Source organism: Peromyscus eremicus, chromosome 1 (genome assembly GCF_949786415.1).
Source record: "Peromyscus eremicus chromosome 1, PerEre_H2_v1, whole genome shotgun sequence".
NCBI lineage: Eukaryota > Metazoa > Chordata > Mammalia > Rodentia > Cricetidae > Peromyscus > Peromyscus eremicus.
Window position 1 is genome coordinate 28024116 of NC_081416.1, and position 72089 is coordinate 28096204.

The 72089-nt window shown below is 41.8% G+C and overlaps 2 protein-coding genes across 2 annotated transcripts; both read left to right on the forward strand.

Moving 5' to 3' along the window:
- Positions 1-11069: 11069 nt before the first annotated feature.
- Lipa (lipase A, lysosomal acid type) lies at positions 11070-43969 on the forward strand. The gene is made up of 11 exons (XM_059258849.1): positions 11070-11181; positions 13248-13487; positions 14756-14873; positions 25854-26052; positions 27215-27324; positions 29054-29190; positions 34384-34530; positions 35701-35772; positions 41162-41233; positions 42061-42308; positions 43540-43969. Exons 2-10 carry the CDS (start codon positions 13383-13385, stop codon positions 42292-42294), a joined length of 1194 nt encoding a protein of 397 aa, XP_059114832.1. The 5' UTR covers positions 11070-11181; positions 13248-13382; the 3' UTR covers positions 42295-42308; positions 43540-43969.
- Positions 43970-52456: 8487 nt separating this feature from the next.
- Positions 52457-54701, forward strand: Ch25h (cholesterol 25-hydroxylase). Its single transcript, XM_059258858.1, has 2 exons — positions 52457-53901; positions 54580-54701. Exon 1 carries the CDS (start codon positions 52495-52497, stop codon positions 53347-53349), a length of 855 nt encoding a protein of 284 aa, XP_059114841.1. The 5' UTR covers positions 52457-52494; the 3' UTR covers positions 53350-53901; positions 54580-54701.
- Positions 54702-72089: the final 17388 nt, after the last annotated feature.

Here is a 72089-nt window from a genome sequence, read left to right on the forward strand (position 1 = left end):
CCATGCTGTGGGGGAGATATTCAGCTTCGGGTGAAGGGTTTGCTAACAAAATTCTCCTGTGTTAGACTGGACAGGCCATAGTCAGATACTGTGTGGTGAGTGATCAAAGCAGAGTATCACAGAATAAAGGGAGGCGGGAGCTAGTAGGTATGGAGGGTAAATGAGAGCCAAAAGAGCAAGATAAGAAGATAGGTCAGATGTAAGCAGAGGTGAGAATGTCTGAGGGCAGCGGAATATGGGGGAGGGTATGTTCGAAGCACAGTGTATACTTTCATAAAACTCATCTTATGAAACCCTATGTAACTTTTTTGTTTAATTAAAAGAAGTTGTCAGTAAAGAATACATAGAGAAAACTGGGAGAAAAAGAAAACTGCAAAAGATGAAAACACATGAGAATTACCAGCCTTGGAGTCAATCAGATGCATAACTGGGGGTCAAGAAGTAAAAGATGAGGCCAGGATGTATGGCTCAGTGGTTAAGAGCACTGGCTGCTCTTCCGGAGGACCTGGATTTGAGTCTCAGCACCCACAGGGTGGCTCACAACTGCCTGTGACTTCAGTTACAGGAACTCCCCTGCCCTAGTCTGGCCTACGTGGGCACGAAGTGTCCATGTAAAGCACAGACAAGCATTCGGGTAAAACTTATACACATAATAAAATAATAATTTAAAGAGAGAGACATAGTGAGAGATTAGAAGCAATATTTGAGGAGATCATGAGTGGCCCCAAAACTGCTAAAATAAATCAAATCACAGATTCAATAAGCCCCACAAGCTGTACAAGGAGAAACTAAAAAATGCTTACCAGGTTTATCATAAAGAAAGCACCTCTCTCCCCCCACACATACACACCGTTTGATCTCTCTTTTTTGTTGTTGTTGTTTCCCAGAGTTACTGATCTTCAGTACTAGGGCCCAGGTAGGTACCAACCATTCATGAGTTACAGCCAGCTCAGGTGTTCCTGTTTCCCACTTACAGTAAGTAGTTCACTGAGGACATTGTGGGGTTTTGTTCGTAAAGAACAGTTCCAGGAAGAAAAGAATGAGGAGTGCTAGGAAACATTACAGAAGCACTTGCTGGCTTTTCCCAACTCTGAGCTATCAACAGTACCATCTTACTATGCCTTAAGTGGGCTCAATGACTAATTGTGCTTCTCTGTAGTTAGTAGCTTAGCAGTTTAGTGTTGTTCCCTTCTTAAAAACCAATTGTTAAATAAGAAAAAATTCTAGACCCCATTCGTTCATTAGGATATCTGATGAAAAATGAACAAAGAGTTTACACCTGTTTTAATGGAATTTACTAGAACAGTAATTAAATATGCTTAAAATAGGAAATTAAGCTGCTGGATTTCTCAATTGGATTTTAGAGAGAATGTTTCTCAGGTAGTCCTCACCTATGGACCTTACTGTTGTGCAGGTCTTTCTGAGTGAGGTTTGACTCTTACATGAACCTCAGAGATGTCAGCCTGCTGGCCTGAGGATCGCTCTGCCGAGAAGTGCTCAACTCATGGTCCGGGACAGTCATGAAGGTGCTTCAAGCCAAACTCATGACTTGCTTAAAACATGAGGGATGTGTGTGTGTGTGTGTGTGTGTGTGTGTGTGTGTGTGTGTGTGTGTGAGAGAGAGAGAGAGAGAGAGAGAGAGAGAGAGAGAGAGAGAGAGAGAGAGGGAGATTTGTAATTTGATTATGTGATTCTTGAGTAAGAACTTTGTAAAGGATGTCATGTCTCAATGTTACTTCCTGGTTAGTCTTATGGCAGCCAAAGAATGGAGATATGAAAAATGAAAAAAATCAAGGCATACTTGGAAGTGGGATCCAAAGAGGGGAAAAAAAATCTATTGAAATTCCATGGTCACCATAGGGGTGGATAGGAGTATTAGTGTGTGAGCGTATTAGTGTCTTCGGAGTGGGAGACCTTAAGTGCAGAGAGTGGGGAGGCCATGAGAACAGCTTGTCCACAGACTCTAAGGCTATACTGAGGTCAGTGGGGAAAGGATTGTCAGAGGTCCAGTTCCACTTAACTCTTACCTTACTGCTTATAAAATGGTCTGCGGCTGTCAGATGGCATGCTCCGAGTTTTATTCCAGAAAAGTTGGCGCAGTCGTGTGTGTACTAAATGAGAGAGTTATTAATACTGCTTGCCCACAGAGACAAGAGCATCATTTGTAAACATGGGCCTCTAAACTCTCATTTCTAGCATCTGGTCTTCTGCTGCTTCTCAACAGGCAAGCAGTGACTGAGTAAGGGAACTTCAGGAAAGAGAAAGGCCGGGAAGAGGACATGAAAAGGCCATACACCCCTTTCCCAGGGCTACGCACCAACTTTAGTGTTCCTGGGGTGGAGAAGGGGAGACAAACTCTGAAGTGGCAGTTGAGAGGGGAATAACCTGGCAGGGTGAGGGATCACAATAAGATTCTATGAAGGATGGGGTGTGGAACGGGCAGGAAAGAGGGTGGTTTCCTGGTGGCTGCATTCCAACAAGTTCAACCTGTTCAGTGTAAATGAGCATCAGAAGTTAGAACAAAGAAGGGAATAAGCTGGGAAGTTGCTTAATTGTGTGCTTTTGGTAATTCTGTAAATCCTCCTCCAATTCTTGGAAAGACTAGAGGTACTAAGTGTAATCATGGAACTGGTCTAGTAGACTACAGTTGGAAGGAAGTTACAATGAACTCCTCTTCCCCATTCCCAGGGCTCAGGGATTTAGGGGGACACTGTGGGAGAAGTAGATCTGCTACATTTCGCTCATTTCCTTACAAAGGTCTCAAGGATTTGGCCCAGTCTCTGACCTCGCCCTGTTCCTCATCTAAACAAAATGAACACTACAGACAAAAAGCTGTAGTACATTCTCTCTTTTCTGTCTTCTCTGCATTTTGTTTGCTTCTAAACCATAGATCGCTCTTCAGACAACAGTATGCCAACAGAAAACCCACAGAAATGTGAATTATAGTGTGATGGAGCCTGGGTGGATCGTATTGAGATGTAACCGTGTTTCCACTCAGATATATAATATCATATAAATGTATAGTATGAACATAAATTCCTCAGTAACAATCCGTTAAGGTAAACAGCACAGCCTGAGAGGTGGCTCGGTAGGTAAAGGGCTTGCTGTGTAGACAAGAGGACATGAGTTAGGATCTCCAATCCTCAGGTGAAAACCCGCACACGTGTTTGGAAGATACAGGAGACTTGGAGACAGCAGAGCCCTAAAACCCGTGGCTAGTGGGTCTAGTCAGTTCAGTGGGAGAGCTGCCTCAAAAACTAGAGAGTGACTGAGGAAGACACTTGACATTGACTGCTAGCCTCCACACACAGACATATGACAAGTGTATTTACACACACATACATGTGCGAACATACTTATGTCATATACATGCACACACACACAAATGAATGAATGAATGAATGAATGAATGAATGAAAAGACAAACATGTCCACATCCATGAAAGCCGAAGTTGTCACAGGGGTTTCTGAGGCTGCACATGATGGCACCCCAGCCACCTTACTCTTCGTTGTCCCTCACCTCTGGCAGTGATTTTACAAACCCAGAGCTGTAGAAATGTAAACTGCAACAGCAAACCCCAAATTACTGCAGCGATAGACTGCCAAACCACACCAGGATGTGAATCACAGCTCAATGCTTCTCGCACCAGCTTGTTCAAGCCCATGTCTTTAAGTGGCTTTATTGTGATATAAACCACATGCCATAAAACACAACCTTTTCCAGATGCTCAGTTCAGTGGGTTTTAATTTTCTAAGGCTTAATCATTCTACTGTCTAATTAATTTAATTCCAAGATGCTTTCATTACTCTCCAAACAAATCCTATCCCATTAGCAGCCAATCCCCATTTCTCTCTTACCCTAGTCTCTACAACCAATGATCTGCTTTCTGTATCCATGACCTCACCTCTTCTGGACACCTCACAGAGATGGAATCAGGCAGTATTTGGGCTTCTCAAGGGTCATCTGGGGTGTAGCCTGAGTCAGCACTTTGTTCCTTTTTACTGCCAAACATCTACTATGTGAATATATCACCTGTAATTTTCTGTTCATCAATTGATGGACATTTGGGTAGTTTCCAAGCTTCATCGCTACAAACAATATTGCCACGAATGTGCACAGACAGGTCTTCATACATGCATGTTTCTGTTCTCTTAAGTGTATACTTAGGAGTAGGAGTGCTGGGCTGTGTAGTAGCCCTAAATGTAACCTTTTGAGTACTCGCCAGGTTGGTTTTTTTTTTTTTTAATCATGCAGCATTTTTTAAACTAGGACTATCCCACTGTAATGACGACCGATTGTTAACAGTTACTGGGTGTTTGTGCCAGGCACCACTTACTGCTTTGTGTGGATGTCTGTGCGATCCTTTTAATAACATTATGACGGAGAAGTTATGGTTATGATGGAGAAGTTATGATCAGGTCTCCATGTCTCTGTGTTCTACATCTGTATTTTTAACCAAATATAGATTAAAAATATTACAAAACTGCATTTGAACTGAATATGTACAGATGTTTTCCCTTGTCACTCAATTATTTCCTAAACAATGCAGAATGACCATTATCTATATAAGTGTTTACATCATACTAAGTGTCTATAAATACTTTTGACATCATTCAAAGTATCTGGAAGGACACAGTTGGTTAGATTGTATGCAAACACTATGCATTTTATAAGGATTTGAACATTTACAAATTTTGATATTCATCAGGGCTCCAGAAATGGTCTGCCATGGAATCTGTGGGACAAATGTACTAGAAATTGCCTCAACTAATAGATGACCTCTGTTCAAGTCACATACCAGCAATGTTCCCTTCAGGGGCAGCATCTAAAACCTGAAATGTTAACTAAATGTCTCCAAATGACCTGTGTCAGGCATTTTCTTTACATCAAGCATCATTTGCAAAAAGAAAACAGCACAGTAATGCTGCTGGAATCAATGTGTTCAGTAAACAGTTACTAATGATTGAGAGAATTCTAGTTTTCACATACATGTCTGGGAATTACTATTGTAATTCAGCATCCTGAAAACAATCTTTCCAGGTTTGCAAAAATTATACATTTTAAGCTTTAAAGTATTTAATAACTTAAAGTGGATGAAGTTGCTTTACAATAAAAATGTGATAAAAAGTTTTAAAGATAAAAAATGGGATATATGTTTATATCCATTGATTACATATGTAAATACCATACATAATCAATGGCTATAAACATAATTCCCATTTTTTCTTCCAGATAATATTCTTAGATCTGGACATAAATTGTTTTTCAGCCTCAGAAATATATACAAACCAAGTGACTCGTTAGTCAGAATGAATCATAAGAACCTCACATGCGAACACTTGCAATCCTAAGAAATGGGACTGAACGTTTTATATACAAAATGTTTTGCTATTGTAAAAATTAAGTAATTACATGCCAAAATTGGTCTGGATGTATACACAGTGGCTTCTAGAGATTTTTCTCTTGTTGGTGAACTTCTTGTACATTTTGTGCTTTTCTGTTTTTATCCAATTAATTTGGCTTGCCTGTGGGATGACACATGTTGCATATATAATTGAATGACTGATACTAACAGACAACAAATAGACACTTACAGAAGTTGCTTAATCAGTTTTTCAGTATTTTATTTATTATTATTATTATTATTATCATCCCTAAAATCTGTGTCATGTGTAGTGTGTGTGTGTGTGTGTGTGTGTGTGTGTATACATAGGTTTGCCACAGCACAAGTAAAGATGAGAGGCCAGACAACTTTTCAGAATCTGTTCTCCTGTTTTATTCTGTGGGATCATGGGATTGAACTAAAGTCATTGGTCTTGCTGGCGAGAGTCTTTACCCACTAAGCCATCTCATCAGCCCCGTGTGTTGTTAAATATAATACATGGCATCTTAGTTAGGGTTATATAGCTGTGAAGAGATACCGTGACCATGGCAACTCTTATGAAGGAAAGCATTTAATTGAAATTGGCTCTCAGTTAAGAGGTTTAGTCCATTATCATCATGGCAGGGATCATGGCAGCATGGCACAGGCAAACATGGTGCTGGAGAAGTAGCTGAGAGTTCTACATCAGGATTGGCAGGCAGAAAGAATAGAGAGTGATACTGGACCTGGTTTGAGAATTTGAAAGCTCAAAGCCCACCCCTGGTGACACATTTCATCCAACAAGGCCACACCTCCTAAACCTCTCCAGCCATCAATGGGGAGGGGACAGCAACTACTCAAATAAAGAATCCTCTGGGGAATAGTCCCATTCAAATCGCCACACTGACCAATCTCAAATTCCCCAAGATTTCCTTTATTCTCTCTCACACTGACTCCCAGAAGGTCTGTGGCTTTGGCGCTAAGATTTATGTCATGATCCATTTTGAATAGAGTTTTCTATGACTAGGCCCCACGTTTCCCACTCAGCTACCCAAGGTTTCCAGTGTCATTTGTTGCAAAGATTATTCTTTGCTCATTGAATTGTTGGGGCACCTTAGTAAAGGATCATCTGGAATCTAGTCCAGCAATCGTATTTTAAATAGCATTAACTTAAAACTAAGTTTTCTCCAATTTAGTGTAGTGTTGTTTCTTCACTTGTAAGATCTGATTAATACTGAATCAAAGACATCAGGGGAGCTCTTCCTATGCAGGCCTTTCCACTCCAGTCTGCTGCCTCGGCCCTCCTGAAGTCTCCTGTCTCCCACACTGAGAGAAAGTGCTGGATTGTGTCTGGGTTGCTGCCCTGCTCTGTAACTGTGAGTTCTCTCTGCAGGGAATCTTTTGGGCGCTGCAGGGTGTATTTCACTTGTTTTCTTTCTTTTGGAGCTTGTTCTCCTGCCCTGTGTATTGTCCAGCAGGAAACTACTGTTTCACAACTTGTTGGTTTTCCTGGGTTGTGTAAGATAGGAGAGCAAGTCTGGCCATTGCTACCCCATCATGGCTGAAAGCAGGATTTCTAAAAGCATTATTGTTTCAGTATTTGCCAACCTGGTTTATAATGTAAAGTGCCTCTCTTGGGGCTGGGGTTGTAGTTCTGTTGCTTGGATATCACATTACAAAATAACAAGAGAGAATTTCCCTCAGAGTGGATTAGACTAGAGCTTCTCGTTATGTCATCTGATCTGTTGCTGTTGCCTGTCTGTCTTGCCTATTCCTAACAAAGGACTTTGCTCTGTACTTACTCAACAGCACACAAAACAAGGTATGGGAAAGGAGTGAAGTTTTTTTTTCTACAGAACTCTTTACTAGAATTTCACAAGGGAAGATGTTGCTTTACTGACTTCCAACTGCTGCAGAAGAGCACTTAAACTGCACACAGATACTATTCAACATCCACGTGTTGCTTCCAATATTTATGGTCCATATTTGTTGTTTAATATTGCTATCAACTTCTTGGCAGTAATCATTATCATAACACACACACACACACACACACACACACACACACACACACACACCCCACAATGTAACACAACACACACTATTCTAGGTTATGTCAGGGCCATGGAAAAGAGCATAGTTTAGGATTAAAGTTATGCATTTATCTTAGGTTATAAAAGCTGATTAGATGAAAAGTACAAGTCATAGCCAGGTTAGTTACAATGTGTTCTTCAAGGCAGGTTAAACTTAAGCAGGTTGAATACACAGTAGTACAGCAGATTGACTGCATAGTTCTAAATGATCTCAAGGCAGATTGACAACCTGGTTTCAAGGTCCAGCAAAAGTTCAGTCTCTCTGAAGGCAAGAGATATTTTCAGAAAAAGACATTACCATTCTATAGTATAGTACTTGCTCTATTTTCTTTTCTGTTGCTATTATAGGACACTGACCAAAAACAACTTGGGAGTGAAAGGATTTACTTCAGCCTACTGATTTCCAGTCTGTCATCAAAGGAATTCAGGGCAGGAATACAGGGAAGAAACCCAGAGGCAGGAATGGAAGCAGAGGCTATGCAGGATGCTGGTTGTCAGTGACTTGCTTCCTGTGACTTGTTCAGTTAGCCTTTTTATACAGCCCAGGCCCACCAGCTTAGTGATGGAGCTGTCCACAGTGGTCTCTCCTGCACCAATTAGCAATCAAGAAAACGCTCCTACAGACATTCCCGCAGGCCAATACAATGGGGGCATTTCCTCAGTTGAGGTTCCTTTTTCATAGATAGGTCAAATTGACAGCTGAAGCTAACCATGATGCCTAGCATATGTGAAGCCTTGGCTTCTATCTCCAGGACCACAGCAGCAACCAACAACAACAACAAAACAAGCGTACCTTGAGCACATTGACGTGTACCATCACCACCACCACCAGCAGCAGCTTCCTCTCATAGCAAACATCTGGGTTATTCACAAGTCATTGTGGCTTATAATGGCCTAAAGCCAGAAGTGGGTAAGCTCTCCCTTATCTGGATGGAGAAACTTCTTGGTAGTATGGGTTGTTTGCTCATTCCTTCACAGAGTATGATATGAATTTAGTTTTCCTGGATTGCATTTAGGTGACATCACTTTCTGTCTCGGTGACTTGAGGCAAAACAACTTTTCTAAATTCCATTTCTATTTATGTAAGACGGAGATACAGAGGTCTTGTTGAGGATTGAGATCGCACGGAAAAGGGCTTCCTATCACAAGGAGTCAGCTGTTCAGTCACAGGGCTCTGCTCTCCGGAGCCATCACTGACACTTGCTGGGTGGCTCTTTCCTCTCTCTTGGTGCCAAGAGCAACATCCTCAGGTCCCCAGTTATCTTCTCATTTTCTGAACCTCTAAGCACCTGCTGTCTAGGTTGACTTCATGGGAGATCTCATCTAGTCTCATGGCTTTAAATTCCATATCTAAACTTACTATTCTTAAATAATACCTGTAGCTTGGAACTTGACTTTGAATTCTAGCTCTAACTATTCTAGTGTTCATCAGCATATTCACATGAATGACTCATATTTTTCTATTGGTCTCAGTTCATTTCCTGTGCTTCCCAGATCTCTCCTGCGTTACAGTGGGTGGAGGGTCCACCCAGCTTATGGGGGCATTTCATAAACTACTGTGATACCCAGATTTCAGCCTGCATTTCATCCACAGATGCCAGGGCACAGGGAAAGGAAAGCTCCTCATTTCTAGATCCTTCTATTGTTTTTAGGAGTCTGTGGCAGAGGCTGCAACTCAGTCTTCAATCTCTGATGACACTGTCTTCTCCCTGTTGTGCCCTGGCCCTTCCCACTGTTGCTAGTAACCTCCCAGGCACCTGGCCACACCTGGCTCAGCTTTTCAGCAATGCCTTTATCTTTGCAACCAATTTCTTTTCTGATGTGAACTTACCTGGTGAAATTCCTTAACAGTCATTTCCAAATCAACACATCTATTATACAACAAGCTTGGTTAGCTTCTCAGCTCCTCTTCCTGGTATTATCTCCAATTTAGCTTCTGGTACTGCTGTGTTTGCTCACTGTGACTGTACTGTCCTTGGTCCTTTCCTTCCTCTCCTACCTCTGTTTAGTCCGCTGGCAAGTGCTGCTGTCTCTTCATGAGCATCCCTACAACTGACTGCTCGCTCACTCCTCTGCCATCACTACCATCGTCCAAACCAGACTCTTGATTGGACTGTTTTTGGAATAGCCCAACTGTCTCATTGTCTCCACAGCTGACCTCAGTTTCCAGAGTAACCATTCTATTAAATGTCTTCTATTGAGAAACCTTCACTAATTTGTTTTCTTGGTTAGAAGAAAAGGGAACACCGTGGCCACTGAACCCCAAGCTAACAAGCTCCTTCTAGTTTATTCTTAGTGAGTTTCTTCCCATTAGAACGTGAGCAGAATAGGGGTTTAGAAAGCATATTCTGTACAGTGAGTACTTCATGCCCGGATCCACATTAAGCGTGTTATGGGAAGCTTGTAATTTGTTTTTATTTATAAAGTTCATGTGTTCTATGTCCCAGCTTCTTAAACTGTAGGTCACAACCCCATGGGTGGGAATGTCACACACACACAAAAAAAAGGGGCACAGGAAAAGGGTCCTGAATGTGCAGTGACCAAAAGTAAATCCAAAATGAAACATGTAACAATGTGGATGTGTTTCTGGCAGTACTTGCCTATGTTATTTTGCACAATATCACTGTAGTCTTGGCTCTGAACATGCAACACGCACCCTTTGTTCTGTGTGTGCCTGCATGCACCACAGCCAGACAGCCTGCAATTCCCTTGTTCACATTAGTGACCACTCTGTACTACGGCTTGCGGTGTTTGTACCGCACATACAAAGTTTTCTGCTCTTTATACAGTGATAACAGTTAAATTATGGAAAGCCAAGGGTTTTAATATTTCCCCACCATCATTACTCAGCATGCAAGTATAAAAGCAGCTTACCTTTGGATTCTATGGTGTTACAATGTTTGGTTTTAAAAGTTATTGTTTGGGTTCCTAAAAAGCCATGAACTGGATTTTGGCTTGAGATTACAACAGAACTTCGGCAGTTTTTGAAATGGCTCTAACCATACCTCTGCCATTCTGTACTACATATTTAGGTGCTGCAGTGGTCTCACCATGGACAATTAGAAGACCAAAAGACCAATCAATTCTGAAAACTGTGGATGATGCTGAATGGGTCCTGCAGCATCAAGTATTCAGTCAAGATTTCTTTATGTAAAAATAAGCACACATGTCTGTAGTACAGAAATTTGTTTCCAAAAACGGTAAAATTATACATATATAATTATATGTACACATATAAATATATAGGTATATAATACCAAATACCTGTTTTAAAATAAATTTCTTTATTTTTAATTTTTATTATCAAAAAATGCTTAATTTGTGTACCTATTTTGTATACCTATCTAGTGGAGGTTGAAAGACAGTTTCTGAAATGAAAAGGGGCCATGAAAGGAAAAAGTTAAGGATGCTCTGCTAAGTAAGTGCTGAGTGTACAGAGTACCTTCCAGCTCTGGAGCAGAGGCAGCTCAGGCATGCGGCCAGGCTGGGCTGGGCCGTGCCAGTTAGAAGGCGCATGCTCCTCTGAGTCGGCTATGGCTAAGCAGATGGCCGGGAGGGGTGGAGTCACCGGGGCACTTCCCGGTGGTGGGCTGCTTTGATTGGCTGTGCTAAAGACCTGGGCAGGCTCGGCCCTCCCACCATGTCCATGTAGACTGCAGGCTGGCCACACTCTCCTGGGTTGCCGTGGGCACTGCTACTGGAAAGGGTTTGGAAGACCGCTGCGGGTGAGTGATGGCCGGGGCCTGGCTGGGTGCAGCGTGCTCGGGAGCTGGTGTCTCGAGGGTCCCCAGGGCTGGTGGGGGAGGTCCCACCACGGTCTCTGGCCTCCAGTTGCTCAGCTCCCGGGCGAGTTCTGCCTCGGGCACTTGCAAGTGCTTTGAGGGTGGCAATGCCCTGGGTCTTTCCCAAAAATGGTTTATCCTTCCCCGAGAGCCATCCCGCTTCCTGGACAGGCGCGATCGCAGATCAGGGAACCTGCCCAGAGTTCATGGACTGGGGGACAAATAGAATGCCTGCTTCTTAGTCTTCTTTGTCCATTCCTCCCGTTATCTCTCCTAGGTAGTGTTAGCCAAACACATGGTCAACAGCAAACTTGGGTGTGGGTCCTGGTTAAAACCCCAGTGATACTGCTGTACGCTAGCTAGCTCTTTGCTTTCAGTATTTGACTGGTGTGACCCTGTTATCCTGAAAAATGGGCTTAGCACTGTCGGGTTGGTAGAGGAGTAGACTGTAGGAGGCGCTGTTTGCAGGCTGGGTATTGCCAATAGCTTAAAGTAATTGAAAAACTATAGTGGGCCCATATTTTCGTCTGTCACTGAACGGCGTAGCTGTCCCATCCCTTTTTTTTTTTTTTTTTTTTTAAAGCAGCGCCTGTACATTTGGTTTGTGCAGGACCTGGCAGGATCTTGGAGGTTCAAAGCTGAGTTAGACTTCAGCTCCGCCCTTCCTCCTTTCTGGGGTGAAATAAAGGCAGACTGATAATGAGTTGGATTGTTACAAAGCCATAAATAAATACTGTGATAAAGGTGTTCTGAGAGACTAGAATAGCACACTAAACAGCTCAGAGCCTTATTGCACAGTCTCTTCTATGAGATTTCTTGTCAAGTTTATTGAGCAACAGTGTTGTGTTGGAAGGAAAGTCTACTGGGTGATCTTGTGTGTGCAGAGCTTCCCTGTCACCCTTCTGGAGTAAGTGTGCTTTGGAGACTACATCCAGGTTCTGTAAAACCGGCTCCCACCACCGGCTTATTTTAAGTTGTGCTGAGAACTTTCTCACACCCTCCCCTCTTTTAGACTTTTTTTTTTTGTTGTTGTTGTTGTTTTCTAGTACTGAAGGACGCTTGGGACAGTAACCTTAAGATAAAAGGTAGCCTTGGACTGTGCTAGCTGGTAACTAAAAGCAGTAAGCTTGCTTGGCCAGCACAAACTCAAAATAATATCATCTTCTGTCTAGAATGCAGAGAGTCACTGTTCCTTGGAGAAATAACTTTAGGAGAAATTGTGTCTACTGAAGGGAGTCAGTTCACTGCAATCTCCTGAGAGCCAATTTCCAGAAATGTGGAATACTTGGTTTAGGAGAGTCTATTCATTCATTATTTCAAACAACAGTGCTGGGATATTAAAGTAGACTGGCAGGACACTTAGAAATTTCTAAGTTTTGATATGTGCAAATACCTGGGAAATTAGTATATTCAGTGGTATAAAGGTGGGCATCACCCCCAAGAGTCCCTGTGCATGATCCTTGGGATTGTCCCCTCCTGTATTTCTTCCCAGGCATTGATCTGTTTTCTGTCAGTATGGACTACGTTACATTTTCTTCAAGTTTTACATACATTGGGACAATTCCTTCTCTCTCACCTCTTTTCAACCTCCCGACTTCTTTTATGTAGCATAATTATTTTGAGATTTGTTCATATTGTGCGTTCATTGCTGAATTATGTATACCTCTGATGTAATTTGCTTACCCATTCAGTCATTTGGTTTTGAATCCTGACATACAGTTTTGGGAAAGAACAAATTGCAGAGATAGTGGTAGGCAAGAAAAGATGCTGGCTGAACTTGAAAATATATTTAAATCCCAAGCAGAGGGGGAAAGGTGGGGAATTCTGTGGCTCTTCCTTTTTCTTATCCTGTCTAAGTTCCTCTCCATGTTGCTTCTCTAGCAATAGTTTGTTTAACTTTGTAAGGAGATGGTAAGTGGGTGTCTGAGGAAGCATGTATTGTGTATTTACTGTGGGTGGTAGCTCTGGGTGCTCCTTAGTAAAAACAAATCCATGTTTTCCCCTTCCAGAGACGGCGCGGACCATTTGTTTCATAGCTTAGATTTTTTTTTTCCTACACTTGCTTCAATACTTTCAAAGAAGGAGTTGATCTGTTGATGCGTGTTCGTGTGGTAAAATTCAGCTGGCTGGTTTAAACGAGGAAGATGGGGCTCATGGGCATGGTGGTCTGCCTTGTCCTTGGGATTCTGCTTTCTGGGGGGCCAATGGGGTCCGTCTCAGCTGTGGACCCTGAAGCAAACATGAACGTGGTGAGTTTCTAAAAGTCACGTACTTTTAAAATGCAATGATGCCAAGTGTTATTTTCTTAGAGTTCTGTGAGCTGTGGGAAATCATAATTCTAATCTCTTTATGGCTCATTATGCTTTTCGATTTTTCTGAATTGCAGATGCCATTTGCTAGACTTTTCCCACTAGATACCACTTCCACAGGCAGCTTCCTTAGACTGCTGAACACAATACAGGGCTTACGCTAAATAATGTGTTTTAGTAATTTCATTTTTAAATAATTTTAAACGCACTTTAAAACCGATAAAACTGTGCAAGCCCTTTACAAGAATGCTTTTGTTGAGTGCTGAACATGGGCTGTGATTGAGAATATCCAGGGAACATAACTCAATACAATTGTGAAAATATTAGAATGAATTGTTAGAAGATATAAGCAAAAAAATTAACCCCTGAATTAATTTCAGAATTAGTAATCTTAAGTAAACAGTGAAATCTGGGAAACCACACATAAGAATACAATAGCAAGAAAATATAGATTATTAAAGAGGCAGCAACTTGAAAACAGACACTGGATTGACCCAGCTGAAGAATTGGGTGACTGCAGAGACAGAAAGTGTCCAGGAAGACAGGATAGTATGGCATGATACAGGCCAAGGTTAAGCTTTCTTTTAACATCCCCCTCTTTTAACAATTCTTTCCTAAGGGAATAATGAAGTTAAAGTCTTTTATGTATTTATGGCAGAGAGGATAATGAACATGTTAATCTTCCAAGTAACTGATTTATGCTCTCCCACTGAGCTCCCAGTGACACTTTCCACGGATCTTTCCTTGTGGAGAAGTGAATTTTATGACGGTTTCCCATTTCTCAGATTTCTCAGCTTTCTTTCAACCTCACCTTGATGTTCTAGTAAATAGTTTCTGGGTTTATGGATGAAAGTGAAATTTTTTAGCCTTATTGCCTAGGCTAGGAATTTTATGAAACATGAAAAGTGTTAGCTGACATATTTAGAAAAGAAGTGTTTATTTGTGCCTGGTAGGCATGACGGAAACAAGGCCCCAACTTTGACACACTTAGTGTGGAACATTCTAGAATGATGGGATACCTGTGAGTGTAAAAGATTGGGTCTTGAGATGGGCTCTTGGCTACTAGATTGAGCAGACTCAAGTAGCAATGATTTCCTTTAAAAAGCTAAAAAAATGTCATTGCATCTGTTTTCTCCTGTGCCTATTATTTCTGTAGATTGAAGCATCAGAGTCCAGCATAGAATGTCTGTTGTCCTCTCTCTCCCCAGACTGAACTGATCACGTACTGGGGATACACTGGTGAGGAGCACTCAGTCCAGACAGAGGATGGGTATATTCTGAGTCTTCACAGAATCCCTCATGGGCGGAAGAATCATTCTGACAAAGGTATGGGTGTTTTCTGTGGCAAGATGTATTGGAAGTCACTGTATTATCTGAGTTGGTGACCAAATTCAGGCTTCATTTGACAATGTTGCCACTGGACAGGCTGGAGGCCAAAGTACCAGCTAAGCTGAGGTAACTGTTTTAAAGCCAGACTGGCTTGTCCAATTTCATAGTTTGTACTAGGTTCAAAGGTCAGATTCCATGTAGAGTACCAAAATATCTACTTCTCTTGTTTCTCAAGGAAGCATTTATCTAATGAACTGTTCTGAGCATTAAACAGTTGCCTTTAGCAGTTTAAAAATTACTCATTACTATAATATATTCAAGTAAGATATATATATATATATATATATAATATACAAATAATATATGAGAAAAATCAAGAAATATACAGTGAATACTTTTTCTATCTTTCTAGTTTTTAGAACGTGTTCTTGTATAATCTCTTCATTTAAAATCTTTGTACCTTCATTGGAAACCAATATGGATTATTTTTCTGTTGCCACCTTCTAAATTCAAAAGGTGCTATAAAGGACACAGTGTTTCATTTATTTATTTGTTTGTTTGTTTACTTATTTGCTATCAGCAAACTCACAAAAAAGTGGATTTATTTACCATCACAGAGATTTTTGCCAGTAATTCATAGAGCATTTGCCTAAAGGTAAGTGTATTCTATTGTATCATGATTTGCTTAACAAATGTTCTGTTAATGAACATTTCTACTACTTTGAATTTTCAGTTAACAAATATTGCTGCTCAAAACAACAAAACAAAACAAAAAATATACATATAGTGCAAGTTTATTTAGAAGATAAATTCTCCCCAAAGAATTTACATGAATTGTGTTTTTGACAGAGTTTTGAAAAATTGCTTTCTATGTATGAATGTATTGACAATGAATTTTACTAGGAGTATATAAAAGTTCTTATAGATTTGCCTTAAATGTATGGACCTGGGCATATATTTATATCCTCTTTTTGATCAATTTATAACGCAAGCGAAACTGGTCCCGATGAGATGATGGCATTTCCAGACGAACTACCTGAAATTGGTAACAGGTGTCAGGATAATAGAACTTCTTTCAATCATCTCTCAAGATGTAGCCTATTGCTCTACAAAAAAATAAGGTCTGGGTTAAGGTAATTGGCTGGCTCTGTCTTCTGTCAGCGTTTAAACTACACAGAGAGTGTTCTTTGCCTCACATGCTTCTCAAGGGATTATTCAAAGCAGACAACAAATCCTGGGCGAGTGTGAGCTTTGCATCAACATCTTCCTTAAGCTTTTTCTGTGTCATCTGGTATGTCTATTTGCTTTCTCCTCTAGGTTCTGCCTATCACGAGACACTAAATAATGCTTATGTGGCTTTGAGAGTGTTCTTTTTGAAATTCATTTGAGTTTTGGTTTTAGTGTTTATAGCTCTATACTATTGTATTTCCCTTGTGAATCTGTTACAAAATGAATGATGAATTGCACTGATCTGTGTTTCCTGCTCGCAAACACATAAAGTATATATTTTATGCAAGAGCAAGCACATGATCTTAGTTTCTTTCCTTTTTTTTTTAAGAAAATACCCGTACATAGGTTTTAGATTCTATCTAAAGACAAATAAATATGGATTTTATTTCATATAAAGTACTTAGTCAATTAGTAATTACTCACATGAGCCATTGTTCAAATGTCCCAGGTAAAACCATGCTGAGAGAATGTCCCACCTCTGTTTCTGCATCCACTCCCCACTTCTGTCTCCACACTGTAATTAAAGCGTGCAGGGCTCCTGTCTTGTGCACACACATCACACTAGCAGGTGGAGGTGAGGGAAGGTGCCCTCTCAAACAAAGAGACAGCAATCTTTGGAGGCATTAGGTGGTCCCTTGCAGGCTAGGGAAGTAGATCCTCTTGTCTTCAGAATGCGGAACACTGCCTAAGAGTGTTCTCAGCCAAAGCTGGCTTTAGCTTTAGGTCCTTCACAGTTCTGAGGAGCGCCCCCCCCCACTCCCCTGGGGAGGTCAGTTATCTGTGTGTTTACCAGCCAGCCTCAGAGGGGGCTTTTCAAGGAATTCTGTGACTCCGTTTTCTAAAGGAGGTTTGATTTTCTTAAGTACTACATAGATGCCTTTCCTATGGTTCGTTCTTTGTGGTCTAAGCCCAAGTCCTGGACAGAGGCTCTTTATTATGTCTATTGAAGAACAGTGTGGTCAGGGCTGTTAATCTGCCATGCTGAAAGGCAAAAAAGCCAAAGAGAATACACAGTCCCCCAAATGACACCAATCTCGTGAATGCTACTTCCCTTCTGACTTCCTATTAATAGCACCATTGTCCTTCCAATGAACTAGACTAGAAATTGCAGTGTCATTTTCTGTTTGTTTGACAGTGCTGGGGATTGAACTCAGGTCCTTGTGCGTGCTAGGCAAGTGCTGCTGCCAAGCTGTATCCACAACCTGTGCAGAATCATTCTTGATTCCCGTCTCTAGGTTACCTGCAAAATATCCCTTGTTAATCCCTTTCTTCCTTGTTCTGACCACATCTCACTTTAGACTCTTGTTACTGTTCAGATAGGTACTTAAGACGGTGCAGAAACTGAGAGAATCTTCAGTGACTCACTTTTTTTTGGAGAGGGGGAGGGGTACCCATGTACCAGAGAAAAAGAATCTCAAAGCAGGAATATGGAAATTTAATGTTATGTTTTATGAAATTAGTGCTTTTAGCATATAGAAAATAATTCTGTATAGCCTTATTCTTTACAGGTAATTATAAGATACATTAACATGTTATTTATTTATCAGGAAGACATTCTTAGGGAAGACTTGTTTACAGATAAATAATGAGTGGGCTCTTCAGGCATTATGAGTAGCTTCCCTCGAGTGTCCCAGGTTCTGTGTGAACACAGGGCTGAGCCAGGTGTCTGCTCTGCCCGTGTCCTGCTGTAAGCTCTGCTGCCTGCTGCCTCCTGTGCCAGCCTCTCTGACTTCCTCTGTCTTATGCCACTTTGCAGATGAAGTTGCTAAAAGCTCAGCTGTTATGTGATTTTTGTGAGACAACAATCTTTATGGGTCTAATGGATGAAGACACATATGTTCCTTAATATTCTGTCCTGGCTGCTTGTCTGCACTTTTCACCCCATCCAGAGCAACAGACTTTTGTACTTGTGGCTATTGGCAATTATGCCTGCAATTTTCCATTTAAAGTACATTTATCTGATGTGTGCATGTGCGTGAGCGTGGTGTGTGTGTGTGTGTGTGTGTGTGTGTGTGTGTGTGTGTGTACAGCCTAGTGAATGCCAGAGGAGACATTAGATATTCTTCTCTATCTGTCATTCTCTACCCTAGTCCTTTGAGACAAGGCCTCTCACTGAGCCTGGAGCTAGCCTGGTAGCCAGCAAGCCCTGGTGATGCTGCTGTCTCCATCTCATACTCTGTTAGGTTTTGTATGTGGGTGGTGGGGCATTGGAACGCAAATCCTCACACTGTCGCAGAAAGTACCCTTCCCCAGTGAGCCATCTCCCCACTTTTAAGGAACCGTTCTCAACAGATGTTGAACCACCACTGTATTTGCTGACTGCTTAAGGGAACTGAAATACAGAAATTAATCATTTAAAGAGAAGTGGTTTTGTTTTTATCTGCTCAATGTTAATGCTCCAAAGCTGTCATTTCCTGCTTGGACCAAGGATTTGAAAAGCTTGTACCTTTATAACATACTCCTGGCAGACTTCTAGATACCTAGATCTTTGTTCTTGATCTATAACTCATTTCCTGTTCAAGACAGTCAAGGCAAAGGGCAGTCACTTGGGCATTTTGACTGTGGAGGCAGTATTCCTTGAATTGACAACATGCCCTTACATAATAAGTATTGAGCAAGCTGATCCCATGATCATTATAATATAGACTTTATTTAGCTAAAACAAGGAAATACTACTTGTGCCAACATTAAAAATAAAATACAAGACAGATTTACTTCCTAATTGCCTAACTGAGAAATCAGCAAGTTTTTAAAGACAGTCTCATCTGTATGTGAACAATTCTGCATCTGATGGTCTGGTTGGTGAGGGAGCGTCCTGGGCTGTGGGACTACAGGCGGCGTTCAGAAGCAGCTTCTCAGCGGTGGCTTGGGCATAGTCTCCCCAGGGGTTGCCCACTGAGCGATTTGAGTCATAGGTGAAGGTCATAGCATGGTTTGTGAGTTGTCTTCCACAGAAAAGCCTCCGGGCCTTTGTTTTGATTTGGTTATTTACGTTAGCACCCTGACCAATTCTAGTTTTTTTTTTTTTTTCCTTAGAGAAAGCTTCCCTTTGAAGGAAACCATTTGTGGGTTTCTGGCTTTATTTAATTTATTTAGTTAATTACATTTTAAAAAAACGAATGCAGCTTCAGTAGGCCTACATAATATGGCATGTAATTCCTTGTGCCAGAGGCACTGAGCACACGCAGGTTGAGCAGGGCGCGTGCTCAGGCTTGCTGAGCTTCTGATGGTGCATTGGGTAGGGGATTACATTTGGACTTAAGTCGTGGTAGCTGTGCAGTTTGTCTCCCATACTCTGCTTGAGGTTGGAGTAAAGAGGAAGTGTAGCGCAGAGGAGCATTCGCTGCTCTGCCTGCCCCTTCCTTTCCTCACACCCTCCCTGACTTGGCTAGCTGCTGCTAAATGTCGTGTGTCTGAGAGATTTCCCCAGACAGATCAGGCCGCTGGGGCTATATCTTCTGTGTTTGTTTCACAGCAGTTAGGTCAACAAGAACTCAGATGGATGATAACATGTGTAATTACAGCCTTCCCCATGGGGCTAAGTGCAGTTGGTGCCCCGTGGAGGCCAAAGTCTTCTCTGACTCATTTGCTTTGAAAATGCTGCAGCCTGCCGGGCGGTGGTGGCACACGTTTTTAATCCCAGCACTCTGGAGGCAGAGGCAGGTGGATCTCTGTCAGTTCGAGGCCAGCCTGGTCTACCGACTGAGTTCCAGAACAGGCACAAAAGCTACACAGAGAAACTCTGTCTCGAAAAAAAACGAAAACCAAAAACAAACAAACAAAAACCCGAAAATGTTGCAGCCCAAGGACTCAGCCTATCCCCGAGTACTTCTGTAGCCCTCTTGGGACTGGGGTGAGTGACGCATCGAGATTCCAAATGTCCCTTGTTCTAGTTCACGTTTGAGTCAAGGCTTGCCTATCTTCCGGGCTCAGAGAAGCCATGGACAAAGTCTGTGGAGGGCATAGCTAGAAGCTGTGTCACCTCTTGTGAGCATACTAAAAGCACCACCTCAGGTGAGAGCGTGAGGGTAGCAGTTTACCAAACCTCTCCGAGTTTGAGTTTCTTCATCTGTTACATGAGAAAAATAATACTTACCCCATCATTGCTGTAAGGCCTACAAGTCACTTTGCTCTCACGGTGAGACATGTGACCCTGCACAGTGAGACACGTGACCCTCACAGTGAGACACCTTACCCTGCACAGTGAGATACGTGACCCTCACGGTGAGACACCTTACCCTCATGGTGAGACACCTTACCCTCACAGTGAGACACCTTACCCTCACAGTGAGACACCTTACCCTCACGGTGAGACACTTTACCCTCATGGTGAGACACCTTACCCTGCACAGTGAGACACCTTACCCTCATGGTGAGACACCTTACCCTGCACAGTGAGACACCTTACCCTCATGGTGAGACAACTTACCCTGCACAGTGAGACACCTTACCCTCATGGTGAGACACCTTACCCTCACAGTGAGACACCTTACCCTGCACAATGATGCACCTTACCCTCACAGTGAGGCATCTGCACAGTTTGAAACTAAACCTTCTCTTTTTATCTCTCAAATATCACCACGATCTCCAGTACTGCTTTCTTAGCATCCAGTCTTCTGTGGCAGAGAGTCTATCCTAAACTTCAAGGAGAGAAGAGAGTTTCCAGAAAGATGTCTAAATTTATTTACTGTGGGCAGAAGATGCTGAAGGTGCATCCAATGGGTAGAACCATCTGGAAGCCAGGTGCCGGTGTTATCATCTCTGTATATGCTCACTCCTTGCTGATGATCCCTCTGTGAGCCTCTCTGCTGCTCTCCAGAGCTAATCATTTCTCAGCATTCACTGAACTGTGGACTCATGTTGTGGTTATGTGCAGCTTCTCTGATGGTCTGGAAAGGCAGGGAAGGCAAAAAGGCAGTTCCAGACGGGGATCATGGGCACGTTGATGTTGGATGGTACAGATTTTATCCACCATATACTAATTGTATGGCAAGGGGCGGATGGGTGGAGGCATGGTCTTTTCTTCAAAATTCAGTCTGCAAAATAAGTAAGAAGAATGACAGAAAGAGTATCTCACCATCCTGACTATGCAGGAATCTCTGTAATTCAGTGTTCTACAGGGTGCATTTGGAATGCTTCTATCTCCCTCTGTCTGTGCCTGTGCCTAGACAGTTCATGGTCTGCACGTATCTGTGAGTGATATATTTCAGTATCACCAGCAGATACTTCTGAATTCCATAGATACTATGTTTTTTCTATACAACTAGACCCATGATAAAATTTAGTCAATACACTAGAGATGGTAGGAAATTACCAAGGATTCTAATATAATAGAACAATGATAACGGTGTCTTATAATAAGATTGCCAGCATTGTTAGTTTATTAAGGAAGCCTTAAACATACCTACTGCTAGACTAAACAGCAGATCTGCAGTTGGAACAGCTAAGTACTGAGTGGTTACTGGGTGGGTGGTGTACACAGTGTGGACAGGGTGATTCATGTTGTGGGCGGGCGGGTAGGAATCAGGAAAGTGTTGCTCCGTCATGTGTTTGCTGCGTTTTACTGTGTGCGCGCCCCGTGCCAGATTCAGCTTCAGCTGCTACAGGCCCTGCAGTGAATGGTGTGGGTCACGTTGCTGCCTTGTTGATGCTTAACGGTCACAGTGACTGTCACTGGGGGTGTGGAGAACAGCACAGAACGTTAGAGATGGGACCTAGTGACGCAGGTTTTGTGTTCCCTCGGGCAGTATAGATCACTCCCTTTCCTGCACAGAGACTTGGAGAGGTGAAGGCCTGGACACTGACAGAGGCCACATAACTGTCTGATTGCTTGCTGTGGACAAGCCAAGTGCCCCCTGTCACACATGAATCATCAAATGAATCGTTAGGACCCTGGTTAGCCTGTATCACAGATGAGGAAAACGAGGTTATGGGGGTTAAGGCACATGCCTTTTTACTCTGCCAACTTCTACACTATGGGATAATGAAGAAAACAGCAGCCTTAGACTTCTGAGCTTGAATTCAAAGTGGTAAATCTCTGTTTTTATAAATTAACCATTCTTAGGTATTTTGTCACTACAACAGAAATCTATAGTATTTGAACTTTTATTTTTTTAAGGCCGAATCTTCAAGCTAGAATTAGACTACAAAAATTCACTCAGGAGCCTTAATGTGGGCAAGTAAAAACCCAATTGCTGTTTTTAATTTGTGTGGAACTGAAGAGCAAGCCTGGGGCTTCACACACGCTAGGCTTTGCTGTACCAGCGAGCTATTAACCCCACAATCCATTCTTACCAATCATTGAGGAGGTCCTAAGGATCCCCCTTGGAAGCTTGTTGGGGGATGTCTATGTCTTTTGGCTTTTTCTTGGGCATTTTAGGTAACTCATTCTGCCCTGGCCCAACTTGCTGAATCAAGTGTCTGGCCATAACTCCCTTTGAGTAGATCTGAATACAGCTCTGGTGGGCTGATAGCCAAGGAAGCTTCAAAAACAAGGCCTTCTAGGCCAGGCTTTGTGCATGGAGTTCCTCATTCTCCAGATCAGGGCCAAAGCCAGAGATGTGTCTGTTTCATAACCACTTGGGATTGTTTCAGAACATAGCAAATTTTGGCATAGGCTACTTGACTTGCCATGAGCTGGCTGGAGACAGAGCTAATATTTGTGTGCATACCTCTTTTCTACTTTAGTTTTTAAAATTACTTTTCCTTTAGATCACTGGCTAAAAGCAAGACGTTTGACGTGAGATAGACCTGGGTCTCAGTGTTGGCACACTGCTGGCTGAATGCTCTAGGGCCAGTTGTTTTCTCCACATGTGGGTCGCCTTATCCTTAACATGGATATGAAAATGTAAGCCATATACGACATAGGCCTCGAACATAATTGGTAGCTGTTTTGAACAATAGAGTATGGTAAGCCATTCAGACTGTAGAAGCTTGCTTAGGTTATCATGTGAGGAGAGTTTGTTCAGAAAGCTCTTAGACTGAAGTCTACCTCAGGGATGGTTGTGCCAACCTTTGGACATTGACTTTGTCTGGAGCCTAGGTCCCGCTTGGCTGGGTACTGAGCTCCTGTGAACTGGGTGAGTTATGTAACTAATTCTGGGAGATGTAAGCTGAGGGGAAGCTCTAGCTTGTACTCCCTCATAAGGAACCATGGAAATGGGTACATACCACATTCAAGGTCCCTCTTACCAGTGTGTTTAGAATCCTGCTATTGTAGAAAGATACTCAATCTTTTTGTGGGGTGTGCACACTCTTCCCAAACTAGCAAGGAACGTAAAATGTCAGGCTGCAGAGGGCCTTGCAATTCCTGGGCCAGGCAAAGAATTCTACCATTTAAAGCTAATTCCTGAGGTGGGGCCTTTGGGCTGAGGTCATAACCTTCCCTAGGAACTGCAAGGCTCCCCTTAGCCTGGCAGTCTAAGATCACTCCCTGGCCCTGGCTACCAGTTATGAAGTTGAATCAATCCAGTGAGACTTTATGGCTCACGAAAACTGAGTTCTGTGTCATGCTGACACACTCAACTTTGACCTCCTTCCTCCTTGCCCTTGGTTTTATTACTTCCTTAGACCTCAGCTGGTTCCCCGTGACTTTTTGGAGTGAGGTAGCTTCCCATGAAGACTCGTGTCTTGGGAGGCAGGAGGAATTCCCCACACACCAAGCCTTCCTCCTGTGAACCACAGGCATTGTCAAGCCTAACTTTACCTGAGATTCACCTCACCACACGGGCAGCATTAGTGTATAGCCGTGGGGCTGCTGTCCCCAGCCTGCTTGGTGGTAGCTGTTTAGGTGACCAGGATGAAGTCACTTTGCCTGCCCTTGGCTAGAAAAATGATACTTCAGAGTTTTTTTTTTTTTTTTTTTTTGGATTAGCTCCCAGAGGCAGGAGTTTCAGTAGTTTTTGTCATGTTGTTTATAATTTCAAACTTTTAATGATTATTTTTCACATTTCCCAAGATGAACTAAAATCTTCATTGAAGGCAGGGATGGTACATCTAGCACAGTGCCTTGAAGGTAGACCCTTTGCTGTAAATTCAGTCTTGCCAACATAGCCTTAAAGAAACCGTTAGAAAGTGAAGAAGGTAACGGACCCAGGGTTGGCTCATTTTCCAAGGTGCTGGGGTTTTTTTTTTGCTTTTGCTCCTTGCTGTGTCTCCAGTGCTGAGAAGGCCCTGTCATACAGGTGGTGCTGAATAAGGGTTTGCTTGATGAGTGACTGCATGATCGCGGCCCTGTAAGTCTCTCGAGGTCAGGTTGTCTGAGGGTGAGGGAAGGGGGCTTGTACCTCCAAGTCTTTGTTTTTCTGGCAGTTTAACTGTCTCAGGAAGAGGTGAATAGAAGATAAATGCATATACACATTTTGAATTCATGTGTGCATTTTTTCTATTTAACTTTCTTTAACATTTTTTGAGGATTTAATATATGAGCACATACATGTTTATCATACCTACTCTCCCCCTACCCCACAGTTCCTCCGTGTTCCCCTTCAGATTCCCATCTCAAACTCATGTCTTCTTTTTACATAAGTCTTTATTCTACAACTATACTTTTTTTTTTTTTTTAATAACAGGTTTAGGGTCACTTCAAAATCAAGCAGATGCAGGGTTGAGCAACCAAGACTTCCAAATTTTGGCAATGACTAAATCTGCTATAAACATCAACAGAGAGAGATTTCCCATATGCCTCTGCTCCTGTACACGCATAGCCTCATCTTTTAAGCACACCCTCAGTGGTGTACATTGACATGTGACTGCCACTCAGCATCTATACTTAGTTCTGTTCAAATGTTAGAAATGAGAAGCCACGCTGCCCTAAGCACTCATGAGTGTTTCTGTCATCCTCTTACTCTGCTAGTTGCTGTCATCTCTGCTTAGGGTTCAGCCGTTGTTGTGGGTGGATAGAGCCATCTCGTTGTGTGTGACATTTTTCCTCCCAGTTTGTAGCATGAATCTTAAAGAGTATTATTAATAAAAACAAACCTGGGCCAGGTATTGGGGTGAACGCTGGAAGATCAGAGAGGCAGAACAAGCCACAACTTCCTCACCTTGCAATTCCTCAGCTGGTCCTGTTTCCTCAGACTGGAAGCTTCTGAGTCCTCATCTGAATGGCTCTCTGCTGAACTGTGCTGCTCAAAGCCTAAAAGCTTAACCAGCCAAAAGCTTCTAGTTCTTAGTCTTCATGCCTTATATACCTTTCTGCTGTCTGCCATCACTCCCTGGGATTAAAGGCTCACTTCTTGGGATTAAAGGCATGAGTCACCATGCCTGGCTGTTTTCAGTGTGGCCTTGAACTCACAGAGATCCATACCTCCAGAAGGCTAGGATTAAAGGTGTGAGTGCTACCATTTTTTAGCCTCTGTATCTAGTGGCTGTTCCATTCTCTGACGCCAGATAAGTTTATTAGGGTGCACAATATTTTGGGGAACACAATACCACCACACCAGTTTTGTTTGGAATCATTGTGAGCAAATTATAGAAACATTTTGCGAGTTCCCCAAATCTACTGAGTTTTATTTTGATGCTTAAGTCAATGGTTTGTTAGCAGAGATGCAAAAAAAAAAAAAAAAAAAAAAAAAGTTTGCTGTCTCCTTGTTAGCACTGTTTCAAGGAAATGTGCCCCCTCAGCTTGCTCATTTGTTTCTGTTGTTCTGTTTGCTTTGGTTTCTCTTCACTGTTGACTGCTTAGCAAGACACCATGTTTGCTGAGAAGACTGGATATATCACCTTCTGAATGTCAATGTTTTTCAGGTCCCAGACCAGTCGTATATCTTCAGCATGGCTTTCTGGCAGATTCTAGTAACTGGGTCACGAACATTGACAACAGCAGCCTGGGTTTCATTCTGGCCGATGCTGGTTTTGATGTGTGGATGGGGAACAGCAGAGGGAACACCTGGTCTCAGAGACACACGACTCTTTCAGTTTCTCAGAATGAATTCTGGGCCTTCAGGTACATCACAGTTGATTATGACTCGGAATCTTTAGACACATGGAAATTTAGCTGGGAGGTGGATTTAGGAGTAACTCTCAAGTTGTATAAGGAAACTGATGTCTTTTGAACAGTTGTGAAACTTCTCAGGAATTTAATAACCAACATGAAGGTAAATTTAAATAAATGAATGCATAAGTGATTAGATTCAGTTAGGCATTCTTAAGTTATTCTTAACATTCCTGGCATGGGGGAGGAGCTGCTAGGTTAAATATCAGGCACCCCCCTCCCCATAACACACATACTCACATGTTCATTTTACTTCTCTCTCTCTCTCTCTCTCTCTTTCTTCTTCCTGGCTCTATCAATCAACTGCTATGTGACACTTGGCACAGCTATAAACTGTCTGTGTCTGTTGCCTTATCTATAAAATAGGGATGATAAAGGCCTCTCTCATAAACTCACTGGGTCTAAAGTGAAGGATTCAAGGAAGGAGCTTCCACAGAGCCTGGCATATTCTAAGTGCTTTCTAACAACTGGATTGTCACTTTCCTCATTTAAGACACATGCGCGCGCGCGCACACACACACACACACACACACACACACCCTTACCTAGTTAAGGACTACAGTATAGTGCAGCAGGTATTATAGAAGGCTGGCCCTATGGATGCTTCCTTTTGATAAAACTAAAGCTACCTTAGTCATGAATCACAAGAGTGAGAACTTTTACCAAAAGACATTTATTAGAAAATGTTTATTGGAACACCATTTACACTCATAACAACGGATACTCAAATGCATGCCAGCAGTACATTCAATGATCCAAGTATGGTGTATTAACATAAAAACATGAGAATAAACAGCTATAGTCATGTACCAACATGGAGGAAGCCAGGTATGAAAGAAGGTAGGTTACATAATCCCATTTACAGGAAATATGCGAAGTGAATAAAGCTAATTTATAGATGTGAAAAATTAGAGATGTTACCTTCAGGAGATACAATTGGAAGGGAATGCAGGGGACTTCCTTGGTCCTCGACATGGTTCGTGTTCTGAACTCATGCAGGCTTCTTTGGCCATGCTCAGTGTGTGCTAACACACTTCATGCCAAGTATCTGGGCGCTGTTCTACTCTTTTGTGTGCTATTTCATTTGAAGAGTCCTTTGTCTTTTGGATTGTAGTTTTGATGAGATGGCAAAATATGACCTACCTGCTTCAATTAACTACATTGTGAATACAACTGGTCAAGAACAAGTGTTTTATCTGGGCCACTCTCAAGGAACCACCATAGGTATGTATGCAATGAAGAGGGGAAAGGCCATATATATGTCCTTGAAGTGAAGTGATGTTACACAAAAAACGATGTTACTGCAAATACAGATTTTTTTTTAAATGCCAAGCAGAAATCATGAGTGGAGCAAGGAATGTTCAGTCATAATCTACAGAAATTCAGAATTTAGTATAAATTGTTAAGTATCTTAAAACTGAAAGAATTGATGTAAGCTATGTCCTGTTATGTGTTTTCCAATTTAAGCAATGTAGGGATGTGAAAGGGTAGAAAAGTGGGAAGTTTTCCAGTGTCAGAAACCTTAAAGAGTCAATAAGAAAATATACTTTAAATGTTCAGTGCCAGGCTGTGGTGTAGCTCGGTGCAGAGTGCTCGCCTAAGGTGTTTGAACCCCAGGGTTTATCCCCTAGCACCACCTAAAATAAACAAATCAGTAATTAAAGAAATAAAGTTAAGTGAAACACAACTACAAGATGAAAGTTTATACTTTATAGTTTTTGAAAGCTATTTGCATTTTCATTTATGTTGATTATAAAAATAATATGTTTCTGCGCGTGCGCGCGCCTGTCTATGTGTGTGTGTGTGTGTGTGTGTGTGTGTGTGTGTGGTGTGTGTGTGTGTGTGTGTGTGTTATGTGTGTGTAGGCCAGAGCATAACCTTGGCTGTCAGTCCTTCTCAGGCATTGCCCATCTTGTTCTTTTGAGTCTGTCACTGGCCTGGGCTAGACACTGGTTAGGCTAGACCAACTGCCAGGCAGCCTCAAGGATACACCTGTCCCCACCGTCCCAGTGCTGAAACTAGAATTGCAGACCACCACACCTGGCTTTGTGACATGGGTTTTGGGGCTTAAGCTCAGGCTCTGTTTGCATGGCGAGCACTTTATGGATTGAGCTGTCTTCTCAGTTCAATACATTTGTGTTATAAAGAAAAGTACAAAACTTTGCAAAGTTTAAAAAATGCAAGTTAGCATTAATTTTAACAAGCAAGTTTCTCTAATGAGAGGCTGGGCACATGTTCCATAACTTATTAAATTCTGCCATTTTGGTGTTCACTAACACCTTCGTGTTCACGGCACATGATCTGCTCAGAGTACATTCTGCAAGGAGATTCACAAAGTGAAAAGTATGAGTGATTTTCAGGGTGTTAACATGTTGTTAAATTGCCTTCCCCTCCAGAAAAATGGTGCTGCATGTTCTTCTCTATTCTCCTTTATTTATGTTACTTCTTTTATGACTAGGTGAATTGTCTCTTGAAGTCCATTGTTCTAAAGTATTCCAGGGACAACGTTACCCCTTTTATGACTAGGTGACTTGTCTAAAGTCTGTTGTTTCTAAAGTGTTCTAGAGACAAGTAGCATGGAGAGATCTGAGAGAAGTGTAGAAAATATTTTGCAGTGAGAGAGTCTAAATGTGGCTTCCGAGTCCCGGGTGTTCTGCTTGGATGCTTTGCAAATTAGGGAGGGCTAGAAGTGTAGGGTGGAGCTGTAGAGATTCACATTGCTATGGAGTCGGACAACTTCCTGGTTCTCTTTCCCTGGACTTCTTTCCATGCATATTGCAGGCTGAAATCTGGACCTAAATTCTGTGTTTCTGAGCCAGAATGTTTGAGAGGGCTGTTCAAGTGTTCAACATGTGTGGCTGGTTACTGGGCTTCCTCTGTAGGGCACAATGAGTGACCCTCCTGTTTTGTGGAGGCAGTACTAGACAATCTAATTCTTTCTTTTGCCCCACAGGTTTTATAGCATTTTCACAGATACCCGAGCTGGCAAAGAAGATTAAAATGTTTTTCGCCATGGCTCCCGTGGTGTCTCTCAATTTTGCCATGAGCCCTCTGGCCAAGATTGGACAGTTGCCAGACCTTCTTATTAAGGTACTTGGGTCACACCCATCCCCCTTCTCCTCAGCTATTCTCTTCTGAGCTGGAAAGTTAGTCATTAGAGGAGACTGGGCAGTGTCCTCTGTGTATGCTATTACGGGAGCAGTGAGTGAGTGTACTTGCCGCCCTCCTCCTGCAGAGGTGCCTAGGGAACCATGTTATTAACTAGACACAGCTGCACGTATTCATAGTTAACACACTAGCTCAGCTCCCTATCCACCTTACAAAGAAGGTATAAGGAAGTCTTTGAAAAAGTAGCTTAAGCGTTCATAAAGTTGCTTTTCATCCACAGGGCAGGTGGGTACACAGGAGTAGACAGGGGATAGGAGACCAGAAATATGCCATTTCTATGTGCCTGTCGCTAGCCATGCTGAAAATGATCTAAGGTATGATTTGGCTCTTAAGCATATCAGTGCTTCGCCCCTAGAACTATTCATTTCTAAGCTGCATTCCAAGGGGAAACAGCACTCATGAGAAGGAGTTTAAGCTCATTAAGAACGGACAATCCGTTATTCCCGTGCTATGTATTTTATAAACACACAAACACACACACACACACACACACACACACACACACACACACACTCGAAATCCTATAGAGCATTATATACAGTCGATGGTTTGGTTGTAAGTCTAACCTTTAATGGCTGCATTTCCAGCCCTGTAATGGGTTTTTGTCACTGAGGAATCATGCATTGGATTGTGGGCCCAACAGATTACACTGAAACTGAAAACTTCCTATCAACTAGTGGTGGTCCAACATATAGTTCACATATGTGTGGTGATGCTAGCATACAAAAATCTATGGTCACAAGAGTTACATAAAAGTGTAGGGCATATAATTATGCCTAGTATTTATGCCATAGTTAGCTTTAACTGCCAACTTGACACAGCCTAGAGTCATCTGAGAAAAAAAGTCCTAATTGAGAAATTACCTAAATCACATTGGCCTGTGGCATGCCTATGGATATTGTCTTGACTATTAATACAGGAAGTCTCAGCCCACAGTGGGCAGCATCATCCCTATGCAAGTGGCCCTGGGTTGTATAAGAAAGCTACCTAAGTGTTAGCCTGTGAATAAGCCAGCAAGAATCTCCGTGGTTCCTACCTTTAAGTTCCTTCCCTGATTTCCCTCTATGATGGAATGTGACCTGGATGTGTTAGATGAAATAAACCCCTTTCTCTCTTAGATTGCTTTTGGTTAGAGTGTTTTACAGCAACAGAAGCAAAGCAGAATGCCATTCTTGGTAATGATAATAACTATTACTGGCTTATTTATATCCTATCCTTTAAATCATTATTTTAGCACATACTTCTTCATCTTGCAAAAATGCTTATTGTAAAGGCTTGTGACATGATGTGCCAGCAGTGGCCTCGTGAATCTCATGTTCACCACATTTTTTGATTACAACAAGTAGCTGTGTCAAGTGATTGACCTGTCCCATCTAGAGTTGTGTAATGATACTATGTGGTGGTTGCACAATGCTAGTATTCCTTGAGAACTTGGGACTTAGAACTTGCCCCTGTTATTAAGTGACTTATTACTTAGAGGTGGGTGTAACATAGCTTGCTCTCTCTCTGTCTCTGTCTCTCTGTCTCTCTCTCTTGCTTTTGCTCTCTCTCAGGCCACTTTAAAGTCTTTTAAAGGAAGTATATACCGTGCTCTTAATGAGACTCTTAACGAGGTAGAAGGACTATAATGTTGTTATACTTCATTGTCTTTGTAACTGTGACACAGTAAGTTTGGGGTTATAAAGAGCTACAGTTAGTCAGACTCTTGTGGTAGGAATTCAGGGCACCAGCAAACATGCTGATAAAAGTTTGTTTTGACTGGCTTGTTAATAGAAGTATTGATCTGCATTGCAAACACTTCAGAAGTTACAAGTAATTCCTGAATACTAGGTCCTACAGACCCCACAAATGTATTTATGCACATAGAGATGCACCAAGAGAAATATATTGTTTTGTTTCAATGCAGGTGGTATCCAACTCTATAGATTGTTCTGCAGACTGAACATTTCTCCCATGGAGAGCTCACCTGTTAATTGATTTCCTCATTAACATAGGATGTTTTTGATTATGAAGACCTGCTAATATAGTTGACTGCTGTGGTAGACATCTAGCTTGGGGAAGGAGCTCTAGAGTGGATACAGGAGAGTGTGGTTGTTGCTGTAGGAATGCATTTTATAAATCTAGCTTGTTCCTTAGAGTTTATGAGTTAGCTTTGTAAACCTAAAAATGCCACACCTTCCCCCATCCCACTTTAGAAATGGTGTTCTGTAAAATCTGGAGTGGAGATCAGGGATCTGTGTTTTTACAAAACATTCTCTGTGATTTCTAATGAAGACTATGGGCCTGGCATTTGGGAATCATGGTTTCAGACTAGAGTGCTTTCGGGCACACACCGGGAAAGTAAAAACAAAAACTAACAGACAACACACACAAAAAAACCAAACGAATAAATAGTCATAAAAACCGTTGCATTAAGCTGCTGTGAAAAATACATGTCCCTATTGTGGAAGTAATGTGTTCCCCCTCTAATCCTTTGAAAAAATACAAAAGTATAATTTACAAACCCATCGAAGTCAATATGATCATGCCTACAAACACTTAAGGCAAATTCTCCTTTATCTGTGTATATCACATGCATTGATGTGTTTTCTGTGGAGTTTGCTACAGTAGTACTTGGGTCGGTAGTTCTGAGGCACCAGGTCAACTTTGTCCTTCCTCAGCCTGTGATGTGAGCCAATGATACATCATCCTGCTAAATAGAGAACTTCAAAAGTATGTGCAATTGTCCGGTGATTTATGTAGACACTCTAAGCCAAGAGTTGTGAATGGGCTCACTTTCCATGTCACATGACCTTTTCTCCATGTGGAATTTACTTCCTGGTTCTTTTTAGTTACTTCTTGTGTGGCTGTTCAGGAAAGATCATTCAGACCTGATGTCTGGTTTCAGGTTTGAGACATTGTCCGACAGAAGATTGATCTGACAGTGTGCTGCCTAGTTTTTAGTGTCAGCTTGACACAGGCTAGAGTCGTTTGGGAAGAGCAAACCCCAACTGAGAGATTCCCTCTACTGGACTGGCATGTAGGCCAGCTTTGGGAGGTGTTTTCTTAATTAGTGATTGATGCAGGAGAGAACATCCCATTGCAGGTAGTGCCACCCCTGGACAGGTGGTCCTGGATGCTGGAAGAAAGCAGACTGAGCAGGCCATGAGGGAGCAAGCCAGTGACTCGCACTTCGTCATGGCTTCTGTATCAGTTCCTGCCCAGTGTGAGTTCCTACCCTGACTCTTCCTTAGATAATGGACTGTGATGTGGAACTATAAGCTGAAATAAACCCTTTCTTCCCCAAGTTGCTTTGACCATAGAATTTCATCAAAGTAAGAGAAACCCTAACTAAGACAGACAGAGATCACAGGCGGTCTATGGATGGCCGAGTTTTCTGGAAGAAACTAGAATACAATATTATCCATTTAAACTAGTGTGATATTTACACAGCAGATCATATAACTGACATTTTTTAAAGGGAGGAAAGAGGAAGCTACGTTTCGCCGTTCTGTGGATTAGTGATAAGCCAGAACAAGTGGAACAAGTAGTAGTTATAGTGCTGAGCTCAGCAGGAACACTCAGTTTTGTCAAGTTGTTGATATTCCCCAGTCATCCACTCAGAGGCAGAGAAGCAGGCTGCATGTGCAGCTTCATTCATTTGTGTTTACAGCTTCCCTGGGCCCCGCTCCTAGGTTCTAAGGCAAATGGGCTGCATGTCTTGTCCCTCCTGGTGGTGTGCTGGTGACCTTTGACCATTTTGGCTGTAGAATCATCATCCTGGTTTCTGCCTTCATTGTTAGTTGCTGTTTTATCTGTGTACATGTCTGGTTTTTTTTTTTTGTTTTTTTTTTTTTTGTGGCCAGATTTCCCCTCTTTAAAAGGACACTGATCATGTCATTTGAAGGTCCAACTTCTCTATTACTTGACTCATCTGAAAAGACCCAATCTCTGAATAAGGCCAGTCTCAAACCCTGACAGTTAAAACATAAATGTCTGTCTTTTAAGGGGACATAACTCAACCCACAACATTTCTTTTGTAGATATTTGAGTTTTCCATTCTTGCTTGGAATGGTGGGTGTGTGCTCACAACACGTGAGTGGGTGTGAGCAAGAGTGCAAAGGGACAGATCTGAGTTCCATATAAGGTAGACCTGTCTCCTGTTGCATAGTACAAGAAGATCTGCCTTGAGAATGTAGTGATGGCCTGGCTCTACTGGAGCACAGATTCAGTGACTATTGGTTAAGGACAATGTAGACTGAGAATTGGTAAGTTTCTTTTATAAAGAGCCAGAGAGCAAGTGAATTTGGCCTTGTGGGCCAAGTGGTTTCTGTTGACTATTCCTGTCTACCAAAGCAGCCAGGGATAATTCATTTAACTGATACTGTGGCTGTATTCCACTAAAACTTACAGAACCTCATGTGGTGCTGGGAGCAGGGGAAGTGAGAAGTAATTAACTGTCTAGTGGGTTCAGAGTAATTGTTTAATGGGTGCAGGTGCAAGGTGCAAAATGATCAATCTGAAGATGGATCATAGGGATAATGGCACAAACATGAATGTGCTTGCCACTGAACTGAGCAGTTAAAAATGATTCAAATGGTCAATATTAAGTGGTGTACTATCGTAAAAATATTCTTAATAAATTAACAATAATCGTTCATGATGGCTCAGACCTTCGAGAGACTGAGGCAGCAGGATTCTCATGAGTTTGAGGCCAGCCAAGGCTATCCAGCAAGACCCTGTTTTGAAACAAACAAACAAATAGTAAACAGCCTGCAGGGGGCCTGGATTTAGCTAATATTGGATTAGAGAGAAACATACTTAGAGCCTAAACAACTGGGAAGAACCCTTCAACAAATGGTCATGGTCATCTCCCTTTATAATAGTCTACTATAAACTTACGTAGCTTTCTGCCTCTATCTTTTCATTTTGGGAACTTCAGTACATGTCTCTAAGTGCATCTGATTTAGTCCAGAAAGATCTCACAGGTTCCCTGCTTGAATGTTGGTTGATTGCCGTTGTGTTCTGGAGGCCCCTTGTGGAGAATCTTGTATGTCTGTATGTCTAAAGGGATGTTGAAGCTGGTACATCAGGCTGCCATGCTGACCCATTCTTGGGTTTCTTTTTCTTTTACAGGACTTGTTTGGACACAGACAGTTTTTACCCCAGAACGCAGTGCTGAAATGGCTGAGTACTCACGTTTGCACCCACGTCATCATGAGGGAGCTTTGCACAAATGTCTTCTTTCTTTTCTGTGGCTTCAATGAGAAGAATTTAAACACCGTATGTCCATTGACACCGAGACTTGATCTCAGCTGTCAGTTATTATTTATAGATGTGCTTATTTGTATGAGAGATGCAGACCTGGACCCAGACATTGTAGTCTTTCATTTAAGAAACACAACATTAAAATCATGGGGCAGTGGTGGTACACGACTTTAATCCCAGCACTCGGGAGGCAGAGCCAGGCGGATCTCTGTGAGTTCGAGGCCAGCTTGGTCTACAGAGCGAGATCCAGGACAGGCACCAAAGCTACACAGAGAAACCCTGTCTTGAAACAAACAAACAAACAAAACAAAAACAACAACAACAAAAAGAAAGACAACAATGAACTTTAGCAAGTGGTGCCGTCTGCTGCTGCCTTCGAGGTCATTCCTGTCAGCTTCCTACACAGAACCTGGAAAGAAACCATTAACGTGTGGATCGGTCACAAGGCACAATATTTATATAGCATTTATTCTAGAAGTGTGTTCTTTAAAAAAAAAAAAAAAAACAACTGTGTGTGTTTAAATCTGGAGCATCATATACATATATATACAGAGATATATACCATACACGTTAGCATATATTTGTCTATACGTATGTTTTTATGCTTGTTACAAAGTGTAAGTCTCTGGCTTACAACATGCTTGTGTTTCTAAATGTGTTTCTATTTTAGAGTGTTGAATTCTGAAAAGGGTTTTAAAATTCTGCAGTAAAGGCAGGGGTGGTGGTGCAGTCTGGAACCCAAGCACTTGGGGGACTAAGCCAGGAGGACCTGAAGTTCAAGTTGGAGCTATCTAGTCAGATCCTGCCCCCCACAAAATATTCTGCCATGGAGGTGGTAGAGACTTTTTTAAAGGGATATTTTTATTTCTTCCTAATGATTAAAGGAAGACTTTAAGTTTGTAAAGTTTGGAACTTTAGGAAAGCATTAAGAAGATAAAAATGACCTGTGATTGCAGCCTGTACCCCTTAGTTATTTACTTCTCTGTTGCCTTTTCTGCACTCTGCAGGTGTGTGTATTTTTATTGCCTGTATTTGCAGTCAGATGTATTCTGACCTCTGAGAGATTAATATTCTGAAAGACTATATATAGATTAGTATTATTTTATCTTTTGAAGAGGAAAATGTGTTAGTGCATATCAGCTTAACACTGTTTTCATTCTCTAACTCTTCACACTCATCTTTCAGTCTAGAGTGGAAGTGTATACAACACACTGTCCTGCAGGAACGTCTGTGCAAAACGTACTACACTGGGGCCAGGTAAGCACGCCAGGGATACAGATGGGCACGCATAAAGTCTGTGTTGAGTAAAGCTGGTACTGGACAAGCCATGGATTCCCAGAGCAGTCCTCTGCACGCCTTTCCCAAACAAAAACAAAACAACGCATCTGTTTCCTTCCTACAGTCCAGGGTGCTTGTCACTAAGTTGGGGCACTTTAGTTATCCTTCGTGATACACACTGTTGGGCGTGGGCTCACTTGACAGTGGTCAGGCACAGGTTTGCTCTCTTCTCTCCCTCACTTCTTTCTCCTTTATTTCCACCCCAGATTATATATTCCTTTCCTATGCCCCTTTCCTTTTTCCTCCCGATTTTTTTTTATTGTGTACCAGATTTACTTTACTTCATGTTTGATAAAATATGATTCTCCAGAGGTAGAAGCTGTCATTTCAGCACTAACCCACGAACACATCGTGCCTGGAACATCAGTAGATAAACCAGAGCCAAAGCGATCATGTATAATAATGGGAGTCACTAAGTTTAAAATCGAATTTTGATCATTTTATCACATAAGCAGTGTATGTCAGTGGGAGAGCATTTAGAGTTCACATATGGATCAAAAAGAAAAGTATCTTAAAATGGAAATAAAATTATTCTAATGATCCTACACAGATAGTAAGTACACATTTGAGGTAGGAAATGTCTCTGTATTTACTTGATGTCTCTTGCTGAATCATTTCAGAAAGAAGCAGTTCTAGGCAGAATCATTTCTAAAAGAAGGGGGGACTACTTTTTTTCTCCTACCAATGGCTTTACAACTGGCTCCCCTTTTCCCACTTGACAATAAGGGAGGACTTACTTCTACCTTAGAGCATAGTTTTGAGAATGGTCTTTTCCAGCTAACCTCATCCCAGGTGTGAAATACTTTGCTGTTTAAGCTTCAAACCAAGATGCTCTAAAGGTGCCTTAGATAGCAGCTTCTGAGTACCGGGCAGACACACTTGCACCAGAAACACTTCATTCCTCAAGGGTTACACCTTTTAATAAAGCATTCTTTCAAATAAAAATAAGACGTGGGATGTACACTGACTTTAATAATGAAGAGTATGGGGCTAGGAGATGGCTCAGTGGATAAAGGCACTTGCTGCCAAGGCTGATGACCTGAGTTTGATCCCTGGCACCTACAAGGTCCAAGGACAGAATGTATTCCAAGTTGTCCTCTGACCTCTGTATGTATACTGTGCATGCATGTGCGAGCACATACGAGCACACACACAAACACACACACACCATACATAAATAAACTGAAATAAGCAAAGTATTTTAAAAAATAAAATAAAACCTATGGGTCACCAAGATGGCTCAGATAAAATGCTTGCTTTGGAAGCCAGGCAACTTGTAATCAACCCCAGAACTCACATACAGGTAGAAGGAGAGGACCAGCTTCCCAAAAAGTTGTCCTCTGTTCTTCACAAGTGCATATTCTCCCTCCATCATGTATACAAAAGAAACATAAATAAAAACTTTAAAAAACAGAAAACAGATTCCTGTGTCCACAGAGGTTCTAATTCATTTGCACTGGAGAATTTGTACTTTGGGTTTTTATTTTTGCATTTTTATTACGATATACATGACAGTGCTATTTACATTGTACAACTTGATACATTTTGGCATAAGCTGTAATGCCATTGCCTCAAATATGATAGGAAACATGCTTGCCACCTCCAACAGTCCCCTCATGTTCCTAGGTAAATCCTTTCCCCACAGCAACTGATCTGCTTTCTTTCACTGCAGTCTGATCTGCCTTTTCTGGAGTTCATATGAGTAGAGGTGTACAGTGTTATGTATTTGTTTAGTTTTATCTGGCTGTTTTTCTCAACATAATGATTTTGAGATTATCCTTATCATATTTATCAGTAGTTCAGTCCCTTTTATTCAGAAGGATCTTTATTTTTAGAAAACCTATCCATCAGCTTCTACTACTAGCCAAGTGTGCACGTCCCTGGGGGTGCCACGCTGACCTCCTTTCTTGCCTCAGAGCCCTATCTGAAGAAGTGTGGTCTGAGACACTGGCTGACATGAACTGCCCTCTCTAGGCATCTCTTTAAGGAGCCACCTCTTAGGTTACTGTTGCGTCAGGAAAGCGAAATGTCAGGTGACAGAGTTTTGTGTGGCTTCTTTAGAAGAGGGGTCCCCAGAATGCAAGACGTCCATGCCATGATTGCAGCACACATTTACCATTTAAACGAGATGCTTTAGACCTTGGGAGGCTCTCAAATTCACCAATGCCCTTCTTTCAGGTCCTTGTTACTCTCAAAATAAATCATATTTTCTTATATCATCATTTGTTTTCTTCCTATGTTCTCATACTAACCCCCCGACACGTGTGAACATTTTACTTCTCTATTTGGACATGTCTCAAAAGGGCCTCATTTCTGTCACCTCAGAAATCAATGCATTCCCAAAGATGTCTGCCGGCTGGCTGAGGCACTGTGAAGGCAGATAGTGAGCTACTTGTCAGCGTAGTGGCCACCAGCAGCCGATGTGTGGTATGCCCTATGCTTCAGCAGTTCACAAGTAACCACTCTGCCTGGCCTCTCAGGGGCCCCTGGCCACACTGAAATTGTGGCTGCCCTGAGACCATGCTATGTCGTCATCACAGTAAGGTCTTCCTTCGTCTTCAGTGTTCAATGGCCCCCACCGGGCACTGGGTTTGGAAGAGAGCAGCTGGATTGGCTGTAACCCCGACATCTGCTCCAATTCCAGCCCCTTTCTTCATCTGCCCCTTTAAGCAGCTGGCCAGGGTTAGAGACTGTAGGCTGAGAGCCATAACATTGCTCTCTGGCCAAGCTGACCTTTGGTTTCAGCATTTTCCAAACCCATGACTCAGTGGAGAGGGCACTGTGCCCTTTGCCCTTCTGCTCACTGCGGTGTCCCTCTGTTAATACAGGAGGTACTTTGTCCTGCCGTTGCCTGGTGTTTTCTTGTTACTGCTCTCCTCCTGGGCTCTTGAGATGGCCTTGGTACTTGTCCAATGACCTCAGGAAATGATGCGGGTGCTTGGCTCATTTTCCTCTTCATTTAGTCCCGTCCATGGAATGCCACCCATGCAGAGTAGATCTCCCATCCTCCTCAGATACACCTTCCTGGAAACACCCTCCTAGACACAGACATGTCTAGAGGTTTCTCTTAGTTGATTCCAAATTTCATCAAATTGACAATCAAAGTTGACCATAGCAACTTCCAAGCCAAATCTGACAAGCTTATAACCAAGTCCCACCTATTCTTGTCTCTCCCCTCCCGACCGCTGACCAGAGCCTGGGTACTTATTCTTCTTGGAAGAGGCCTGTCCTCACCTAGCTTTACAGTGTTAGCCACACTACTGAGGATGCTGATAAAATAGATTTCTGGGCCTGTCCCACATCCATCCAGGATCTGAATTCTGAATGTGTTCCTAGGATCTGCATATTAATAACTACCTTAGATCATTCCGATGCCATCTACTATTTGAAACTTGTTGAAAAAAAATGTACATTTGATTAAGTTTTTAAAAAAGTGCTGGTAGCTTGAAGTCCCAAGTGACACTGAGCACACTAAACTCAGGCTGAGCTAGAAGCTATTTCCTACTCACCTGGTGCTTTGTACACACCTGTGACATGTGAGAGTGTGGAAAACGAAAACCTGCATACTGTGGCAGTACAGACTGCATTGGGGCATTAGCTCTTGCAGTTAGAGGTAGAAGTGGATGCAGTCACGGGAGCTGTAAGTCTGTCTGTATTTTGCTGAGTATGTCACAAGTATTTTAACACCTGACACCTGCAATGGCAAAAATGGATGCTAAACGTGTCTAGTGGCAATTCTCTAATCTCACACTGATTTTATCCTATCAAAAAGAAATATGTTATGATGTAGTTGATGTGAACTGAAACTTTACAGCTATCAAGAACATTTCTGACAAAGGATGTCTGGTTTTGTTTGTTTGTTTGTTTGATTTTTTTTAGCCAGGTCCCATCATGTGGCCAAAATGAACAATTTACAGTTCTCTTGACTTGACAATTTTGGGTTTAATCCATTTAAATTTGGGCACTTAAGGGAAATATGAACTTGTATTGTTTGACATTTCACAAATAAATGAATTTTTGTTGATATCTTCATATTATACTCTTATCGTTTCATAGTGATAGTATCACTAGTTATAATTGTGCTGGCGTACAGAAAGATTTAGTGCTGTGTACCAGGTCTGAAGAAAAATGTTCAGTTAATAAGTCATTAAATCATGAACAAATGGGGTTGGGAGGATGACTCAGTTGGCAAACATGTTTGCATACAAGCCTGAGGATCTGAATTTGATGTCAGGGTGCTGTGGCAGATGCCTGTAATCCAAGTGCTAGGGATGAGGAGACAGGAAAAATTTCTGGGGCTCACTGGCCAGCCAGCCTAGCCAATCAGTGAGCTACAGGCTCAGAGAGATCCTGTGTCAAAAAGCAGGATTGAGAGAGAGACTGATGAAAATACCCAAAATCAACCTCTGGCCTCCATACATGTGCAAGTGTGTGTAACACACACACACACACACACACAGTGTACACATGTATACTCTCTCAAAATCTAAACAAATAATACATATAGATAAGTAGGATAGACAAAAACACAACCTTATGTTTGTATAGTCAGGCATTTCTTAAGGAGAGGTATACATTTTGGGTAACATTTCACTAAGCAATGTCCTTATTGTTTGAACATCATAGAGTATACTGAACACAAACTGTGATAGTTATAATGTCATTTAGTGATACAGCCTTATCGGACCACTGTTGTACATACAGTAGCTGATCACAGTCTGAAATATCATTATGCATGTACATCTCCAACTAAAATCACTACCTCTTTGAGAAAGCCTAAGGAGCAAATTTTAGTGTAAAACGTCCATACAGATAAAGTTCATCTCATGGGGGTAACCCTTCAGGTCATAGCTGTTTTCCCAACTATCCAGTTGGAAATTCAGTCATGGAGGAAAGGAAACCAGAGCACTGTTTTAATATTATTTCAAATAATGATTTGGAGCCAGGTGTGGTGGTACATGCCTTTAATCCCAACACTCAGGAGGCAGAGGCAGGTGGATCTCTATGAGCTCCAGGCCAACCTAGTCTACAGAGTGAGTCCCAGGACAGCCAGGGTTGAGACAGAGAAACCCTGTTTCAATTCCCCCACCAAAATTTATATCTATTCATTCACATATATATATATATATATATATATATATATATATATATATATATATATATATATAAAATTTGGAAATGATAAATAAACCTGGATTTGGGTATAACTTGATTTCTGAAGATCTAACTGACTCTAGCAACCTGTGATATTATCTCAAACTTCAGTGTCTGCTAACTTTTTTTTTCCTCCAAATTTTATTGTTTTTAGGTTGTTAAACACCAGAAGTTTCAAGCTTATGACTGGGGAAGCAGTGACAAGAATTATTTTCATTATAACCAGGTAAAACTTTTAATTAAAATGAGCTTTGAATACTTACTAAAGAAGCCAGCCTGGATTTCCAGAACTTGGAAATCCAGGGGAATGTTGTCAGCAGAATTGGCTAGGCAAGGTGTTTTCTCTCAGTCCACTCAGGTTTTTCCAGATCTGTCAGTAGTGGAATGGTGCAGGTCTCCTGTTCCCATCCTCTCTCGCTGTAGATAAGGGACCACTGGGATTCGGTAGGGTCATAAGCATACACTTTAGAACCATGACGCCCTGGGCTGTTGGCAGCTTGCTGGAGGTGAGACCTCAGACATATTACAGGACTTAAGCCTCTTCTCTGTGCAAATAAAATTCCCATGTTTGAGCACCGAGTTCCCTGCAGTATGAAAATCTTTCTGTTTTTCTTAGTTCCCGAAGTAGCCCTTTGTGTTGGTGATTTAAAGTTTAGAAAATTGCGCCATGGAGGGTTTGTGCGGCTTTTCTCACATTCAGGGGGAGAATGTAGGAAGATCTGAACACAGAGCTCCTTCCTGCTCAGTTGGGTCCTTGTGTCCACATCTAGGGATAACCATGGTGATCAATGAGGATTAAATGGTCCCTACAGTGTGGCCGAGGGGAACATGTCCACAGCTCCAATTCTTTCCTTGTCATGACTGCCTGAAAAACAGGAAAGTGATTCTCAAAATGTGTGGGTTTTGTCTGTTTATTTGTTTTAATTTCAGATCAGACTTACTAGACATTTGTTTTTCAGTGGAGATTGCATTTATTATTTATAAAACTATAACATTTATAAAACTATAACAAGAACAATTACAAAGGTTTCTATGAATCTTTTTTTCTTGCAGAGTTACCCCCCTCTGTATGACTTGAGAGATATGTCTATACCCACTGCTTTGTGGAGCGGGGACCGAGACTGGCTGGCAGACACCAGTGATATCAACATCTTACTGACTCAGATCCCCAACTTGGTGTACCACAAGCACATTCCTGAGTGGGAACATCTGGATTTTCTCTGGGGTTTGGATGCCCCCTGGAGGATGTATAATGAAATAGTCAGTCTATTGAGGAAATACCAGTGAAAGCCAGACTTGAGGTATGTACCCTTTAATAGGGCACAAAGATGTTTGCTTAATATCTGTAAAATGCTGTTTTCCTTGCCTAGATCTTTTTTTTTTAATATGCAAGCAAATGATGACTTTGAAGATGTCCAGTGCTCTCTAGTTAGTAAGAAGCAAGCTAGTTGTCTAATTTTATTATGATTAACAACCAGCAATGCTTGTCTTTAAAAAGTATGGGAGATATGTGAAAACGTCATTGGAATTATTCTGTTACTTTTTTACAATTGTTTTTGGTGTATGTGTGCCACTTATACATGCATATGTATGTGCTGTGCACGGGCCAGACCTGCCTTGTGTGGAGGTTGTCTTCCTCAGACACTATTCATCTTATTTTTTGAGGCAGGGTCTCTTGCTGAACCTGGAGCAAGCCATTTCAGCTAGACTGGCTGGCCAATGAGCCTCCAGAACCTGCCTGTCTCCAACTTCACTCTCATCAATGCTGGGGTAAGAGGTACATGATGTGCCACCCAGCATTTTTACATTGATTCTACGGATATAAACTCAGGTTCTCATGCTTGTGGAACAAGCACTTTACCCATAGAGCTTTCTTGCCAACCCCTCTGTAATTTGAAAGCTGCTCGATTACCTTTCTATTCCCACCTAACACAAGGGAGCACACAGAAGACACTTCAAGCTGTCGTTTGTTAGCAAAAATAAACCTGTCTCTCATTTGAACACAGTATGAAAAATACCTTGTTCTGGGAGACTGAGACAGGAAGACTGCTGCTAGATTTAGGGCTTATCTAGAGAGTGGGACTTTATCTCAAAAAACCAAAGACAGAGGAAAAAAAAAAAAAAAAAAGAAAAAACTAAAGTACTCAATTCTCATCTCCTTGCCTTAGATGTTCTCCAGTCCAATGTATCCTGTGTTTACCTGTCTAAACAACATTTTTCATGTTTTTATGTGCTAACTACCTGGTCAAATCCACTGTTATCCCAGACTTGCCAGGAATAAATATTCTCATTTCAATTTTATCAAACCTCAATAACAAGTTTTTAACAAATATTCAGACTTTTCCTTGCCAAGCCAAGCCAAGCCAAGCCAAGCCAAGCCAAGCCAAGCCAAGCCAAAAAAAAAAAAAAAAGCCAAGAATCTTGAAAAGCAGATTGCACTGATTTAAAAAAAAAAAAAAAAAAAAAACTGTTGTAAATACTTTGAAGATCGATACACTCAACTGTGTGTGTTCTTATGTGGTTGCCCGTCAGGTCACTTTTCTGTGAAGAAGCATCCTGTGAAGGGACAAACCACTGATCTTCCAGAAGTGAATGTGGCTGCAATGATGGTGCCTGCATGAAGCCAAGGCTGGCTGCCTGTGACAAGTGTCCTGCCTCATTTTCACGCTAATGAACTGAGTGTTTTCAGTTCAAAGTTCAACTCAGGAATTCTATCTTGAAAACCAGTGTTGTATGCGCAATCTTGTGTGCAGGAAGCCCACATCTGTCCCCTTCACCTGCACTGATGAGTCTATTGTCAGCCGAAGAGCTGCTTGATAAGTTTTCTGACCTAGTTAACTTAGATGCAGCAATATTCCTTGATGTTGGTCCATACATGCAGGCGGAATGATACAAGTTTGTAACATTTTAAAGGTTCATACTTAAATTTTTCAATAAATCTCAGCCTCACAGGCCTGAACAATTGTGTGGCGGTATTTGCTTTTTTTTTTTTTTTTTTTTGGTTTTTCGAGACAGAGTTTCTCTGTGTAGCTTTGCGCCTTTCCTGGAACTCAATTGGTAGTCCAGGCTGGCCTCGAACTCACAGAGATCCACCTGGCTCTGCCTCCCGAGTACTGGGATTAAAGGCGTGCGCCACCACCGCCCGGCGGTATTTGCTTTTTAAATGGCTAGTCTATGCTTGATTATTTTTGGCAGGACTCAGGACTTGTCCTCTGCTCTCATTCCCCTCCTTGGAAACTTCACTAATATAGTCCATGAATAATTTGGGGGTGAGAAAGGGATCCTGGGCCAAAAGAGGGCTGGGGCTGGTTGTGCAGTCCATGCTAGCAAGGCTCTGAATTCAGACCAGGCAGTAATGAAGCCCTTCCCCAGGCAGTGGCTAGTTGTAGGCAGAATTTTGGGCTGCCTGTCAGTCACCTCCTTCTTTGAACAAATGAGACAAATGAAGGTGACAGAGAGAGTTCATGCCTGAGTGCCTACAAAAAAACAAAGCAGGCAAAACAGATCAGAGGGCTCAAACTCCTACGCACTTAAGTACAGAGTACACACCACCATTCATCTTGGCATGCTCCAATGGAGTCTTCATTTGCAGAGTCCGATGGAGTCTTCATTATAGTAACTATGTGGGGACTGACAAGATGGATACATGCTTAGAACAAGTGATACCTAGGTAGGTCCAAAGACTGGCACAACCTCTGGGTGGTTTTTCCTCACAGCCTCGGAAAGGACTGAAGTAGTCAAAGCAATGGGTGTGCCTCCTGCTGAGTCACCCTCCTCCCTGGCCACATGTGCCTCCTGCTGAGTCACCCTCCTCCCTGGCCACCTGTGACTCCTGCCGAGTCACCCTCCTCCCTGGCCACAGGTTCCCTTTAGGAGCCATTCTTTCTCCTTTGACCAAGGCAAACGGGTTTTGCCAACAAAATACAGAGCTGAAAGAAAGGGGCAGTGAGTTGGAATTGCTAGCTGTTGATTCCCCCAGAAGTTGGAGACTGTTCTAGGGAGGGCCATAAGTGACTTACTTGGTCTTTCCAGCTGTGGCTGTTGGTAAAGGGCCTCCCAGGTGTCCTTGAGAGGGTGTGGTTAACCCAGTTCCTCCATACGGCCGCCAGATGGCAGGATGAACGGTGGTGCACGCCCTACTTTCTACCTGTCCACTCTCTGTCTTCTTTTCAGACTGCACTGGGAACTAAAGAGAAGTGGGTGGGCTAGTCTGACAGTGCAGACACCACTCGGCTGCTCTTGTCACACTGGCTTTCTCTGCCTGTTTGCTTCCATTTGTGGTCTCTTGTCCGGGACGCATAAGCCTCTGTTGCCCCGACTCCCCACCCACCCCCCACAGGGCTAGGGATCTCCTTTGTGTGTTCTAGGCAAGGACTCCACTACTGAGCTGTGCTCCCACCCAGCTTTGTGGTATACTTAGTTTGTCTTGGTATCTCTGAGTTGAGCCTGCTGCTCCTAGAAGCCCTCTGACAGTTTGGTGAGGCCTCCCTGGGGCTTTTCAACTGGCTTTACCAAGTCCTATGTTGACAATGTAAAGATCTCTACAAGCCTGCAGCCTATGGAGAGGAGAAGTTAATATTCAGCCTCCTTGGGATTATTGCCCTGTCGCCTTTTGGCTGAGATCAACTGTATTATCTATCACCTGTCTATTTGTGACCCTTCTCTAAGATGTAGTCTTGTGGGGGAAGTAAATGGAGAATGAAGGGGGAGAAAATAAATCACTATTTTTTCATCCCCACCAGAGGACGCTCTTGACTTTGCTTGTAAATCTTGCCAGCCTCCCTTGGTGGTTTTGTTTTGTTTTGAGAATCTCACTATTATTCCCGGGCTGGCCTGGAACTTGCAATTCTCCTGCCTCCCCATCTGAATGCTGAGACTACAAGTTTTCATCACCAAACTCAGCTCCCACAACAGCTTTTGAGAAAGCTTTCTCTGGATGGTCCTCTTAGGGGGCTTCTTGAGCCAGTTGGCAATTGGATAATGGGTGGAGTGTGGCTGTGGTAAGTTCTAGCCAGGATAATGATTAGTTTTTGTATAATGAATAACATCTGAAAATGTCCTCAAGGAGTAGCTGACCCCCCAAATTTGACCTGAAAATTGGGTAGATAGGCAGTAGAAAAGGCTTTAACTGAAGTCTCACACCCTTAAGTACCAGCATTTATTGATTTCGTTGTCAAACAATGATTATTTATATGTGTTTGTGACCAGTAAAGATGTTGATTGATAAATGAAGACATTTAAAATAGACAGTAATTGGATATTTTGTCATTAAAAAAAAGATTTGTTTGTATTTTGTGTCTGAGTGTTTTGCTTGCATGTATGTAAGTGCGTTGCATATACTTAGTGCCCTAGGAAGCCAGAAGAGGGCATCAGATACTCTGAAACCAGAGCTGCCAGCAGTTGTAAGTGGGCATGTGAGTGCAGATGGCTGATCTCAGTCTGAATAGGGCTTCTCTTCGAGCCCTTAAATGCTGAGCCATCTCTCCAGCCCCTATCATTTATTCTTTAATATATTTTATACAATATGTAATTTATAGATTTTTAAGACTAGAAGCCACTCTGATTTTCTGTGATGCATGGAAGGCAGTTTAAGGGAGTATTCTGATGAAAAATTGTCAGTCATCATTCAGCAGTATTTGTTGTATTGTGCTTGGTTCAGATTTCAAGTCTATTTCCGAACTAGCCAAATGAAACCTTTTGTGTCAGTTTCACTATAAGAATGGACTTGGCATGGTTTAAGCTATGTGTTCTGGAGTTCTTAAGCCTTCTCCTAAAGCTTTGATCACTGTGGCAACCTATTTGATCAGGGAGGAGTACAGGGCTAGTGACATTTTCTCTCTTTACAGGCTTAGTATGCCTTTTTGACTAGGAACAACTGTATATGTCTGACTGCTTCAGAGCGGCCGATAACAGTCCCAACAGCATGGACACTACTGACTTACACACCACAAGATAAATCAAAACCATATGCATCAGTATCTGGGTTGTCAGGGGCATCAAGAGAGCTCTGGAGCAGGGGGGTGGCATGCCTGGAGAGCTAACATCCCCTGCTTCTTCATCAACATCTACTATTGTCTATTGTTTATCAAGGTTAATTAGTGGTCCCAGAATCTTTTGAAAATTACTACATAAAAGCAGATTCAATACTCCTTCTGAGAGCCACCCTGGCTAAGAACTGGCTGAATCTAACTCTTGATTCAGCTGTAACTTCCTCTTTAGCCCTAGCTACTCTTGACCTATCTGAGACTGAATCTTTCAATCTTTCATCTTCGAAATGTGAGGTCATATTTTGATCTTTGAGGTCACCCCACCTCTTTGGGTCCTGCTGCTAATCTCTGATATCGAAGGAGAGCTGTTTCAGTCAGATAGCTGTCCAAATTGTCCCACTCGGGAAAGAAAAGAAACCACCAAACTCATTGGAAAAGAACATATTGTTAGCATCAGGCTTTGCCTAGCCACATGCTCTCTTGGTGGGACTCCCCAAAGACTTTTGGTGAGTTGGTACCAAATAATAGTTGAGACTGAGTTAATTATGTTCAGACTCTGAGAATAACTGGAGGAGAAAGGATTCTTGTCTTTGAAGGCTGTTAGGGGACTCTGGCCAGGATGAAAATGATAAAGAGGAAGTCTAAATCAAATGGAAAAGTACAAGATATAGTGTGGCCAAAGTCCTGATATGGTGAGAAATCACAAAACACTCACTCATGTGGGCAAATGTCCCTGAATATCAGACCCAAACTGCATCTACTAGTGTTCCACAATAAATACATAAAAATTAATAAATACAGAAATATAGAAGCCTATTTGCCTATTTTTATCTTCAAATTTGAGTTGATATCTTCTAAAATGGACATGCAGTATCTTCTGAACATTCTTTACATACAGAATACTATGGTTAGGATGGGGGGAGTTGGAGGTTAGTGACAAAGTGAGTGTCTGGTGTGTATTAGGCTCCAGTTCCACTTTAGTTCACATGGATATGGGGGGAGTGGTAGATGAAAGAGAGAAGGGGGGAGGGAGGGAGGGGGAGGGAGGGAGAGAGGGGAAGGGAGGAAGGGAGAGAGAGAGAGAGAAAGAGAGAGAGAGAGAGAGAGAGAGAGAGAGAGAGAGAGAGAGAGAGAGAGAGAGAACAAGTGCAAGCTAGAAAGAGTGAGCAACTGGGAAGGGAGGTTCTTGGCTTTGTGTGAATAGGTCCTAGGATCCTTACTCTAAAAGATCTACTCACTTAGAAACTATTACATTCTTGGGTTTGCAGAAATTACAGAAGGTGTATGCCCAGCAAATTTAAGAGAAGTCTCCACTTTAGCAAATGCCATACAAGACTCAATTTTGTTCTGGTTCATTAAGTTCTGTTTAGTCATCTGTTATATTATGCCTCTTTCTTTGGCATCAGGCTGTGAAGACTTTAACCAAGAGACTCCTTGAGATAGTCGTATCTCTACATTGGACACAAATATCTGTCCTGTGCGCTCCATACTCAGGAACTGCAGGAGGACAGCTGTTCTTTGGCATGCCTTGAGGTGCAGTGGCATGGATGGGGACAGGGCATTCTGAAGGCCTGGCTCCCCGGTTTTGCTTCACAGGGTTTGATGCCATAAGCACGTGGAGACCAATAATGGCAGACAACAGAACCACTGAAATAGAATGAAGATGAGTTGGTTTGGATTGGAAGCACAGAGTCTTGACAGCACAGATAATAGTTAAATGCAAATCAAGCCATGCTACCCACCTTTTATAGTGTACAAGCAGATCGAACACATCCAAGCGTGACAGTGAGAGCAGAAGCCAGGAACAATGTGTGCCCAAAGGAACTTGGATAACACATTTGTAACTCTGAGATAGTGAGCTCTGCTAGTTTATCTGTTTGTTTGTTTGTTTGTTTTTTCAACAAACCCCAAATCTTCCTCTCTTCCTGGAGATGTGCATCAAGAGAACGACTACATTTATCAGGGTCTAGAAAGAAGAACCTTTCTAAGTTGCCCTAAAAGTGAAGGTGAAAACAGCATGGGCACGTGAGAGGAAATAAGTCTGTTACTGTCTAACCGGAAGAAACTCACCAATAGGGAGGCTGGAGATCTGCCCCCTCCTGCCCCCTCCTGCCCCCTCCTTTTGTTTCCCTGTGGGGAATCACTAAAACAAACAAACAAACAAAAACAAAAACAACAACAATAACAAAAACTGTCCTCTTTCCTTCTTATGTGTTGCCTGTCAAGAAGCTCAAAGCTATTTCTTACCCCCATCTCATTAATGGTAGATAGACCAGTAGAGCATAGTAACATTCCCATGCACACTGGAGCCTTTTCTTTCCTTTCCTTTCCTCTTTCTTCTTTCTTCCTTTCTTCCCTCCTTTCTTCTTTCTTTCTTTTTCTTATTTTTTGAGGACTTTAGTGAGTTTGTAGCTTTTTCTTTAAAACATTAGCATACAAGGCATTAGATGTCATTGTGATGTTTTCTAACAAAGTGTATTTTAGTAGATTCCTTCTCATCGCGCCCATTTCTTTACCTCCCCTGAATCTCCCTGTAACCTCTCTTGGTCTTTTTTTCTGTTTTCATATCACATATGTCCTTTTGCCCTCCACACCGTCCTCAGCACCTCTTTTTACCCTCTTTTGGTATCTTTCCTAAGTTTTTAGGCTTTATCTTCATTTACCCCCTTTATGTACATATACACATACATTACACATTAGGAATGTGTAATATATAAGGAAAACATGTAGTTGCTATCTTCTGAGTTTGTTTAATATACTTTCTGGGTCCCTCCATATTCCTGTAAATTCCAAAATTTAATTTTTCTTTCAGCTGAATCAAATTCCATTGTGTGGATGTATCACACTTTCATTATTCAGTCACCTGTTGATGGACATCCAGGCTGGTTCCATGTCTTTGCTATTGTGAATAGGGCAGCAATGAACATGCATGGATGGGTATGTCTGTGGTAGTGTTAGGGAAATAATATGCCTTCCTGGTGAGAAGTCACTCCATATACTTAGAAATGAAGGAAGAGCCAGCCTCCAACCGAAGATTTCGTTAGCTTAATATATGCTTAGGCACACACATTTTATATACACTGTCATCCTTAAACCGAGATGGGAACCTGCAAGTCTGGCTGCTTAGGCAGATAGAAAATTTACACAGCAAAGAGTTGTTTTGAGTATGACAGTATTGTTCTTTTTCAAAATTGTTGCCAAGGGTCATCTTGCCCACCTGACAGAATTATGTTTTCCCTAATGAGAACATAGGGGACTTAATGGCAGTTGTGTCCTTACTTGTGGATACTTAGGACAGTACCCACTATGAGCCTTTGGTATGGGAATTGGAGCTTAACGACTGGTCATAAGTCGGCCAGCTGTCTCCTTTGTCATGGGAACCAGAGCCTAATGGCTGGCCAATTCTGGTCAGTAGTCATTTATATTCTAGCATCCTAAATTTCCCTTATCTCTTGAAGGTCTGGTTAGCAGGCTACTTATCTTTGGGGTATTTTCAAGGAAGCACTCCTCTAGCTGAATTCCACTTGTGTGACTCAGTGTTTTCTAAGAAGACTCTTAGTAAGTCCTTTATAATACCATTCTGTCACATTATGCTTCTTTTACGTCAATAGGATATGGATGCTATATGGCCTAGAGTATATAGCTGGTTTAAATGGTAGTTTTGTTTTGTTTTGAGACAACTCCACACTGATTTCCATAATGGTTGTAATAGGTTTTATAAAATTATTTTTACTTTCTAAAAAGACTTCTATATGATTAAAAGTTGCAGTTTAGGGGCCCTAAAGAATGAATGAAGAATGTGCACATTCCTTTGTCAGTGATAACTCTGGGACACATAGCAAATGGGCAGTCTGAATTATGAACTTGCTTATTGTATATGTATATCATATCACACACCTATGTATATATAAAATGAACCTGTTTTTAATAACACACACACATTTTCTGGGTATATGTTAGGCTCATTTATCATTTTGTGTTTTTACAATATGCGTTCATTACTTATATCTTTTTTATCTTTTCTGCTTGTAAGAAATCTTATTTGATTTTAATTTCAAATATCCTAGTTGTTACTTGTGAAGTACAGAGTTAAAATGACGTGTGTCTTATTTCCTTTTGTTGTGTGTGTTAAGCCCTTAGATGGAGGGCTGTGAAGCCACAGTAATGGGAACACTGCCTCCTTCCTGATGGAGGTGGGAAGCCCGCTCTCCAGGAAAGTGAAATCACAAGTAACACTCTTAGCTGGTGCTTGCCAGGGAGTGGGGAGAGGCTGCAGTCCGCCTGTCCTCCAGGGCTTACAGCAGGCTCCTAGCGTCACTATGGCTGTGTTCTCTTGGAAAATAGCACGGGAAAATGCAAGCTTGCACAAGACTATGTCAACCGCCAGCAGAGAAGGGCCGCCTTCAGGACACAAACACAAGAAGGAAAAACTGGGAGAATGGCCCCTGGCTTTCCTCTGGGGTCTCTTGTGCCACGTGTTAGTCACCTAGGGGAAACGCGGGGCATGTTTCTGTGCTGGACTCCCTGGGGGCTCTCCCAGAACCCAGTACTGACCTCCAGTGCGCAGTCTCTGGCCCCACAGCCCCAGCATCTGAGAGGGTGCTGAGGAGTTGAGGAGCAGGGAAAAATTGAGGGCGGGGGAGAAGTCGGAGCCTAAGGGACCTCCAAAGAAATGGCAGGGGAGATGGGACATCTCCAGGACTTCTCAGGCTTCCTGGGAAGCTGTAGAATTGCATAGATCTTAGCCTCCACCAGGCTTTGAGGTGCGTTGGCCCAAACGAGGGACCCTCAGTGGATGTGAAGGACAGTATCCTCCATTCTCTATCCCAGAGCGAAGGCTGGTAGTGGCTGCCTCCTCTCCGGACATCTTGCATGATCTGGTTCCTGTTCAGGACACCCCGACTTTAAGCTGAGGGGAGGATCGTCCGCGCTAACTGGAGCCTGGCTGCTACTTTTTGGAGCCTTTGTGGAAGAAGCTGGGTTCCCTCTTTGTAAAGGAGTCTATCGCTGTTTGCGGTGCATCCATTAAGAGCGCTGTTCCGGTGAGGTGCGCGCACCCAAAGATCTTCAAGATATAGATGTATGTCTTGACACTGTCAAAACAGACACTTTAAAACTCAGAATTCTGTTTCGGTGGCGAAACAGCACTTTCTGATGGTGATGAACACACGACTTTGTAGCAAGGATGGCGGGTGACTTTTCCTAAGCCAGAATTGCTCACTCCTGTTTCAATAGACGTCAGCCTAAAAGTGAGCAAACAACTCCGTATGCCCGGAGACTGGCTTCAAGTGCCGCTGCATGCATGTATGTGGAAGAGGCGATTCGATGCAGCTGTGAGACAGGACAGAGACATCAACCTAACGCACAGCTTTGTGCTATTTAAGCAAGATTCTGTGTCAGAGAACGGAGGGAAGGACCGCTGACATCACTGGGGGAGGGGCCGCGGTCCTAAGAAAAGTCGGCGGGATTGGGGAGACTGTAACTGTGGGGCAGTCTCAGCATGGGCTACCACAACGGCTCGGAGCTCCAAGACCTGGGCTGCTCCAGCCAACTGCTCCTACAGCCCCTCTGGGACTCCATGAGGACCGGGGAGGCGTTCGCGCGCTCACCCTTTTTCCCGGTCGTCTTTTCCATCATCACTTACGTGGGCTTCTGCCTGCCATTCGTGGTGCTAGACGTCCTGTGTCCCTGGGTGCCCATGGTACGACGCTACAAGATCCACCCCGACTTCTCGCCGTCCGCGAGGCAGCTGCTGCCCTGCCTGGGGCAGACACTCTACCAGCACCTGGTGTTCGTGTTCCCGGTGACGCTGCTACACTGGGCGCGCAGTCCCGCGCTCCTGCCGCCGGAGGCCCCGGAGTTCCTCCAGCTCCTGAGCCACGTCCTGATCTGCCTGCTGCTCTTCGACACCGAGATCTTCGCGTGGCACCTGCTGCACCATAAGGTGCCCTGGCTGTACCGCGCTTTCCACAAGGTGCATCACCAGAACGCGTCCTCCTTCGCGCTGGCCACGCAGTACATGAGCATCTGGGAGCTGTTTTCTCTGACCTTCTTCGACGTGCTGAACGTGGCGATGCTGCAATGTCACCCACTCACCATCCTCACCTTTCACGTGGTTAACATCTGGCTGTCGGTGGAGGACCACTCGGGCTACGACTTCCCGTGGTCCACTCACAGACTAGTGCCCTTTGGCTGGTACGGGGGCGTGGCTCACCACGATCTGCATCACTCCCAGTTTAACTGCAACTTTGCTCCTTATTTCACACACTGGGACAAAATGCTGGGCACCCTGCGTTCCGCGGACTCCCGAGAGCTGTGCACTTCACACTTGAACCAGGAAAAGAAAGAGACTTGAGGTTTTTTTTTTTTTTTTTTTTTTTTTTTTCAGAAGCAAGTAACTTATTAGCCGTTGAACACTAGAAAAATCTTATGGGTTTCTGCAATCCGCCACAGTAATTTATATAATGTTTGTATATCAATTCGATTGTAGTCTTGGTGTCAAATTTCAACTCACTCCAATGTCATTGACTTCGGGCCACAAGCCAGACAATCAGCATGGTGTATTGGACTCGTTATAATTTCTGGAATGGTTTGTTTGTAGAACCAAGACTTTCCTGGGTCTGAAATCACACTGAAACTGGGTACCTGATTTCTGATTCTTTAAATAATCAAACTTTTCCTGCTGGGCAGTGACCAAGGTTATAGTATTTTTTCTAGATTTTGAATGAAATGATATATTTATATTGAAAGAATTTTATTGTATTTTAAAAATAAAAAAGAACAAGAACTAAACAAGCATTGGCTCCTGGTGCACCTGGTGGATGAAAGCTAAAAAGGAAGGGAGTCTGGGCTGCTCAGTGTTCTTTGAAGCATCCACCAGCCCTGCCATGGAAAGAGGAATCTGGTGGTAGGTGTTGGGGGAAGGGAAAGGGTTTAGAGAAGGAATTGGGGGAATTGTCTGGCTGCTTTGATTCAGAATGCTTTTTGGCTTTTTTTTTTTTTAATAAGAAGCACATGATAGACTTTTTCTGTGTATTATTTTTATAGGAGATTCGCATCAGGCATTATATTGTGGAGTGCTATGTGTGGAGCAATTTAGAGTCAGAGCATCAGAGTAATTGATGCCTTGTTTTCAGCAAACCTGATAGGTCAAGTCTACATTAGAGAAGCTGACCAGTTAAGCTTCATTTTCAGGCAGTGTCCATTCTTAGCTAGTACGACTGACCCTTAGAACACTGTCCCCTGGACTTTTTGTATAGTTTATTTTCTTAATGAAGACACACATACAAAGTATACAGCCCTTTCTTAATAAAAAATAAGAGTAAAATTCGGTCTTAGAGCACCTGTTTCTTCAAAAAGGAGATGCACGCAGACTGCATGTGAAAATCAATATCCTATTACTGGCCATACAGATGTCACCACCAGCCATCCCACCTACCTGCCACTTAGTTACTTTAGTGTTAAATTGAGGAAGTTGTTTACAGAGGCTAGAGTTAAAGTGGAAGATATCAGAAGTCTATAACTTTGCATGTACCTGTGGACTCATCATATATGAACCTACGTGGTTTTTTTTTTTTTATTTAAGGGTTCAAAAAATCATCTAAAGATCTAGTCTCCATTGTCTGCCAGAGGAGATTCCTGGGGAATGTCTTTAAGTCTTTCCAGTGATTGGCAGTATGCAGCTGAGGTACCTGGCATCTGCTGACTTTCTCATGTTCGCTCAGATGTGTTTTCCCGGCTAATGAACTCAAATTACTGCCTCCTTTATCTGCAGCCACACCAGGCTGGTACATAAAGATCTCACTTATTTATAAAAAGTGAACTCCCCGGAAAGAGGAAGAGAGATGCCAGGGAGAGAGGTAGCAATAGACATGCTTTATCACCTCGGCCGCATGCAGTGAGTTGGGATAGAGGATGATAATCAGGCAGATGTGGAATATTTAGTGCAGCTGTTAGTTGCTGTGAGGGCTCCAGGCACCCCCAAACCACGCATTTGGCATAATAACATTCTGTCTCAGGTCATTGGTAGAGTCTGTAACAATGTATCATGCCATCTTGCCCTGTAAGGGAAGTGACATAAGGCAATTGTACACATGGAAAGTGTTGGGATTTAGAAAGTATTTCTCCAAGTGCTTTTCAGCAGCTAATGCCTTGTTGGGGAAGATGAGCAATTTTTCAGTTCGGTGAAAGGCCACATGACAAAGACAAAGAGGTCACATTTGTTTGTTTTTTCACACTTTATTTCACTTGCTCTTGGAAACACCCCTGTAAGGGATGTAGGGTAGTTCTCTTCCTCATCACTAGCATCTCACATTGTAGATGGAGAATTGATCCTACACAGGTTTAGCATCTTTTTCCAAGTAGGAGTGAAATAGGTACTGGAATACTCTTAATTAGGAAATCTAATGAAATGGTTTTCTATCTCCTTAGTTGTAATTCTTGTTTGGCATTAGTGAGGTTTCTCTAAAGCATTTACTTCCTACTTTTCTGCCTGTTTTCTTTTAGTGGATCCTCTTCAACCACAGCAAGAGATTGAGCCACAGGCACTTGTTTGTTTGTTTGTTTTACTTTAAAAGTTTGTATTGTATGCAACGAGTGTCCTTTTTAACACCTCCTAATGACCTTGAAAATATCCTATTAATCACATTGTAGCATATACACATGCACACATACATACTATTTATATGTGTATATATACAAAATATATAGTACTGTATATTACTATGCATACATGTACTCTACACACAAATTATACAGATGTCTACACATGATTACATATGTATAAATACATGCATTTGTATACTATGTATATATATCTGTACTATAAATGAACACATTGTACTCATTATAATTATATTGCATACATTATAAATCTATATGCTATATAAACATATTACACATGCATGTATAAGTCATGCTATATATAGATACTATATATATGCACATATATGCTGTATAATGTATATATGGACCATATCTAAACATACACATATGCTGTATCTACATATGTACTCTGCTCTTTCTCCCCTTTCTCTTTTCTTCCTCTCTTTTATGCAAACATACACACAGCCATTTTTGTTATGTCCACTAATTGTCTCTTCCTCCAGAATGACACTTGTTTCTTGATACATACTGGTTCGATGTTATATGGATTCTGAAAACACAGGAAACATAGCTTGGCTGGTAATCACGCCTTTCTTCTACTTCCTCTTGTTCTTCTTTGTCCTCCAGCACCAGTCAAACTCAGCTTTTTACTCAGGCCCTGTTCACACTTCACAATCCTGTTGGAGGAAAGGTAACAGGTTTCTGGAAAAGTGTCAGATAAGCAAATTCAGCTAATTTAATGTGGTCAGCACTGTCAGGAAGACAGTTACAGGCTGCTAAGGGATCCCAAAGAAAGGGAGGCATTGAACCCAAATGTGAAGACTTTCTATGGGTTCAAAAAACAGGAATGCAGGCACAACTGATACCTAGTGGGAGACAGACAGTTGCAAAATCAGAGAGAGATGAGGAAACTTGCCATACTGAAAACGTAGTAGGAAGCTCCAAGCTCCGAATGAGTCATTTAAGAACTTTAAGGCATATTTGCAGCAAGGCCTGGGGTTGAGACCGAGCAGGCAGTGTTTATCTTACCTCTTCATAAGCCATCAAACTGCTCAGGGATATTTCTACTTGCTTACGTCACAGGGGTTGTGAGAGATCGTATGCAAAATAGATCAGACACCAATGTTAGGGCTTGCTAGGTATGTCGACACATTTTCAGCAAAGGAGAATGTGGTTTTATATATGTTTAGCTGACAACTGGCAGTGGAGAATAGTGGTACTTATTTCAGATAGGAGGCCCAGGCATTTCTGTCTTGATTCTGGGCCTGGCTCCACTGCAGTGTCACGGTGTGACCAGCGCGAATGCTCTAGGACTCAATCACCTCACCTGTGTAAGGGGTGCATTAGTTACTTTTTTGTTGCTGTGACAAAATACCATGACCAAAAGCAACTTATAGAAGAGTATATCTTGGCTCATGGTTCTGGGAGAGGAGTCCGTTGTGACAGGGGAAGCATAGTAGCAGACGACAGGAGCAGTAAGCTGAGAGGTCACATCTCTACCCCCACACAGGAAGGAGAACACAAACAGTAAGTGAGATGAGACGGTAACGCCTAAAAGCCTGACTTCAGTGACATAAGAAAGAAAACTCAAGAATCGTTTATTTAGTTCATGTGCTCTTGGGTGACTGGCCTTCACTGGAGGGTGGTTTACCCACTAGGGGCTGTGTCCTCAAAGAAACAGACTCCTTCTCTTCTAGCTGTTATCAACTGCTAATATATTCTTAGCTAGGGCTGGAAATTAGGCCCACCTCTCCTCTCCATTCTGGAACCTTTTCTGGCCTAAACCCATACTGGTATGGTGTATGTTGTCTCAACTGCCATGAAATCATATGTGCAACTCCCCTGTTGTGTCCAGAAGACATTGTTTCCTTTGTAGTCATTCATCACCTATGGCTCCTCCAATCTTTCTGTGTCATCTTCCCATAAGATCCTGGAGGCTTGGGTGGAGGTGGGTGTGATATAGATAAGGTTGAACATCTGGCAGTATCGTAATCTCTACACCTAGATCAGATGTGGGTCTCAGTGGTAATCATCATCTACTGCAAAAAGGTTAAACAATTATTTCTTCTACTGGAGGGAAAAGTCTGTGAGAGAAAGGAACAATGTCTTATCTCTTTTATTCCTTCGAGGATCTTACTCTTGGAAAGTGCTCTATAACCGTCTCAAAGTATAGACCATTGGCCAGGGAGCCTGAAAAGCCTGGTTGAGCTTTTGATTATCTGCTTTCAGTGAAGTCATTCAATCACCTGGGGCACTGATTTCTGTCTCTGTGAGGTAGGTGGAAGGTGGAGTGGTACTAAGTAGTCTTCACTATTTCCTAATGCTTCCGTGAAGATGAAGTAAGGCAAAGCAGTAGGGCATTGAATGAGTGATCCAATCCTGTCTGCAGAGATAATGATCTGAAACTCCTCTCTCCCTCTATCTATCCCTGATGTCACGATGCTCTACCTTTTCCATCTAGCAGCTGTTCCTGGAGTTCCATTCCAGCCTCCCCTCCTTGTACCCCTCTAATCTTCACACTGTGGCTCTGCTTCCCTGCAGAATCTGAAGATAGTCTGGGAGGTGGACATTCATCCATGTAGCAGGGGAAATTGTGTAGCAATTTCCTCTGAGCTGAAACTTCTCATCCCTGAGGGACTCTCCTTAAAACTAAAGAAGTTCTAAATTGAAGCATTTAATTTAGGTAGAGGAACATCACAACTCCCAAGTCTCAGGAAGGTCCTGAAACTTAAAAGATTCACAAACCCCTTCTCACCCCAAGATCATATAAGCACTAGGAATGCTGACATGAGGAGACTGTCTTATCTGTGGAGCTTCCTTCAAGTAATACAGAGAGCACCAGGGTTCTAGCTAGGGTGGGCTGTTGGTGATGCAGCTGCTTTTGAGTCATCCACATTCCTGCAAGTAACTCCTCACCCACATACAGTAAATGGTCTCAATATACTCATTGGTTCACCAAGTTAGACATTGGTGGTATTGCTACTTTGGTCTGACATCAGTTCCTTGTACGGTGTAAGTAGACATTTGTTATCTTTCTCCAAGAATAGTGTCACACAATGGGTAGACACTACAGAGGACCAAAACTGAAAGAAGTTGGATCTGGCGCTACAGCTGACACTTAGGCTGGCTAGCTGTAGTACTTTTAGAAGCAAGAGGCCATGTCAGTAGCCAGGGTGAGGGTACCTCACCAGGAGGAAGACCCACTCTCCTTCAAGCCAAGGACAGCTGCCTGCTAGAGAAGTGGACATTTGTAGCAAAGAGCATTTGAATGCAGCCTCTTAGAGTTGGGTACCATGTGGACAAAGCTACTCCTACTGCACAGTTCCTGTGAGAAGGCTGTGAGCTGGAAATGCTTCAGCTCTAGCGTTGCTAAAGGAAGATAGCTCACATGCTATCCCTGGCAAATTATGAGAATCCACAAATGCTAAGGCCTAGACACCCTATCCAGTTTCCTCATTTTGTAAATAAGGAAACTGGGGTTCAGAGGCAGGAAGTGACTTTTTTTGGTTTGCACAGATGGTCTGGAACACAGTGACCTGTGCTCATCCTCTCTGCTGCTTCCCTCTCACACTCTGGGTTTCCAAAGTCCTTGGGAGCGCTCTTTTGTTGAGTGTCAAAAAAGTAGTTATGGGACACTACAATGTGGTGGTATTTTACTTGTACTGAAATGTGATTTTAATTGTATGTTAATAAATAAAGTTGCCTGGGGGTCAGAGTTATAGAGCCATAGCAAGTGCGTGGCGGTGGTGGCGCACACCTTTAAGGACCTGGGGGGCGGTACATACAGGCAATGACAAGGCAGTCACGTGTTTAGTTTACAACCAATGAGAAGGCAGAACATCTGGAGTATTTAAAGACGTACACACAGGAAGTAGGCCTCTTTTTCGGAGAGCTCTCTTGGCTGAAGCAGGATAGCTGAAGCAGGAAGGGTAAGGCTCTTAGTTCTGACCTCTTGGCTTTCTTCTCTGAATCGGCTCTGTGTTTCTTATTTAATAAGACGGTTGGTTACATCTACATTTGGCGCCCAACGTGATAAGAATCCATTAAAACCGCTTAACTTGGCTTGGCGGCAGGTCCGGGTTCCCGCCAGGGCGGCCGGCAGGTCTGGTTTCCCGCCAGGGCGGCCAGCTCCCTAGCCCGGGCCCAGGTCGGCTTGGCCTCAGGCCGGACCAACCTTGAGCTACTTGCTTAAAGCCAGTGTTACAAACAACTCAGGCCTGCCCTGCCGAACAGGGCCCCTGCCTGTAAAACCAACACACGTGGTTGGAGCTTAAGGTAGCCAGAGCCAAGGCTTGACTAGGCTCAAGCGGGAACACGTGGCTGGATTCAAGCTCTTAGGCAGAACTTGTGGCTACGCTTGCTTGCTCTCTCTCTCTCTCTCTCTCTCTCTCTCTCTCTCTCTCTCTCTCTCTCTCTCTGGACTCGCACCTCGGACACTAGGTGGCTGTTTGAAATTCCCTCGGATTGGTACTGTTTCTACAAGGACTTGGTAAGTCACTTAACATATCAGATATTTTAAAGAAAATTATTTAAAAGAAAAAAAAATTTTTTTTCCACATTAAAAAAAAAATGGGTTTTCTGTGTACACTGGAAGAAAATTTGTTTGCACTTTTAGACAGTCTGACAATGGAACAGCTATATGAGAAGATTACTGTTGATCGAATTATGCATTTTATTACTATGTTTATGCTCATTTTACTATTTAAAAAGATAGTCAATTTAAGTGCCAGGATGACAGCTTTAGAAAAACCTATTAAACCTGTAAAAACTCAGACAGAAGAAACTAACAGTGAAGCTGCTTCAAGATTGGATCATAGGGTTACAGAAAGAAAGCCTGTTTTCACACAGTCACCCTTAGTTTGTCCAGTAACCGTACAGCAGTCGCCTGATCAAATGACTACACAAAATATTTGGGCTCCAATTGATATGATAGATTTACGAAGGTTTAAGGAGGCAATAGTATCTTATGGTATGCATTCCCCATATGTAAAGCAAATGTTAAACTCTTGGTCAACATATAATAGGATTGTACCACAGGACTGGCGGGAGCTGGCACAAGGTGTTCTTGAACCCAGTCAAAGGCTTCAGTGGCTAACTTGGTTCAAGGACGAAGCTAAAAACATAGAAAAGCAGTGGAGGGATAAAGGAATACAAGTCTGCCAGGATCAGCTTATTGGAGAAGGTCAATATGCTTCAGCACAAACACAATGTTTATATGATGTCCAAACCCTAATTTTATGTCGAACAGCAGCCTTGAATGCATGGGACAGAGTTGAGGAACCAGGAAAAAAAAATGAGTCATTTACAAAGGTTGTACAAGGCCCAAAAGAATCTTTCACAGATTTTTTACAAAGACTGGCTTCAGCAGTAAAGAGAATGGTCCCGGATTCAGAAGCTAGTAAGATAATAATTGAATCTTTGGCCTTTGAGAATGCGAATGCAGCATGCAAAACAATAATCAGGCCGTTAAAGGCAAGATCTGCACCTTTGGAAGATTGGATTAGAGATACGGTTAATGTTGAAGCTCATGAGCATGATGATACATGGGTAGGAGAAGCAATTTCAAAAGGTTTGAGGAATGTTAGATGTTTTGGATGTGGAAAGCAAGGACATTTGAAAAGGGACTGTAAACAGGTCATTCCTAGAAACAATGTTTCTTCAAGGAACAATGGCAACAGAAAGCCCCTTCCTTCTGGAGTATGCAGAAGGTGTGGTAAGGGAAAACACTGGACCAACGAATGTAGATCAACAAGGGACAGACAGGGTAATCCTTTGCCTCAGTCTTCGGGAAACTCCCAGAGGGGCCTCATGCAGGCCCCAATAGCAAATCCAGTTCAAACCTTTCCTGCAGTTGTAGAGGAAACCCCTACCCAGAGCAATTAAATAACCAAATACCTATTGGAATAAGTCATGCTGGTCAGGATGATGAAACAGATAGAATAGAAAATTCAGAAGCAAATATAAAGAAAATTTTTTGGCAAACTTTTATTAATGAACAAAGACCAAAATTATCGATAAAAATAAATGGTGTTTTGTTGTCTGGTCTGGTAGACACAGGTGCGGACATTACCGTAATTGCACCAGAATTTTGGCATCCAACTTGGCCTCTTCAGGAGGTAAATGTTCAACTGTTAGGAATTGGGACATTATCTCAGGTGAAACAGAGTGCAAGATGGCTCGAGTGTATAGGTCCAGAAGGACAGAGAGGAAAATTGAAACCATATGTAGCTAACATAGCTATGAACTTGTGGGGTCGAGACTTGTTGCAACAATGGAATACTCAGATTAACATCCCTCCAATCTCAGAAACAAATCATAAATTAGCACATGTTTCTGAGAGAAATATTAGAAGGCATTATTCTGAGTGGTCACCAGCCATCCATATTATACAAGAACAGGGCACAACAACTGATGATCTTCCAAAGACACCAACAGCTCTACCTTTAAAATGGTTAACAGACAAGCCTGTATGGGTGCAGCAATGGCCTTTAACAACAGAGAAACTCCAGGCTTTAGAAGAGCTAGTAGAAGAACAGTTAAATGCTCAGCATATTGAGGAATCAACCAGCCCTTGGAATTCTCCTGTATTTGTTATTAAAAAGAAATCTGGTAAATGGAGAATGGTAACAGACCTTAGAGCAATTAACAAAGTAATTCAGCCAATGGGCTCTCTACAATCTGGAATTCCTCTGCCTACTCTGTTACCAAAAGGATGGCCTCTCATAGTTATTGATTTAAAAGACTGTTTCTTTTCAATACCGTTACAAGAAAAAGACAGAGAAAGATTTGCTTTCACAGTGCCTACTTATAATAATTCTCAACCGGTTAAAAGATTTCAATGGAGGGTCCTCCCACAGGGAATGTTGAATAGCCCAACTCTGTGCCAATATTTTGTACAACAGCCATTGGAAGTGATACGTAAAAAATTTCCTAAATCTATAATTTATCATTATATGGATGATATTTTACTAGCTGACTCAAATGCAGATACTTTAGAAAGAATGTTTGAAGACATAAGGAAAATTTTGCCTTGCTGGGGATTACAAATTGCTCCTGAAAAGATACAAAGAGGAGATTCTATTAATTATTTAGGATATAAAATAGAGCTACAAAAAATTAGACCCCAAAAGGTGCAAATTAGGAGAGATAGACTACAGACTCTTAATGACTTTCAAAGATTATTTGGAAATATTTCTCATCTACGAACTATTGTTGGGGTAAAAAATGATGAACTGCATAATTTGTTCAAAACCTTAGAAGGTGACAAGGACCTAAATAGTCCAAGAGAGTTATCACCTGAAGCTGAGAAAGAATTGGCCTTGGTAGAAAAGAAAGTACATGAAGGGCATATCGATCGTATTGATCCAAAGCTGGATTGCATTTTGGTTATTTTACCTTCTAGGCATTCTCCTACAGGAATATTAATGCAGAGGGAAGATATCATATTAGAGTGGATATTTTTACCAAATAAACCAAACAAAAAATTAAAAACTTATGTGGAAAAAATCTCTGACTTGATTTGGAAAGGAAAATTGAGACTTCGTCAATTAGCAGGAATAGACCCAGCAGAAATTGTCGTACCTTTAACTAAGGAGGACATTGAAAAATTATGGACAGAATGTGAACCTTGGCAAAGAGCTTGCAGTAATTTTTTGGGAGAAATTAACAGCAAATATCCCAAAAGCGATAGAATTGATCTTATAAAGAGAGCTGATTGGATCTTGCCTCGAATTGTACGGGTAAAGCCCATATCTGGAGTTCGTACATTTTATACAGATGCCAACAAACAAGGAAAGGCAGGTTACAAATCAGAAAATTTAAGTAAAGTGGTTCAAAGTCCTTATAATTCAGTTCAAAAATCAGAATTATATGCTATTCTGTTGGTATTAATGGATTTTTCAGAACCTCTCAACATAGTAACTGACTCTCAGTATGCTGAAAGAGTAGTATTACATATTGAGACTGCAGAATTTATCCCTGATGCTTCAGAATTAACTTCATTATTTATTCAATTACAAGATACAATCAGGAAAAGGAGTCATCCTTTATATATAACTCACATTCGATCCCATACTGGTCTGCCAGGCCCTCTAGCACAAGGCAATGATGAAATTGATAAGTTATTAATAGGAAATGTGCTGGAGGCCTCAGAATGTCATAAAAAACATCATGTCAATAGTAAAGGTTTAAAAAAGGATTTTTCCATAACCTGGCAACAAGCCAAAGAAATAGTAAAGAAATGTCCTACTTGTTCCTTCTACAATCAAACACCATTACCAGCAGGATGTAACCCAAAGGGTACTCAAAGGAATGAAATCTGGCAGATGGACGTGTTTCACTTTGCAGAATTTGGAAAACTGAAATATGTACACCACACTATCGATACTTATTCAGGATTTCAGTGGGCAACTGCTTTGAGTTCTGAAAAAGCTGATTCTGTAATCACTCATTTGCTAGAAGTTATGGCCATCATGGGTATACCTGCACAAATCAAAACTGACAATGCTCCATCATATGTCTCTGTTAAAATGAAACAGTTTTTTGCTTATTACAATATAAAGCATATTACAGGCATACCACATAATCCTACAGGTCAAGCAGTTATAGAAAGATCAAACAGAACTCTAAAGGATATGCTAAATAAACAGAAAGGGGCAACAAAAACCCCCAGAAATAGACTGCATAATGCTCTATTAACTTTGAATTTTCTTAATGCCAATGAGAAAGGAACAACAGCTGCAGAGAGACATTGGATAATAGAAAAAACTACAGAATTAAATCAGCCTATATATTTTAAGGATGTGCTGACCTCAGAATGGAAACCAGGGTATGTGTTACATTGGGGACGAGGTTTTGCTTTTGTTTCTACAGGAGAAGATAAGTTGTGGGTACCATCAAAATTGATAAAGGTTCGATTTGAACAAGAGAAACCTCTTAATTAGAGGAGGTGATAGCTCACCAACCAACATGAACATCCAATTTAAACTAACTTATACCAGTAACACATGTCTTTTCATTTAATCAGATAATAACTTGCCAAAAAGGAACATCCCCAAAATTAGTCTTGGGGAAAGGTTTTTGTTTTTGTCTTTTAGGAGAATGAAGGTTAAGGAATCTGAAGAACACTGGACAAATAAGACAACTGAAGAAAAGGGACAAATCATCTATCCCAGGAAGCAGAGTGAAATGGCGTATGGGTATATATTATCTAAAAAAAAATTTATGTCTTCCTAAATGTTTGTTTCTGCTTTTCTCTAAAGATTTAACACTATTGGTCTTCTAATAGTCCCAGTCCAATTAAAATTTAAAGCTGACTTTGGAGTTGGAGAATGGCTCTCTCCTTCTTTAAACTCAAGCATGTTGTTAAAAGGAAAATGCAAACTCCCTGTATCATGCCAGAATAAAAGAGCCATCTTCTGCTATGAGACAGGAGAAAAGCCAAATTAATTAAGGGACTATTCTATTACTAATCACAACTCTTTGATTCTATTCTGATTCTTTAAACTTTTCTTAAAGTATAAATTTTATATCAAAACTTACAAGATTAATATATATATATATATATATATATATATATATATATATATATACATTTTAAACTTTGCTAAGATATGAATGGTCATATAGAGTACTGATTAATTCTAGAAAAAAGGCTTCAATTAGCTGCATATATATGTCTTTGTGCTCGAGTCTCTTATCAGTTTTCTGCAGGAATTCACGGCCAGGCCTAACACCAACTGAAGTCTCCAGGAAGAAGTTGGGGCCCCACAACAACAACAATTCCACGTGGACAATAATAACATCACTAAGCTGACAAACATCATCTACAGATCAGCTTTGAACTACAAGGTGCTCAGAGCAATTTTGAGATGACTAGCTGAGATGATCCAGTCTCAAAGACTACTTGAATAAGGACTTGAGATAAACCCTGAACTTTGGCATTATACACAGAATGGATAATGAAGGATATAGTTACCTTTCCTAGAATTTGACAATTAACCTAAATTTTTTTTTTTCAGGATAAAGATAACTTCGCCCATACCCAGCAGGAAGCAATGTTAAGAATACGACGCCCACATTCCCAAAGAGGTGGTGTGGGGTGGGTGGTTTTTTGGTCTTTTTAATGGGTTTTGGGTCTGGGATAATTTTCATTGTTTAGGGGGGTTGGTTACAAGTTGTTGTCAAGGGTTAGGAAAAAGACTAAGCAGATTAGATTTAAGGTTCTTATTTAAAAAAAAGAGAGAGAGAAAGAAAGAAGAAGAAAAAGACAATTACTAGTTTTAAATACTTTACATTGGATTGGATTGTTTTATATTGTATACAAATTATATATATTGAAATTGATATTGTTAGAAAATGCTATATGTATATTTCTAATTGTACTTATATCGTTCATTTAACAATGCAATTTTCTGATCCTTGAATATTATTATTACCATTAGGATATAAAGAAATGATAGTTAGTAGTTAGACATTACAATAGAACTTGTAGTCATATTAGATATGTTTTAAAAATTGAGCAGATATATTTTAGATAGGTCATCTTCAAACCCTTCAGAGATCTACAGAATATGGCATTTAAAATGTTTTAATAACTTAGAAAATTTTTCTTTTTTGTTATGACTATGAGACATGTCGGCTCCTGGCAGTACCAATCTACTTCAGAGAAAATATGGGCATTGAAGAAACTGCGTATGGAGTTAGCTTTCATTGTGGCAAAAGTTAGCCACTGGACAACAAAGTATCCTCGAATCAACTAATGACAAAATGGACAGACAGGACATGAAACAAAGGACTACTGATTCTTGCCTAAACAAGCGTGGTTATGGCTTTATCAAAAGGCATCTTCTGAGGCCAGGACAATATGGCACCATCCCTGACGTGGCCTTCGCAACTCGGAAAAGGTACAGTGCCCTTTTCTTCGAAGGCAGCTGAACAAGCAGTGGGCCGATGGCTTCTGATGTGCTATGGAACAGCAGCTGAAACAGTTATTCTTGAAGAGTAACTAAGCTCACGCCTCTCAATAGTAGACTGGCATTTGATAGAGAGATGTGGAGAAGAACGGGATGCTGAGATGAAGCCATATGTACACAGCCAAGAAGAATGGAGAGCTGAACTAAAAAAACCATCAACATTTTCCAGAATTTAAAATCCTGAATCATGACATGACATTAGTGGAATTCAGGTGTTTCTGGTGCATGGACTGCTCTCACCCAATGTGAGGTTGAACTGTTGACCTTGTGTACATCCTACTTCACAAATGAGTCTGTCAGATATGCTAAGCCTATATAGGCTGAAGATGATGCCCCAGCATTGCGGAGAAACCTCAGGTGACTGTCCAGGCAGTTGGCTGTTTCTGTCAACTCACAAATTTTTTGGAAGTTGCTTGCATGCACTTTCTGTTTTTATTTTTGTTAGCTAATATTATTTCCTTCTTGGGTCTCTGAGGGAGTTGAAGATTAGTTAGTTATAGTTGAAGGTTAGTTAGTTGAAGATTAATTAGGACAGAAAGTGAATTAGATACATTTTGGACTTAACAAAATAGGATAATGAAATTATCATCTCTGAATTTGTCAAATACAAATGAACTAGACATTGTTTAGACATTTATTATTTGTATATATTGTATATAGTTATTGTACTTTTGTATATAGTTTTTCTTTTGTTAGTTATAACCTTTTTCTTTTTTTTTTCTTTTTATTAAAATAGAAAAGGGGAAATGTGGTGGTATTTTACTTGTACTGAAATGTGATTTTAATTGTATGTTAATAAATAAAGTTGCCTGGGGGTCAGAGTTATAGAGCCATAGCAAGTGCGTGGCGGTGGTGGCGCACACCTTTAAGGACCTGGGGGGCGGTACATACAGGCAATGACAAGGCAGTCACGTGTTTAGTTTACAACCAATGAGAAGGCAGAACATCTGGAGTATTTAAAGACGTACACACAGGAAGTAGGCCTCTTTTTCGGAGAGCTCTCTTGGCTGAAGCAGGATAGCTGAAGCAGGAAGGGTAAGGCTCTTAGTTCTGACCTCTTGGCTTTCTTCTCTGAATCGGCTCTGTGTTTCTTATTTAATAAGACGGTTGGTTACATCTACACTACATAGTCATTGTTGCAATCCATTTTGTTTGCTAAGTTTTTGTTTAAACTGTTGGGTCAACATGAAGAATCTTAATGAAGTGCTTCAGATCTATGTTGTCACATATTTACTCAGAAAAGTACAGTTTAAAATAGTTTAAGGAAGCATTCATAAGTGGAATACCCCTCAGCAATAAATAGGAATGAAAAACTATACATGCAAGTATAATGATGAGGTAAAAATGCTGAATAAAAACTCAGCTAGAATATATATTAGATTGCTCCATTTACATTAAATGCAAATAAATCCACTGTGACAAAACAGATTGATAGCTGTTTGGAGACAGGGAAGGGTGCAGACATGGACTTCAAAGATGCTGGAAAACTTTGAAGGATGATGGACACATGTACTTTCCTGATTGTGTTGATGGCTTCATAGGAATACGGGTCTGTCAAGTTTTCTCTATTTATAAATTTTAACTATTGTACTTTATGATATGTCAATCATACTAAATAATGATGATGGTAGTGGTGCTTATAAATTAATACAAGGACCTCATGTCATAAGATTTAACTTTGAAGCCAAAAATATGGCAGAAGATTCTCTCTCTCTCTCTCTCTCTCTCTCTCTGTCTCTCTGTCTCTCTGTCTCTCTGTCTCTCTCTCTCTCTCTCTCTCTCTCTCTCTCTCTCACACACACACACACACACACACACACACACACACACACACATACCACACCTCCAAATACACAATCCACACACACTGGTCTCTGTAGCCATGGTTGTATTATATGAAGTTTTAATTATGGCCACTGCTTTCTAAACTTGGGTTGGAAATCTAATCTATGTGTGAATAAGTAGACTATTTTCTGAAAATTTAGGATATGTTAGTAAGAAAATTGAGATGATAATGTTGAGCATATAATCCATGGCTTATGAATGGTGATGCCCACCTACCCAGTCAAGGAAGGATAAGTGGATTTCCAGGGAGGACAAAAGAGAGACAAACTTCCCTGGAAAGAGAGTAGGACAAAGTTGTGTTCTGAGAGCACTTGGCAATTCGGAGTTTTGTGATCTCTAATGGACCTGAGCTCTAGACCATAATTCTGCTGTACTTTCTGCCCCAGGTTTCATAATGTCCCATGATTCCCACTTCTTGGCTGACCAAATGTCCTTCTAGTTCTTGTGTTTAAGAGGACATCATGACAACTCTGTGGCTTCCTTCTGCCTTTAGATTGGAGGGAAAACTCCTTTGGTGTAAATGAATATAGGAGACCATAGGTGGTTTCCACAAGGGAGAAAGGAGAACCACTTCCTAAGTGCTGGTCAGAACTGTGGTGGCCCACAGGCTAAGTAGGCCAATTGATTGTCTGAGTCCAAACATGAAGTGAATGCTTTGTTGTTATTTCGTGGCAGCAAACCCAATTGGGACCTGCTAATCTCCAAGGTGGGCAAGGGTAGCTATTTTATGGCAACCTAAATGCAGAGTACATTCATAGTTTTATGTTCAGACATGTCCAAAGTCACTTAGCATCAGTGCCTGCTTGTAAGCCCAAACCTCTTTTTCCCCTGGAGAACACCTCTCTATTTTCTAACCCATCTGGCAAGTGGGAGGATGGAGCCTGAAGGGCATCTTTGGACTTTCAGTTGAAGGTGAACATCCTACTCAGAGCAGCCTGGTGTCTACCTCTGTCTGTCTCTAGCTGGGGTTTTTTTTTTTTGCTTTTGTTTTAATTCATTTTTGTCTTGTCTCATTCTACAGCTGACATCAAATACCCCCGATGTATTTGATTCTCTGTCTCACTTTACACCCTACCGATTCCTCACGAATGGCACAAAGAGGTTCAGGAACTCTATCAGCTAGTAACCATCCAAGCCGTGGTCCACACAGTCTGACAGATCTCAGAAGCCACTTTTACCCTCACCATGCTCTGCTGCCCCTCGGTAGCTCATCTTTTCTGTATCACATTTCCCTACACTCATAGGGAAAAACGAGCTCACAGCCGCTTGGAAGTCTGGACCCTGCCTTTTTCTTTGGAAACTTGTTCTTCTTGCTGTGAGACAAAGATGAATTCCCTCATTCAAGGAAGGAATAGTCTTAGAAAGGAAGCTAGAAAGCAAATTCCTCCAAGGGGTTCATTCCTACAGGCAGCTGCTGTCATATAACTCATCCCTGAGCTTAGCAGAGGGATCCTCTGTGACTGGATTTCAGGGCCACTACAGTTAATGTTCACCCATGAGAAAGGAAGAACAGAACCTCTGGGAGAGAAGTTGGCAAAGAAATGTGCCGTGTGTAGTGCAGGGATGGCACGCATTATTCTGGCAGGATGATTTGAAACCTCCTGGAGGGTAATGAAGAGGGACTTGAAAACAGGCTGCAGGAGGTGTGAGCCTGAGGCTGAGTCCTGGTAGCCAGGCAGCTGGCCAGAAACCAGCAGGGCTTGTGATCCAGGATCAGAACTTAGTGTTTGGCCCACTGTTTTGGCCCATTCTGGTGGGGCTTCTCTATGACCATGACACCTGTGCACAGCCTAGTAGAGCAGACCACCCTGGGCTTGCTTGAGTCTATTTCTCCTCTTATCACTGGGACCCCATCTGGCATAGGCCCACACTGGCCTTGTGCATGCTGCCAAAGTCTTTGTGAGTTCATGCGTGTGCTGGTCTTGCTGTATTTAGAGGACCTTGTTTCCTTGGTGTCTTCCATCTCCTCTGGCCCTTATACTCTTTCCACGTCCTTTTCATCCTCATCCCATTTAGGACTGAGTATTCCAAGGTCTCTCACTCCCTGCATATTGTCCAAAGCAATGACCTTACAGGGAAAATGTTCACTGTGTCTCACTAAGTGTGACACAATTAAAAAAAATTTGTCTTCACCTCATTAGATTGAACAGCTCTTTTATCTGTACTTTTATGTTCTGACCAGATCTTCTGTGGGTCATCGTTTCATTTTGATGATACTGTCCTTTGATGCACAAAAGTGTAAAGAGGTGAAGTCGAGGTATTTCCTTTTTTGTCTCTGTTGCTTGTGTTTCTGGTGTCATATTCAAGAATCATTCCCTAGTCCAAGTTCATGGTGATTTATACCTATACATTCTCCTAAGGGTTTTACACTTTTAGCTCCTATATTCATGGCTTTGGCTCCTTCGAGTACCCAGTAACCTAGCACAATTTCTCAACAAGAATGTTATCCTCACTGACTGGCGTTGGAACCCTTGTCAAAATCAGTTTATATAGATCTGGGGACTTATTTCCAGACACTTCATTCTGTTGCAGGGATTTAGATGTCTGTCATTACCCCCAAGACCACATTATTTTAAACACTGTGTCCTTGTAGCAAGTTGAGAAATATGAGTTCTTTACTTTTATTCTTTTTCAAGGTGGTTTTCCTGATTCAGTGTCCCTTGCATATCCTTAGAAATAATGTTAGCATTGGCTTTTACATTTCTGGGGGAAAAAGGAAAAAAAAAAAAAAAACACTTGGAAATTTGAAAAAAATTACCGTGGATCTGTCAGTTAATCTGAACTCTAGTCTTTTTTTTTTTTTTTTTTGGTTTTTCGAGACACGGTTTCTCTGTGTAATTTTTGGTGCCTGTCCTGGATCTTGCTCTGTAGACCAGGCTGGCCTCGAACTCATAGAGATCTGCCTCTCTCTGCCTCCCAAGTGCTGGGATTAGAAGCATGTGCACCACCACCACCCAGCTCCTGAACTCTAATCATAATCTTAAGGCATCAAGTCCATAAATACAGGCTGCCTTTCCACTTGGTAGGTTTTCTATGACTTCTTTTGACAGTTTCATGGTTCTCAGTTTTCTGCTTTTTTGTTAATTCATTCCACTTTTATTGTTCTGATGGAATTATAAATGGACTTGTTTTCAATATTTCATTTTTCTTTTTTTTTTTTTTTCTTTTGGTTTTTCGAGACAGGGTTTCTCTGTGTAGCTTTGCGCCTTTCCTGGAACTCACTTGGTAGACCAGGCTGGCCTCGAACTCACAGAGATCCGCCTGGCTCTGCCTCCCGAGTGCTGGGATTAAAGGCGTGCACCACCACCGCCCGGCTTATTTCATTTTTCTTAATCATTGCTTACATAGGGAAATTCAAATAATATTTGATGTTGACCTTGGAGTTTTGTTGAACTCAATTACTGCCTCTATGTTTTTCCCCCTGACAAGCTGTCTCCACATAGCCCAAGCTGGTCTCAAATCTACAATCCTTTCACCTCTACTTCCTGAGTGCTTAGAATACACATGTGTGCAATGATTGGCTTCTCAAGTTTATTTGAGTATGTTGATTCTTTAGAATTTCTGTATTGAGATGTTCATAGCATCTGAATTCAAATTCTGAGTACATAATATAAGTGAATTCAACCAAATCATGACGTTCTCGACATGGTGGTAATAGGAAGGCTGTCATTTG

Coding starts and splice junctions, on each gene's coding strand:
- Lipa (XM_059258849.1), top strand. CDS start 13,383: ATGGGGCTCATGGGCATGGTGGTCTGCCTTGTCCTTGGGATTCTGCTT. Junction 14,874..25,853: donor GAAGAATCATTCTGACAAAG/GTATGGGTGTTT, acceptor AATGTTTTTCAG/GTCCCAGACCAGTCGTATAT. Junction 29,191..34,383: donor TGCCAGACCTTCTTATTAAG/GTACTTGGGTCA, acceptor TTTCTTTTACAG/GACTTGTTTGGACACAGACA.
- Ch25h (XM_059258858.1), top strand. CDS start 52,495: ATGGGCTACCACAACGGCTCGGAGCTCCAAGACCTGGGCTGCTCCAGC.